Source organism: Loxodonta africana, chromosome 2, assembly GCF_030014295.1.
Source record: "Loxodonta africana isolate mLoxAfr1 chromosome 2, mLoxAfr1.hap2, whole genome shotgun sequence".
NCBI classification, from domain to species: Eukaryota; Metazoa; Chordata; class Mammalia; order Proboscidea; family Elephantidae; genus Loxodonta; species Loxodonta africana.
In genome coordinates this window covers 73538341-73610429 of record NC_087343.1, presented here as the reverse complement: position 1 = coordinate 73610429, position 72089 = coordinate 73538341, and positions in this window count along the sequence as shown.

Genomic DNA, 72089 nt, shown 5'->3' with positions numbered 1-72089 from the left:
ACCATTCCTTCTTTCTCCCACACTTAATGGTTTCATCCTCAGGCTGGAAGCAAGATAGCCGCAGAAGTTCTGGACAGTATATCCAGACACAGTGATATCCAGAGGAAGGAGAGAAACTATCTTCTCCTGCAACTCTCTCTTGGAAGAGAGGGAAGTTTCTCCAGAAGCACAGGGAAGGCTTTGCCTCATGATTCACTGCCTGAAATTGGATCACGTGGCCACTCCTAATAACAAGGACAATGAGATTTACCTTACACTAATCAGGCCCACTCCTAGGGCTGGGAGGAAGCCAGCTTCCTCTGAGTACGTAGGCTGTGTAAGGAAGGGTGGGTACCTCAACATAATTAGAGTTCTTTTAGAAAGAAAGGGGGATAGATGACCCTAGTGTCTCCTACAATGACAAATCTTGAAGGGAGGTTGGGGATGGGGGAGATGTCAAAGCATCCAGTTTGGTCAAAGCAAAACCTAGAGGATAAGGGTTGGTGGCCTACTTTTCTAAGTGGCTGCAAATCTGTAGGGGAAGCCCAACACTTGACTCAGTGCCGTGTCCCAGGCATTTTAAGGCTCATAGCATTGGTGGGTCCAGGCCAGTGGACCTATTGCAGTGTTCGTATTGTCCTGTGGTCTGGCCAGGCCACACAGGGTCCCAGAGGTCCCCACAGGCCTTTGTGAGAGACCAAAAGAGAAAGAGGGGCAAAAGAGGTGCTGAGAGGCCCAGTAGATCAGCGGAGTTCGGAGGACTAGCAATAACAATTGTAAAGTGCTTAGCACAGGATTCATATTGTTGTTAGGTGCCATTGAGTTGACTCCAACTCACAGTGGCCCCATGTACAACAAAATGAAACACTGGCAAATCCACCATCATGATCATTGGAATGTTTGAGTCCAGTTTTACAGTGTTCTGTTTTGATTCTTAAGATTTTTATTGGCTAGTTTTCTGAAGTAGATTGCCAGGCCTTTCTTCCTAGTCTATTTTAGTCTGAAGCTCAGCTGAAACCTGTCCACCATGGGTGACCCTGTTGGTATGTGAAATACTGGTGGCATAGCTTCCAGCATTATAGCAACACACAAGCTACCACAGTATGATGAACTGACAGATGGGTGATGGACAAGATTCACAGGATCTCCTTTTAGCACATAAGACTCTTCCACTTTCTAGGAGTATTCTCAACTAATCTGTGTCTCATGTTACCATCCTGGGGCTGACCTTTGCCAACTCCCATGATGACTCCATTGTGTCAGGGACTGCTTTTGCCTACACTTGTGTTCTTGATTCTTGTCCCTGTGGGGAGAGCACCCTTCTGGCTCAGCATGTGCCTTCAGGGATTCACCCCCAGTTCTCTGTGTTGAACAAAGGCCTGAGAATAACTTGACTTTGGTATCCTTCTCTCTACCTCTGTATAAACTTTTACTGAAACCATGGCAATTTTCATTGGCATCAAATATTTTGGCTTTTAAATTGATGCTTTCTTGAGCCACATTCCTTGATTTTAGTCTTCTTCAAATTTTCTTGGACTATTTGTGAACTCTCAGCGTGAGACATCTGGTGGCTGACACTGGCCCTGTGCTACCTCACTTCTTCTCTGTCTCCTTGGTGGCAGTGCACACCTTTCCCTATTGAAACAAGAAAGTGGTCCAGCCTTGACCCCATCTCCATGCATTCAGGCTGGAACAACTTACTACCCAGGCAATAAAATCTCCCCTGTCCTGCATATTGGAAATCCCCAGGGCTGAACCCTGGTGCAGTCTTTCCTGAATTAGTGCAATACTTCCTCAGGCTTCCTGCCTGCCTCTCTGTGCTTGCCCCTCAAAGACCCTGTATCTGCAGTCACCTTCTTCTGTCATTATTTATGTCCCATCCCATGAATGCAAAGTAAGTTTTATGCTGTCATCTTCACTTCCTGTGTCACTCTACCTCGTTCATCTCTGCCTAACGCATCTCTCCACTTGACAGGTCCTGCTGGCCAAGAATTCTGCTACATCAGTCCTTTGAGGGTCCTTTCCCTTTCCTTAGTTCCACGTCCCTTGTAACACAATGGACAAGTAGGTTTAGAAATATCTTAACTGAGCCTTGGCAGATGACCCAGCTCAATGTTCCCGAATTCCAGTCTGCTCACTGGAGTCCTGATGCTGTCTCAGAACTACCTGGAAGTTTATGAGGAATGCAGATTTAAGACTAATGAATAAAAGCTTTGGGGTAGTGGACGAGAGGAGGGAGTCTATATACTACAATATGCTATACACTACACGGTACACATACTTTCCAGGGGAGTCTGTTGATCTAGATGTGGGAAGCATCTGATTTCCTATGGCTATCTGGATTCTCAAGTTGAAATCACTCTTGTAACGGTGCTCAACCTCTTTCAGACTCTGGGTCAACATAATGTCCTGGGGGGAATGCAGGGAGGGAGAGTAAGCTTACCTGCAAGCCAGACACAAGTCTAGGCACCACGAACAACAATTTAGTGAGGTCAGGCAGTTTTTCAGTTTCTGCTGCTAGCCAAAAGATTGGCAGTTTGAATATATCTGTCACTCCTTGAAAACCCTATGGAGCAATGAGTCACTATGAGTCTGAATCAACTCGACGGCAATGTTTTTTTTTGGTTTAGGTGTTTAGGGATTTGGGCTAATGAGAACATTGAAGATCTTGTTGTGGGCTGAACAAGTGAGATAGAATTAACTCAATTATCGTCACTGGCAACAGACATTTATTAAGTGTCTGCTGCATGTAGGACACTGGGGCTTGGTAGCAGAGACTCAAAAAACATCAGACATTTTCACCTGAAGAAGCTTACATGGTAGATGGAGGAAGAGCACACAGGCTTCAAAAGACATACTGACTATTCTGGGTTGAATAGTGTCCCCCACCTCCCCCAAATTCATGTTTACCTTGAACTTGTGAATGTGGCCTTATTTTAAATAGTGTCTTTGCAGATGTAATCAGTTTAAGATGAGGTTGTGCTGAATTAGGGTGGGGCCTAAATCCAATGACCAGTATCCTTATAAGAAGAGAGAAATTTGTACACAGAGACACCAAACACAGGGAAGACAATGTGAAGATATAGGTAGAGATTAGAGTGGTGCATCTACCAGAAGTGAGGAGAGAGTCATGGGACAATTTCTCCCTCAGAACCTCTAAAAGTTACCAACACTGCTGACAACTTGATTTTGGACTTTTAGCCTCCAGAACTGTGAGGGAATAAATTTCTGTTGTTTTAAGTCACCCACTTTGTCACAGCAGCCCTAGGAAATCAATGCACAGACACTACTATTTTCTGAAAAAAAATGGAATCTACTTCTTTCAGATTAATTTTTCTCTTAACTCATTCACTCAAGGGTTACTAAGGGCTATGCTAAGTCAAAGGTAGAATAGCATGGAAGGATACAGGTGAGAAGAGATGGTCCCAGTGTAAGGGGCAGAAAACCAATGTCCACATAATATGATCAGAGCTAAACAGAGAAACATACGAATCATGGGAGCATGGAGAAGGGAGCAATTTTACTATGGGAGTCAGGGAACTGGTTGTTTACATCCACCTAAGAATGAACTATGTGCTTGGGACTACACCAGGCACTTTAAATATGTTGTCTCACTCAATATAATTTATTATTTTCCAGAGTTCTTGTTGTTTTTGTTAGGTGTCACCAAGTTGGTTCTGACTCAAAGCAACCATATGTACAAAAGAACCACAATGCCCTATCCTGCGCCATCCTCGTGATCGTTGCTATGCATGAGCCCATTGTAGCCACTGTGTCAATCCATTTCATTGAGGGTCTTCCTTTTTTTCACTGGCCCTCTAATTTACCAAGCATGATGTCCTTCTTCAGGGACTGGTCCTTCCTGATAACATGTCCAAAGTATGAGAGATGAAGTCTTGCTATCCTTGCTTCTAAGGAGCATTCTGGTTGTACTTCTTCCAAGACAGAGTCCTTTAGGTAGATATTATTGTCCTAATTTTCCATGTTACATGAATCCCTCCTTAATAATAACTGGTGCTTCCATGAAAGGTAATAAATACTACCCCTTTAGCTCCCTGTGTATTTATTTGCATATGCTAATTTGCATAGGAGATGCTGAGGTGCTCAGGATTAAAAAGGACTTGAACTCTCAAACGGGAACAGAGGGAGAATTCTCTGCAATAAACTCACCAAAAGGGGAGGAGCAACTGGCCCACAGTATGACCGTACTTAAAAATTTGGCCAAGGTTTAAGGTTTGGAGAGTGCATGCAGTTTCTGGGTACAGGTATACCTTGTGCTTAGAATCTGTCACACTCTGATGAATAGATGGAAAACTTTGGGGCCTAATCAGCATTGCTTTGGGAAATTCTTGACTGGCTAAAATGCATAAGAAAGGAGCTTTCTCACTTGTTCCAAAAAGAATTGCTAAGAATTAGGAGTTGGGAGGGGTCAGGAGACAGCCAAGGTATGGGAGTGACAAAGTGGGAGAAGCCAGGAAAACAAGCAGGTGTAGGTCACGAGGAGATGGGCAAGGTAAGGAGTCATCTCAGGTACTCCAGTATCATCCTAACTCAGGAGATCAGGGGATGAGGAGAATGCCCAGGTAAGAGTAATGAGCAGGTGGGAGGGGTCGTGGGCAGCCCAAATCAAACAAACCAAGCCTGTTGCCATTGAGTCGATTCTGACTTATAGCCACCCAATAGGACAGAGTAGAAATGCTCCATAGGGCTTCCAAGGAGCAGCTGGTGGATTTGAACTGCTGCCCTTTTGGTTAGCAGCCAAGCTCTTAACCACTGTGCCACTGAGGCTCCGTATTTGTGTTAAATGCCTATATTTTTATTCCCAGCATAGTGGAGCTTGAGCTATTTGGGCTACAAACAGATGAGGGAACTGAAGGTTATTACTCAAGGTCATAGAGACAAGTAAACAGCAGAGCCAGGATTCAAACCCATATTCTTCAGACTACAAGCGTACTCCTCTTGCAGAGGTGATGTTTGAGTACAGGCTTCATAAAGGGAAAGGGGGCTAAAGGCAGACTATTTCAGAAATAGTTGAAACCAAGTTTACAAAGAAAGGATGAAAGCGCAGGATAGTGGAGAGGCTAGGCTACATAATTTGTAATTGGATGAGACTGTGTGGAGGAAGCTACAAGAAGTGAGCCTGGCAAGCCAGGTTACTGGTAGCTTGTGCGGAGCTGTGTGTACCCGGCTAAGGCAGAGCTTCTAAACCTTTCTTAAATGTCCTACCCTCTACCTTTTGATAAACACAAAAATCTAATTTCCTCCTTTACAATTAGTTATTTGAAATATCAAATACAGTAAATATTTTGACCAAAACAAATCACAGCAATAGTTATTTTTAGAATGTGAATTTTAAAATTACTGTGTTCTTGAGTCCCTCTAGTATTTTCTGTCTCAGCTACTTGGAGGTAAAGCTGTAGAGAAGGAACAGATTCATGAGTGATTCAGAGAAAGAGTGGATAAGAGCTCTCAAAGGTGAGAAACAGATTTTCCAGCCCTTACATAGACCTAGACTTTAAATCTAAGTTTAGGAATAACAAATGGAAGTAAACTGTAGTCCTGACAAATATTCTGCCATTCACAGCATCAATCTAAGTATGTGTTTTTGGTGTCAAAATGAAAGAATCTATGACTTCAATAATTTTTCCTTCAAAGCATCTGGATCCTTTACCAGATGCAAATTGATTACGATAATAACTGCTAATGATAGCTGAGTTCTCACTGTATGCCAGGCACTGTACTGTTTCCATGTATCAGCTTGTTTGATCCTCACAGCAACTCCATGAGTTAGGTGCTATTCTATCCTTATTTTCCAGATAAGGGAACTGATACTTAAAGCAGAGGAGTAACCTGCATAAGGTCACACGGCTGGCAAGTGGTAGAGTTGAATTAGAGCTAAGGTCTGCCTAGTTTCCAAGTCACTCAGTGTGTTTGAAGAACTACTCACATGAGAGCCTAGGTTTTACACAGTGAGCTGGGATGTGGCTGTATCCCCATCTATACCAAGTGCAGTAGAGGAGACCTAGGCAGGGCCAAAGAACAAACACCTCCTGAAGTCAGGGTGAACTATTCCTGCAGGGAGACCCTTAGTCTGTGCTAAAGGCAGCCCCTGTAGTCCCTTAGTGCAGAACAGAGAAGGTAAAACTCGGTCCCCATTTGCAAAAGCTTCCCCCCAGTGCTGCCCAAGTCAGGTCCAATCGTATATGAAAAAAGTGCTTGCTGGACACAAAGCTGACTCCTGAATTTTGTAACTTGTTCCCAAGCTTGATTGTAGAGATGTGGCAACTGGAAAAGATCAGGAAAGTGTCAGGAAGAGTCTCAAAGAAAAGCAAAGAGAATCATCCAACACCTTTAACTCAATGTCCCTGGTCATTATGGGCTTAATTCCTTCTTACCTAAACCAGAAACCCAAACCCACTGCTATCAAGTTGATTCTGACTCATAGAGACCTTATAGGACAGAATAAAACTGCCCCATAGGGTTTCCTAGGCAGTAAATCTTTATGGAAGCTGATTGCCACATCTTTCTCCACCAAGGGGATGGTGGGTTCGAACCGCTCACATTTCGGTTAGCAGTGAAGTAAGTCAGCTACAAACAGACAAATATTGTATGATCCCTCTTGAATGAAATATCTTAAAACAAACAAACAAACATCGTTGCTGTTAAGATAATTCAGACTCATGGTGACCTCATGTGACGGAGTAAAACTGTTCCATAGAGTTTTCTTGGCTGTAATTTTTATGGAGGCGGATGTGGCTTATGTATAGAAACTAAACTTTATTAGTGGTTACCAGCAGGTGGGTCGGAGGAGGTAAGGGCAAGTTATTGTTTAGGACACATTGAACATCTGTAAGCGGTTATGGAGGAGCCCCAGTGGTGCAATGGTTAAAGTGCTGGCTGGTAACCAAAAGGTCAGCTGTTCGAACCCACCAGCCACTCCACAGGAGAAAGATGTGACAATCTGCTTCTATAAAGATTTACAGCCTTGGAAACTCTATAGGGCAGTTCTACTCAGTCTCTATAGGGTCACTATGAGTCAGAATCGACTCGACAGCAGTAGATGGGTTAAATGGTGATGGAAAATTTGTCGGTGGATACAGGTGATGGTTGTACAACATAATGTATATAATCAACGTCAAAATTATATGTGTAAAAATGTTGAGTTGACAAATGCTGAGTCATACATAATTTTTTTTTAAAGTATCTATTTAAACCTAACTCTGAAAAAAGGGCATCTGCTTTTGCCTTTAGAATTCAGTTGTCATAAAATCTTCAATCATCTTTTAAACATTTAACTTTCCAAGTTTATCAACTTAGGCTGCATCTCTGAAAGAAGCAAGTTACTAAAGGCTTTTGAACACGACTTGAATTCTTTTCTCACAACTGCTATGGCCTTCAGTCCTTCTAGGTACAGGAACAGTTTATCTTTTCATCTACGGCAGCCTTTTTTATTTGTCATGAATTCTAGAAGAAAAAAAAAGTATGCTTGTCAACTGTAAACTTTCTAAATGTGCATCTAAAAGCCATTTGCAGATAATTTCTAACAGGGCTACAACATAAATTAATAAGGTTTAAAAGTGCACAAAGATCTTACGAAGGCCCTTTGCTACTGTCAGGCTCTAATCTCCATGTGTTTGGCACCTAAGTCTAGGTCAGATGAATCCCAGCTGTAATACGATGATGACCAACCTCAGCATTGTGTTATGTGGCCCTGGAAACTAAAAAGAAAAAAGCATCTCTGGAAGAGCTGAAATGTGTTGCCACTTTACTGGCTAGAAGCTGAATAGAGTAATGGTGGAACAATGAATCCACATTTCTTTGGAAGAAGAAACTAAATTAAGACTGGCAATCCATAAACATGGGAGGGGAGTAGGTAGTGAGGCTCCCAGGGTTAACCGCAATGCCAGTGCTAAAGTTTTCCCAAGTCAGAAAAAAAGGACAAAGTTTTGCACCACCCAAAATTAAGTCAGACCAAGCCCATCATGTTTTAAATATGTGGTGAAGCTTTCTTTAGAAAGAGCCCCTGAAGAAGGCATAAGAAAGAACAGTTCTGCCCGCAGGCCTGGTCTAACAGTGGCTTTGACAGCTCCTGTGGGCTTTTATGTGACTATTTACTCTGAATAAATAATGGAACCACATTCTCATGCAAGCCTGCTAACTCTGCAGCCTCCTCACATCCACAAGTTACCGCAAAACCAAACCTTGTACCTACATGTACAGGAGATCTGGAGCTCCGGCAAAAACCTATGTTTCTCTCACCTTGGAAGCCTAATGTGTCTTCCCTGCTGTTGTATTCAGGAGTCTTCCTTGCATTTGTATTCAGGGTGTTGTGTTGTTTTTCCATTGGTTGGTTTGTTGGTTGCTATAATAGTAATGTGTCTTCCATAGTTATATGTGGTGGAAGGAGTGGGAGAAGTGGAAGATTTGGATAGATGTGTAGAAATATGGTTGACACAGACCTCTGTCGTTAACCCGAATCTAGCTGTACCATGTTGAGTTTCCAAAGAAATCATGTGTCAGTTATTGGGGGTGGGGGATTAGCAATTGACCATTCTTTTATCACTGGGTGATGCTATAAGAATAGTGTTGAAATAGCCAAGGAAAAGAGCTAGTTACTCCCCTTCATAAATGGGTCTTTCAAATTTCTCACCTTTTTGTAGCCACCAAAGGTGCTCAGTTGGGTCACTGAAAAGAGGGAGGGGAGTGAAATTAAATGCATCTCCCTTCTTAGCTGACCACTTAGGACTGCTGTTATCCCTCATTGCCATACTTCTTCATTCTCCAGGCCCCCATGGAGCCCCTCTCATTACTATACACTTTGGCAAGTGCGCACCAGATCAATGAGAATAAAGGGACAAAAAGGACTAGAAAGAGAGAAAAACAAGTGGACTTTCACTTTAGCAGTGGTCAGATTTCAACCTGAAAACAGACAGAAAGATGTATAGACTGTAGTTACCACAGAGAAAACATAAAATTCCAACCATTAAATTAGGACCACGTTTTTACACTGGCACACTTGTAGCCTTTCAGATGAGTCTCTTAGTTGCTATGAAAGCCAGGGCTTTGAAGCTTCTTCATTTGCCTACTGTTATCTGCCAAACTACAAAAATAGGGCTTTGTGCATGGGAAGACACTCGATAGACAGTTACTGAATGAACAAATTAGCAACAAGGATAATTAAAGAGTTAAGAATTGAGGACTATAGAAACACATGTACTAAGTAAGCAGTAAGCTTAATTACCTGTGCATGCACAATGGCGACATTCAGGTGAAAAATGTTCTTTTTACTGTTTACACTGAGGTTCAATTTCAGGAGTGAGTGATGACAGGAAGAAGTAAGGGTCAAAGTATTCAGTGAGGGTGCAGCATCCAAAGACTGATAAGCAAAAATACTTAGCAGTCAGTGGCAGGTTAATTTTTGGAACCTCAAATCAGTCATTTGCAAGGACAGTAAAAAAATCAGCTGGGAAGCATTAGCTTCTCTGTATCATCTCTTTATGACTCAACCACTTGACATCCAAGGGTATTATACTAACATTTTAAAGCTATTGAGTTGGTGAGAGCCTGCCCCCTTGGGATTAATCATTTATTCATTCATTCATTTATTTAATAAGTAATTTTTGCACATATTATAGCTCACCACACTAGCCCCATGGAATAAGAAAATATTGTTGCATACAGTCTTTAAATTCAAGTTACTTATAACCCAATTAGGGAGAAAAGATATAAGCATATGAAGGGCTATGGTAATAATAATGGAAATAGCGATAAAAAAAAGATATCAGAAGCCAGTAGGTGATCATGAACCTGAAGAAATTCATTTTCCCAGCCCCCCTTTTTTGTGGGAACTGTCACTTCCCCATCCTAATACAGAGGATTACTGTGGGAGAAGTCATGTTCCTGTAACATAAGCCTGCTTAACTGACTGGACAAAAGTTGAATCAACCAAGGGTAGCATTTGACCAAGTTGGGTCAATCAAATCCTTTCCTAGGAATTTAGAATCGGGCCTAAGATTCCAGTTTAGTAGAAAAAAAAAATTACCCGTTATTAAAAGATTTATAAACCTTGGTGCGGGCCATCTTCTACCATGACAAAGCAAAAAAGTCAGTTTGCAGTGAGGAAAAACAATGAATCAAGTGTGAGGAAAGAAGCGAACATATGAACACAATGGACTCTATAGAATTCCCTAATGGGCTCTCATTGTAAGTTTCCACAGTTTAGAGGTCCAGTTTTGAGATCCATGACATCTTTGTACCCATAAAAGGATGGACTTCTTGCATCTGCATAAAAAAAAAATTCATCTTTAACAAGTTGACTGGTTGTTTTGTCGTTGTTGTTAGGTGCTGTTGACTCAATTTCAACTTATAGCAATGCTATGTACAACAGAAAGAAACATTGCCCAATCCTGCACCACCTTCACAATCATTGCTATGTTTGAGCCCATTGTTGCAGCCACTGTGTCAATCCATCTCATTGAGGGTCTTCCTCTTTTTCACTGAGTGCGTACTTTACCACCAGTACTCGTCTGTCAGTTTGTCGTACTGTGGTAGCTTGCATGTTGCTGTGATACTGGAAGTTATGCCACTGTTATTTCAAATACCAGCAGGATCACCCATGGTGGACAGGTTTCAGTGGAGATTCCAGACTAAAACAGACCAGGAAGGACCTGAAGGTCTGCTTCTGAAAAAAAATTGGCCAGTGAAAATCTTGTAAATAGTCCTGGAACATTGTCTGATATAGTGCCAGAAGATGAGCCCCTAGGTTGGAAGGCCCTTGCTATGGATTGAATTGTGGCCCCACAAAATGTGTATCATCTTGGCTAGGATATGATTCCCAGTGTTGTGTGGTTGTCTGCCATTTTGTGATTTGATATGATTATCCTATATGTTGTAAATACTGGACCCCTGCTGATCCAGTGGTTAAGAGCTTTATGATATTAATGAGGCAGGATTACAGGTAGTTATGTTAATAAGGCAGAACTCAATCTGCAGGATTAGGTTGTATCTTGAGTCAATCTCTTTTGAGATATAAGAGAATCGAAGAGAGAAGAATGGGACCTCAAGCCACAAAGAAAGAAGCACTGGTAGCAGAGCACATCTTATGGACCTGGGGTCCCTGAGCTGAGAAGCTTGTAGACCAGGAGAAGACTGACGAAAAGGATCTTCCCCAAGAACTGATAGAGAAAAAGCCTTTTCCCCAGGAGCTGGCACCCTGAATTTGTACTTCTAGCCTCCTAGACTGTGAGAGAATAAATTTCTGTTTGTTAAAACCATCCACCTGTGGTATTTCTATTATAGCAGCACTAGATAACTGAGACAGCACTCAAAATATGACTTGGGAAGAGCTGCCTCTTCAAAGTAAAGTTGACCTGAGTGATGTGGATGGAGTAAACCTTTTGGGACCTTTGTTTGCTGACAAGTCATGGCTCAAAACGAGAAGAAACAGCTACAAATATCCATTAATAATTGGAACGTGGAATGTACAAAGTATGCATCTAGGAAAACTGGAAATTGTCAAAAATGAAATAGAATGCATAAAAATCAACATCCTATCCATTAGTTAGCTGAAATAGACTAGTATTGGCCATTTTGAATCAGACGATTATATGGTCTACCATACTGGAAATGACAAGTTGAAGAGGAATGGAGTCTCATTCATCATCAAGCATTTCAAGATCTATCCTGAAGTACACCCCTGGCAGTGATAGGATAATACCCATACACCTACAAGGAGGACCAGTTAATACAACTATTCTTCAAATTTATGCACCAACCACTAATGTCAAAGGTGAAGAAATTGAAATTTTTTACAAACTTCTGCAGTTTGAAACTGATCAAACATGCAATCGAGAGGCAATGACAGTTACTGGTAATTGGAATGCAAAAGTTGGAAACAAAGAAGGATCAGTAGTTGAAAAATATAGCCTTGGTGGTTGTGTCAGTTATTGAGTGCTGCTATAACAGAAATACAAAATTCTATCATGTTATCTCTGGCGTCGTTTCTATCACCAAGGCCGTATTTTTCAACTGCTGATCCCTCTTCTTGGTTTCCAACTTTTGCATTCCAATCTCCCATAATTATCAATGCATTCTGGTTGTATGTTCGATCAATTTCAGACTGCAAATGCTGGTAAAAATCTTCAATTTCTTCATTTCTGGCCTTAGTAGTTGGTGTGTAAATTTGAATAAGTCATATTAACTGGTCTTCCTTGTAGGCGTATGGATATTATTCTATCATTGACAGTGTTGTATTTCAGGATAGATCTTGAAATGCTCTTTTTGATGATGAATGAGACACTATTCTTCAATTTGCCATTTCCTGCAGAGTAGAGCATATGATTGCCCAATTCAAAATAGCAAATACCAGTCCATTTCAGCACACTAATGCCTAGGATATCGGTCTTCATGAATTCCATTTCATTTTTGATGACTTCCAATTTTCTTAGATTCGTACTTTATACAATCCATGTTCCTATTATTAATGGATGTTTGCAGCTATTTCTTCTCATTTCGAGTTGTGTAAACCACTGCAATTTGGGGTTGTTTGCTACAGAAGCTTCCAGTTCCACTCATTGATCTATCTACTGAATTCCAAAAACTGGTGGCAGCCAATCAATCAGGCACTTGGATATCAATGCAAAGATTATGTTTTATAGAAACTTGGTCCTTTAAGAAATCTGATTCATCTTATTAAAGAAAGTACTAATAATAATCTAAGAAGACACTAATCCCAGTTCTTCTGTACTCATTAAGGGCAATGTCCTGTGGTAGTCTTTGCTGTAGCTGATGGAGTAGATTTCTCTGTGGCTCCTTGGAGCATTCCCTGGGAAGTGGGGTCAGCTTATTGCTTAGGTAAGGACAGGGACTTCAGTCAGACAGCTAGGGAGTTACATTTCGGGACGTGCTACCCAAGGGCCCAGTTCCAACTTACATAGAGGCTGCATTTAGTTGCTCTTTGACAGCAACTGAGCAGGATAGAAGTTTTTTTTTTTTTTTTTTTTATAACTTACATACACTGTGGCCATTCAGTCTTCTTGAGCCCATGATTGTAACGACTTTCTCAGTCACCACAAGTTAGAAAGGAGAGTCACTGTTATCCAGATGGAAAACAGGCTTTGGTGAATAAAGGAAGATGCCAGTTTGATTAAGAATGAACTCTTATTTTTTGCAGGTCCACTGGTGGGGGTACCAGCTAAAAACTAAGTTTTGTTATGCTGGGAAGTCTAAATTGGAAGCTGATAATATCCTTTGGGGAAGTAGTCGAAAACGTGTAATGAAAGTTGCTGAATTTAATATTAGTCTTATCATCACATCCAAGGTCAATGTTTTGTTTCAAATTAAATTCATCAGTGACGGTAACTTATGAAAATGGACTTGCCACATTTCTCCATAATCTCAGCAATCTCCATATTATTTTGGTAAATTGCCATTTTGCAAATGAACATCTTGACTTTACCAGTGAAAAAGGCTGTCTATCTGGGGTTTTTCGGGTTTTATCTGACCACATGAAGGTAAAGAGAGAAAAAAGGTCTAAATTCCGTGCTTTTGTAATATTTTTAAAGTTTTCATTAAATGACCCAAAGACACCCACCCTCCTTCAAAATGTGCTGAGATGTCAACTGACAATTGTATTAAGATTCAAGGACGTGAGCTTTGGAGGTATCATGCTTAAAATAATCCGTGGCTTTTGGTTTTCTATTTTATTATTCATTCAACTAACATTTTCAGAGTGCTTCAGTCTTCTAAGCATTATGCTAAATGACACAGAACTGCTACCCATCATCTGGTGAAGAAATTATTTATCTCTAATTGCTTCCACCTTTGCTAGAGCCAACTCACTTTTAACATGCTACAAGATAGATTCCAGAGTCTGGCACAGAGTTAGTGCTCGATAAATGCTTGTTGAATGAATGCATGGGCCCATACGAAATTTGAGAAATCCCACATGAGCTGCAACATCTACACCACCTCTCCTTTGCCTCATTCCATGTCCCCATGAAAGGATTTACTTTCCCACTTCAAAAGAGGAAAGGGATTGTTTCTATAATTTATTCATTCAACAAACATTTATTGAGTGCCCATTTTGTGCAGGACATAGTGCTGGACACACTGGTAAGAGACATTCATGCTCTGACCCCTAGCTTCCACCAGCAGCATACTGAATGATCCTTTTTTATTGACTTAGCTAGATAATTACTCAGTTAAGCACTGATGCCTTTGAAAATGCCTCCTTTCTTTCACCCTCAATTATTCCAAGAAGGGAGAGAGGGAAGAGGCAGCTGGTTGGTATGAAAGTCAGGACCTGACTTACTTACGAGAACATGGATTGAAACAAATAAAGTGTTAACCAACATTTTCTTTGAAATAAGGTTGGGAAGGATTAGCTTAGGGCAGGGCATCATTAGAGGGAGAAGAGCCATTAATCACTGTCCACAATAATCCAAGTTGAATATCTTATTGTTTAATTATTTTTAATCTTTTGGAAATACAGACCCGCCCCAGGGTGTTTTCTTTTCTCTCTGCCTCCTACAGAGCTGCCTGTTTGGGAGCAGAAGTCCTCCTGTGTATTCCTTGAACTGGATCCAAATTCATTACTGTGAAGTGGATGGAGATGATGAGGCTGATGGGGAGGGGGAATGAGAGGAAAAGAAAGAAAAGCTAACGTAAGTAGCCCGGGTTAGTTTTAAAAGTTAAAAGGTGATCTTTGACCTTCTCATGACTCATAAAGAGCTTTATAACTCCCACCCCTTAGTCAAGAATTTTTAAGCTCAACAAAAAGGCTTTTAGCTAAAATGCCATTTTAACCTAGCTTCACAAGGACTGCTTCTTTCAGTTTCTGTGTTGACCAAGTAAAGTTTTTTACTTCTGATCATCTAATAGCTGAACAACTTGTTTGATTCCATATCCATTTACTAGGTCACGCACTTTGTCCAGGAGCAGAAACTGGTGGGTGTGGAAAAGACCAGGTGTTTTATTAAGGCACATGGATAGATTAAAGCACCTAATATGCAAACTAAAGAAAATTTCTAATCAAGAGACATCCAGAGTTGAAAGCCCAACAAGGCAACTTAAGGGAATCTTTATACTGGGAGACTTCTGGGCTAAATATCCTAAGCCTATTTCCTAGAACTTTCTATACACTTTCTTTTCTTTTTCCAAATATTTTTGAAAATATCCTGAAAAGGAAAAGTTCCAAAAAGCACAACTTGAATTTTCCGCACTGAACACTGCTCTAAATCCATGCAAATGAAGTGATGTGTAGGCATCCCCTGCTGTAGCCTCCCGCCATTTCACAGATCCTCATGTTTGAGCTTATTTGCCTCACCTGGCCTCTCTTTCGTCTGCCACTTGTATTGTTTCTCCCTTTGTTTCTGTGAAAAAATGGCTCCTAAGAAGCCGTTAAGTAAGCATAGCAATCCCTCAAAGACTAAGTGCGAGGGGTTGAGGAGGCTGAGAGGAAGGAGTTTCAGGCTAGTGAAGGCTGGCTGGCTAGCTATGTAAAGCACTATAGCCTCCAGAACTTCAAGATCATGGGAGAACCGGCTGGTGCCCAGAAGAGCTCAAGAAACTCATAGAAGAGAAAGGCTACTTTTAAGAGCAAGTCTTCAATTGTGATGAAACATCTGTATATATAGTATTTACCTTGTATTAGATATTATATGTAATCCAGAAATGATTTAAAGCATATGGGAGGATGTGGTAAGTTATATGGAAATACTACACCATTTTATGTACGGGATTTGAGTGTCCATGGATTTTGGTATCCTTGGGGGAGGTTCTGGACCCAATCCTCCATGGATACTGAGGGTACAACTGTACAGGCTTAAATTCAGGGTCATAGGGCCTAGCGAGAGGGTAATAAATGCCCAGACCCCCCCTTCATTAACTGGGGTGGGGTTTGATTTGCCCGCTGGCCTCATATGGCGCCCCCTTGAACTTGCACATGGGGGCAAATGCTCCCCCTTTATCTCCCCCTCCCCCCCAACCTCTGACGAGATTCCCCCAGGTTATTCTGAAGAGCAGGACTAAGAGCCATACTTCTGTACTTTAAGAGACACTAGCTGTAGAGTTTGGCATGACTCTCTGAGACTGTGTGGGAGTCATCAGGAAAGGATCCACAGAACAGGTGATAGTTACCAAGGCTTTAAAGGAAGAGTAGGAGTTTGTGCTCCTATATCCAGGCTTCTGGCATCCCTGCATGTTGTAATTGGTATATTATAATGAATGCTAAAAGGCTTCCCTAACGAAAAATATTTTCCACACTGCCATAGTGTCTAAAACTCCTACAGTACTCAATTTTTCAATACTCTTTGAGGGTCTCTAAATTGTAAATGTTATTTGGAAACAGCAACACATTAGATCATTTTTAGTCACTTTTAATGCATTAGCCAAATTCTTACTTTTATGTGCAAAATTATTGTGTTTCATTAAATATCTGGGCTAAATCTTGCATACTATAGGTGCTTAAAAGACTTTTTCTGATTAAATACTTGTCCCAGGATCACAAAATATGGGCCATGGGCAGGGACAGATTACCCAATCAGCAAGGTACGCAGGGCTTACTTGTGCTTACTTACTAACCTGTAGTTCACAATATCACCACATCAAAGATGTGTGTGCCTTCCTTAATGTAAGCTTGTGTGTACCTTGCTTACTAGTTAACCTGCACCTGACCACGGGAGCTGAAAGGCATAGGAGATTTTAGAGAGAGACACTCTAGTGGCTTGTAGGGAGACCCGCGTTCCAAAGCAAAAAGTGCTTCCTGGGTGGAGAATGACCACATGCCCTTGAAAAAAAAAAAAAGAAAAATGCCTGCATGTTTAGAACATGTTTTTTCCCTGGGGGTGGTGGTGAAAAACACAAAGCAGGATTAGACATGGTACATTCAAGGAGACAGCAATCTAACTAAACTAAATTATCAACAACAAACTCAGAGAAAATTGCCGTGTGCACATAACTGAATGTGAAGTAACGTGGCAACCATTTATAGTGGTGTAGGAGTTCAGCCAAAGAGTAGGCCAGGAGTGGGGGTGCTTTCCATGTGAAAAAAAAAAACAAAAACAAAAAAACCCATTGCCATTGAATCGGTTCCAACTCATAGTGACTGTTTACTACTTTAAGATAAAACAAGAGGACCTGTCTCTTCTCTGTGATATGCTAAATGTTGCTCTGGATAGCAGTCGAAGAATGTCCGTAGATTCTGTTACCCGAGAAAACTATCTTTTAGAAAAGATAGTTAAGTATAATAATTGTTTGGATTATGAAGGAAGATGATTGTGACTGACTCCTCAGCTGTTGCCAAAGCTGAATTCTCTAGGACTATCCGGTCAGTAGGAATGTTTTTGTCTATTTTGATTACCTACTCTCTTTGCCCTATCTGCTTCCAGAAAAGGGTTTGAGGCTCCGCAGAATCCTTCTTTCCATGTCCATATAGCTGACAGACTTTCTAAAATGCAAGTCTGATGATAACATTTTTCTGCTGAAAGTTCATTCAACATTCCAATGCTTTAGCCTGGCACACAGGATTTCATAGCCTGGCCGCTCTGCCGCTCCAGGCTCGGATCTGTCACAGCCATTTACTGCAGCAAGCTCAGGCTCTGGTCATACAGCTGTGTTCTGAAGTGCCTTTCCTCATTAGCCTTTCTTGGCCCACGATGCCTCCCCGCTTCCATCAGGCTTCCATCTTGCACTAGAACCAGCCCAAGCATCAACTCTGTAATTGTGCATTTGCTTTTAACATCCAAGAAAGGGTACATCTATCGCTCTCTTCTTTGTGTCCTCACTGCACTTACAAAATCCTTAATATTCTAGGTATTTGTTTGCCCCCCCAGGTTGACTTTCCATCCTTTTTCATTCTCCTCTGTGCCCCAGAAGCCTGGCCCATATGGATTTTTGGCTCCTTTGTCCTCCAGCTACCCGCTGAATTTGATTAATGAGAGATACCACAAGATATCAGAAAGTGGAGAGAAAGCTGAGCTATTTAGTCTCCTGATTCCCTTCCTGCCTGGTTGCTATGGTTTGTCTGGGTTTCTCTACGAAAAACTACATCCAATTCCTTTCAGGCATTCCTTTTCCTATAGCTACCCTCCTCCACTTCAGATATTCTTTTCCCTTTCTGTTTTTTGGGCTTCCCGGGATAGCAGTGGAGTCCCCAGGTGGTACAAATGGTTAACATGCTCAGGTGCTAACTGAAAGGTTGGAGGTTCAAGTCCACCCAGAGGCACCTTGGAAAAAAGGCCTGGTGATCTGCTTCTGAAAAATGACAGCCTTGAAAACTCTATGGAGCACAGTTCTAATCTGACACACATGGGGCAGCCATGGGTCAGAATCAACTCAACGACAACTGGTAAAAGGGATAGCAGCAGTTCTCAGCTGCTAGTAGCCATGGAGTACTGCACTGCCCTTGTTTGCTTCCTGAAACCCTGCCCATATTTTTTGAATAATCTCTTTCTTAACCTTTCATGAATTGCCTAATATTAATGCACCATCTGTATCCTGTAGGGACCCTAACTGACACACCTAATTTGCAGAGTAGGTCAGGAACTTTATACAACATTTATAATCTGATAATTTGGTGTATTTCTCCTAATGTGCCATCCGAACTGCTTCTCTGAAAGGTAATACAGGTAGACTAAGCCTTCCTTTTACTTGGACCCGTAATCAATGCCCACTGAAGCAGCAGTCAAGAAATCAAATGACATATTGCTTTGGGTAAATCTGCTGCAAAAGACCTCTTGAAATTGTTAAAAAACAAAGATGTCACTTTAAGGGCTAAAGTACACCTGACTCAAGCCATGGTATTTTAAATTGCCTCATATACATGAGAAAGCTGGACCATGAATAAGGAAGATGGAAGAAGAATTGATGCATTTGAATTATTGCGTTGGTGAAGAATGTTGAGTATACCATGGACTACCAGAAGAACAAATGAATTTGTCTTGGAAGAAGTACACCCAGAATGCTCATTAGAAGCAAGGATGGTGAGACTTCTTCTCACATACTTTGGACATGTTACAGAAGGGACCAGTCCCTGGAGAAGGACATTATGCTTGGTAAAGTAGAGGGTTAGTGAAAAAGAGGAAGACCCTCAACAAGATGGATTGGCACAGTGGTTGCAACAATGGGCTCAAGCAGAGCAAAAATTGTGAGGATGGCACAAGACCAGGCAGTGTTTCATTTTGTTGTACATAGGGTCCCTATGAGTTGGAACCAATTCGATGGCACCTTATAACAACAACAACAAGCCTGCTAACAATACCAGAAAACATTCTTCAAAGCCCCCTGACCCCTGCACCTCAGGTGGGGAGTTTGGATGCCACATCCATTCACAGGGACAAATTTAGTTAATTCCACTTAGGAAAACTCTAACAGTAAAACTTTAACTGCTGGGTTTATCCATCTCTCATTAGTAGAGGGTGAAATATATACCTAGAGACTTGGAGGCAAAAGTAGAGAACCAATCCTGATCGCCCAACCCCATCACAGGATAAAGAGGCAGCAATTCAATTTAAGGACAGGTGTTTGGATTAATCCTCTTTGCCAAGCCAAATCACAAAGAAGATGCTCAATAAATGCTTGTAAAATGGAATTTAAGTGGATAATTGCTTAAGCACAATATAGCACTCTGCTGTGAAGGACCAACTAGACACCAGAATTGAATTCCTTGTTGGAACCAGCCATTGTTTCTAAAGCCACCTCCGTTCTTCCTTGGATATTAGTGGCAGAGCTGACATCATGATCCATCCGTGGAGCACCCCTAGTGGGGAAGGCCACCCAATAATCTCTAAACTGCAAACCAAGGGGAGCAACTTGTTAAGTATTTGCCAAATGATAATACTGACTATACACAAATCCATGGTGGGTGGAAAATTACATGTACAAGCCTGGGACTATTGTACATTTAAAGGTCAAGATCAGCAAGGAATTCGTCTGGCTTTCCTCTCTGACAGATTCCCAGGTTCACACAGGCAGATGTATCTGAGCCTCAAGGCTGGGGGGTCTGGAGGTGCAGCCACCACAGAGAGGGAGTTTTTCATGAGTGATGCTTGTGGCTGAAAGTGAAACCCCCAATTTGTGTGCCCAGGGGCTAAGATCTGAACTCCTGGCCTGAAAGAGAGGCTCTGTTGCAAGAACAGTAGGCCTCCCTATGCTGAAATTGGCCAGTGGGATTTTTTCAATTTGCACCTGGTGTTGGTCAGGATTTCATGAAAATACACAGAAAGGAATGTTTCCGAGTTGAATGATGGAAAGGGGAAAAAAAAATTGAGCGGTAGTCCTTTGGAATCATGAAAAGCACCGATTCAATTTGTGAAACGGAGACTTTGCTTTGCTGAGGAAAATGTTTCTAGGTCGGCTTTGGAGGTCTGGACTCTGTTCTCCACAAACATATGCAATGAAGTGTCTGCTGTCACCTCATACGTTCGCCTTTGAAAGGTGAGCTGAGAAGCTCAAAGCCACACAGGGGAAGCCAGAAAAGCTGTCCTTTTCAAACCAGGAATCTCATCTTCTTTTTTCAGTTTAGAAGGCTTTTTCCAACCCCCAGAATATTTAAAGTTCAGAGTCAACGACAGCCCTTTCTCTTCTAAATTGAAGATTTTCAGCATATTCTAAACCCACTTCTTATTTTCAAAGGGACCAGAGACTTTTTGTAAAACATGCGCTTTATTTCATTTTAACATGTATCTTTTACATGCAAAAATAAGAAGTGCTCATTATACAAATGTCAAATGTCACTAAAAAGTATAGTATAAAAATTTAAAGTCACCCTTAATATTATTCCAGAAATGACCACTATCAAAGGGCTGGTGGATATTCTTCCAGACTTTATTTTCCAAGCAGTTAGCAATATGCAAGGCCTGCCCTTTAAACATCGTAATATAAGCATGTGAAAACAATGTCAAGCAGCAAATTCTCTGCACTTACAGGAAGGATTATATAAACTGCTTCTCTAATAAGTATAAATGATCTAAATGGCCTCCTTCTTGGCACATTGCTAGTTTTGAGAACTGTAGGAAACTTTCAAATGACTTGTCCTAAAAATGTGAGGCAACTTTGGAGTGAAATGATCAAGCCCAGTGTGAGGTGGAGAGAGAGTGATTTAGGGTATGATTTTTATTCTAGGGCTAGGTCACACTAATGAGGGGGAAGGATGGTACTATTAATCCAACTGAGGTGGAAAAAGGTTTGCTGTGTTTCATTTAAATTCCCTGCAATGCTTTACAGAAAGGGTTATTCTGACATAGCGATCCCTTGGTCTCCTTGTCAGGGGAGGCTGCTGGCACCATCGCTCAAGATTTCAATTTCCATTAAAATGCTCATTTGCTCCCAGGTTGACTTATCTCACTCTCAGTCTTATTTCTTTGGGGCCCTATTTAAATGTGCTTGAATTCCTCAAAGTGTTGGGTTAAGGCTGTGGGTGAGAGTTAGGATAATTTGTTAAGCTGATGGATGCAAAGGCTTCAGAAAAGCAGCCATTGCATTTGCCTTTATGAAGAATGATGATTTTGAACATAGACAGATAATGATGGTAATGAAAAAAAAATTGAGCTTTGACTATGTGCCATTGCACCAGGTGCTTTATATAATTCTCTTAAAGAGAATTAAATAGTGCCTTATTCAGTTCCACTTTGATCTTATGAGGTAACTACTTTTATTAACCCCACTCTACAGATGTGTAAATAGAGGCTCAGAGAGGTTAAGTCACTTGCCCAAGGTCACCCAGCAGGTAAGTTGCAGGGGCTAGATTTGCACATAAGTGATCCTACCCTAGAGCCTTAACCACCTTGTCACTGCCTCCCCTTGTTGTCATGGGCCACTTCTCCTCAATTTAACCCTGTGATGCCTTTTCAGGCTAGGCAGGCAATCTCATCTCTGGATGCTCATTGGAGTCCCTGGGAAAATTTAAAATATACCAGTGCCCAAGCCCAGTCGCCAGAGATTCTGATTTAATTGGGGTTGAGGCCAACATTAACATCCTTAGCTAGGAGGAGGCCAGTTTTTTTTTTTTTTTTTAAGTGATTCAAAAGTGAAGGCAAATTCTAGGTTAGAATACATTTTCTAACTCTGGAAGTTTAATGACTTCTCATTCTTTTTACCGTGATCTGAATGTCCGTGTCTTCTGTCCCACTGACACGCCCATTCCAAAAATCATCTCCTGTAAGAAATTACCTAATCATTCCCTTCCCTGGACTCCCTTTGCAACTTCATATTTAGTTTGGCTCCGATGTTAGTTCAGGGAATGCCTTGTCGTTAAATTTTGTGTGTCACGTCTTCCCACTCAATTCATTTGATTAGTCCTTCAGGGCAGAACTACGTCTTCTACAACTTCTGTTTTTCTTTTGATACCTTGTATAGTGCTTCGTGTGCCGGTGTATGGTAAGTGCTGGCTGAATTTGTGGCAAAACTGCTATGGGATTCCAAATCTGTGAGGGGGTGTGCAAAGAACAAAGAAGAAAAAATAAATCCAGTAAGGGCAGCCTTGTTGTCACAAAAAACAAATTTTGCTTCATTTATGTATTCAATTAATATTTATTAAGCATTACCACATGGCAGACATTGTTCAGTTTGCTCAAGGCACAAGACAAAGTCCTGGCTCTCACGTTATTTATATTCTAGTGAAAGACATATAGAATAACCATGTAAATGAATAAACAAATAATTTCGGGTAGTGTATGTATCTCGAAAGAAATAAAAGAAGTTAATGTGGAAGAAGATGACTCAGAGGGAAACGGCCTTCAGGGAAGTTGGGGATGGCTTAGCTGAGGGAGGGGATATTTGAGCTTGAAATATGAGACACAGCCATGGACCTGCTGGGGTGTGTTCCAGGCAAGAGGCCTAGAAGTAGGCATAAGTTTGATTTGTGTGCTTGAGGAACAGAAGGAAGGTCAGTGTAGGACAAGCATTCTGGACAAGCGGGCTAGTGAGAAGGTCAGCAGGGAAGGCCGTGCCAGGTCCTGTGGGCCTTGTAGGTCACAGTAAGATTTCATTTAACCAGCCTGTGATTCTGGCATGGTTGATGTCCATACCCTTTTAGGGAAGATTTGCCTTTTATTGTAACTATTTGTCTAGCCAGTATGTTAGTAGTTCCTGTTGCTCCTTGAAATCTTGGGCCCCAAGATATTAGATCCAAAGTGTGGTGCTGTTGCGTCAAAGCAGTATTAAGGCATAGTGGGAGAAGGTGAGAGACTTCCCCATTATGACCATATTCCACCCCTTTCCCTAGCCACCATCATTACCATTGCCCTTTTCTTGATATGGACAATTGATATTTTCTCAATCTTGTATAAAGTGCTATGCAAACTTCAGGACAAGACCCCTACACCTACTCCTAAAGATTGCTACCCCAAGCCCTCCCCATTTAGAAATTCTGGAGCTGCCTTCATTTCAGGTTGATACCAACTAAGAGAGATTTGGAAGCACTTATATCTTTTTCTTTGCTCTTGTCTTAGAATTCAAATGAAAGAAAGATCATTTTAAATCCTGTCTGAAGGAAAGACATAAACTAGCTCATTCCCAGACTCAGATTACTGGTTTGGTTTCTTCTTTAAGAGGCGGCTTCTGCCAACCTCTGCAAGTTTCCTGGGTCAAAGGGACAGAATTTAGAACCTGTGAGTATTGACCAAGGTAGATATCACAACTTTGATCAGTTCAGTGTGAGTTAATCAGAAATTCACAGTTTCAATTCCCTCTGAAATTCATATGCACTAAGAGGTTATGGAAGAGGAAGCATTTGGCAGAATACATCTGGGGAGTTGCCAGCCATATAATACTTGAAAAATAGCCAGATCGTGTTTGCCAAACCCCAATGCAGCCAGGTTTGCTCATCTCCACATTAAAGAAACATTAAGGTCTTTATCTATTGACCTGAACCTATGAAAGAAAAGGAATTTCAGAGTTGAGACTAATGTTGCTTTGAAAAAAAATCACCTTCCACTGCACAATTATTGCTGTATTCTCAGTGTGTGATATTGCATGTCTAATGCGTGATATTCAATAATACACAAGTGTGGAGTTTGTGAATAAGTGAAGAACGTTGTAAAGAGGGCAGGGACCAATTAGCCTCACTGGGTCAAGCAAACATGACAACAAATAATGGCTCCTGACTACAATAGAGAAAATGTAGATAAAACATTAGAAAAGATGGCATTATGTAATAAGCAAGGCCACAGCAGCACCAGGATATAAAATGGCGTTCCAAGGAGTCCAAGATAGAAAGTATGATATAGACACACCTGAAGTTCTCAGAAAAAAGAGGTACTCAAATTAATAATAATGATTGTTTATTATTATATTATATAAAATAGTATATAATATTATACATAATATTATAATAATAAATTATAAATCACATCTATATGTAATATAGGAGTCCTTGGGTAGCACAAAAATAAGCCCTCGGCTATAGCCAAAAGGTTGGCAGTTTGAACATACCCAGGGGTGCCTCAGAAGACAGGCCTGGCAACCTGCCACAGCCCTGAAACCCCTAGGGAGCAGTTCTACTCTGTACTTATGGGGTCACCATGAGTTGGAATTGCCTTGATGGCAACTAACAACAACATATATGTAAAAACAATATAACATATGTAGTTAGGTGCCATCAAGTCAGTTCTGACGCATAGCGACCCCATGTACAACAGAATGGAACACTGCCAGGTTCTGTGCCACCCTCACAATCATTGCTGTGCTTGAGCCCATGGTTGCAGCCATTGTGTCAGCCCATCTTGTTGACAGCCTTCCTCTTTATCGCTTACCCTCTACTTTACCAAGCATGATGTCCTTCTCCAGGGACTGATTCCTCCTGACAACATGTCCAAAGTATTTAAGACGTAGTCTCACCATCCTTGCTTCTAAGGAGCATTCTGGTTGTACTTCCTCCAAGACAGATTTGTTTGTTCCTTTGGCAGTCCATGGTATATTCAATATTCTTTGCCAACACCACAATTCAAAGGTGTCAATTCTTCTTCCATCTTCCTTATTCATTGTCCAGCTTTCCCATGCATATGAGGTGATTGAAAACACCACATCTTGGGGCAGGTGCACCTTAGTCCTCAAGGTGACATCTTTGCTTTTTAACACTTTAAAGAGATCTCTTGCAGCCGATTTGCCCAGCGCAATGTGTCTTTCAATTTCTTGATTGCTGCTTCCATGGGTGTTGATTGTGGATCCAAGTAAAATGAAATACTTGACAACCTCAGTTTTTTTCTGTTTATCATGATGTTGCTTATTGGTCCAGTTGTGAGGATTTTTGTTTTATGTTGAGGCGTAATCCCATACTGAAGGCTGTGGTCTTTGATCTTCATTAGTAAATGCTTCAAGTCCTCTTCACTTTCAGCAAGCAAGGTTGTGTTATCTGCATAAAACAGGTTGTTAATGAATCTTCCTCCGGCTCTGATACCCCATTCTTCTTCATATAGTCCAGCTTCTCGGATTATTTCCTCAGCATACAGATTGAATAGGCATGGTGAAAGGATACACCCTGACGCACACTTTTCCTGGCTTTAAGCCATGCAGTATCCCGGTGTTCTGTTCCAACGACTCCCTCTTGATCCATATACAGATTCCTCATGAGCAGAATTAAGTGTTCCAGAATTCCCATTCTCTGCAATGTTATCCATAACTTGTTATGATCCACACAGTCAAATGCCTTAGCACAGTCGATAAAACACAGGTAAACATCCTTCTGGTATTCTCTGCTTTCAGCCAGGATCCATCTGACATCAGCAATGGTATCCCTGGTTCCACGTCCTCTTCTGAAACCGGCCTGAATTTCTGGCAGCTCCGTGTCGATATACTGCTGTAGCCTCTTTTGAATGATCTTCAGCAAAATTTTACTTGAGCGTGGTATTAATGATATTGTTCAATAATTTCCGCATTTGGTTCTATCACCTTTCTTGGGAATAGGCATAACTATGGATCTCTTCCAGTTGGTTGGCCAGATAGCTGTCTTCCAAATTTCTTGGTGTAGACAAGTGAGCACTTCCAGTGCTGCATCCATTTGTTGAAACATCTCAGCTGGTATTCCGTCAATTCCTGGAGCCTTGTTTTTCACCAACACCTTCAGTGCAGTTTGGACTTCTTCCTTCTGTACCATAAAAAAAAAAAAGAAAAAACTATTTATTTATTTATTTATATTTAGGTTCCTGATTATACATTACCTCCTGAAATGGTTGGATGTCAACCAATTCTTTTTGGTACAGTGACTCTGTGTGCTCCTTCCATCTTCTTTTGATGCTTCCTGTGTCATTTAATACTTTCCCATAGACTAGGAAGAAGGACATGACAGTATACTTCTGAAAAGAATTAGCCAGTGAAAACCATATGAATAGCAGCAGAGCATTGTAACTACATATCCGCAAATAATAATAAAAAAAATAATAGCTGCCCCTTATTAGAGACCTAGTATGTGTTTCTAGAGGGCACTGATGTTCAGTGGTAGAGTTCTCGCCTTCCATGCAGAAGACCTGGGTTTGATTCCCAGTTAATCTACCTCATGTGCAGCATGTTGCTAGGATGTTGAAGAAGTTTCAGTGGAGCTACTAGACTAAGATGGACTAGGAAGACAGTCCTGGGAATCTATATTTCCCAAAAAAAAAAAAAAAATCTGTTGCCATCAAGTTGATTCTGGCTCATAGCCACCCTACAGGACAGAGTAGAACTGCCCCATAGAGTTTCCAAAGAGTACCTGGTGGATTCCAGCTGCTGAACTTTCGGTTAGCAGCTATAGCACTTAACCACTATGCTACCAGGGTTTCCACTTCCAAAAATCAGCCAATGAACATCCTGTGGATCACAGTGGTCTGATCTTCACTTGATCACATGGATGGAGCAGGGCTGGACGGTGTTTCACTCTGTTGTGCATGGGATCACGGTGAGTCCTGGCCCCACTCATCGGCAGCTAATGATAACAACAACCTATGCTTAAAACTGGGCTAGATGTTGTGTTAAGCCCTTTGCAGATATTATTTATAAACCTTCTAACAACCATTCAAACAGTAAGTATTCAAACAGTTTCGGTAACTTCTGTAAAATTTCTGGTAAGAATTTAGAAGTCATGTTGTCATCCATCTAAATCTCAGGGCCCTATGGAAAGGTATCTATGAACCACTGGAGTGCCTGGTACTTAGAGATCCTTGCAGATTTCCAATCATTCAAACATACTGTCCTGCCCAGTCTGATCTAAAGTGATTATCTGAAGCATATCATAGGAGGATTTAGTCACTGCAAGGGATAGGTGCCCCAATCTATGCTCATCTTTGCTAAGACAATGCTAATAGTATTTTTTTGAGTTGATGGACCAAGTGGGGTTCTTGGGTCCACCCAACTGGCCAATTCTATACATGTATTACAGTATGAGAGATGACATTTATCGAGAGCTTATTATGTACCAAGTATTATTCTAATAATTTTCATATACAGTAACTTTTTCAATCTTTATGACATCCCTATGATATAGTTTCAGTTAGGATTGACTAGTACTTTCAGAGAGTATTAAAGTTGGCTAACTACTATAAAAAAAAAAAATCCTCACATTCTCACTGGCTTCACCCAATAAAAGGTCTACTTCTTGCTTAAATCATAGTCATCTGGGTGATTGATAGACAGGTTTTCATCCTACGAAAAGAGAGGCAGGCTTCTTTTATCTTATGGCAACAGCTTCAGCTATCTCAGAGCACTTGCCTGAATTTTTTGTATCTGGCCAGCAGACAATGAGGGAGAGAAGGAGCAAGGTTGTATGTATGGAAGGTTTTAGGGGTCTCAGGAGGAAAAGAAAACAATACAGTAGGCACATAATGCGCTTCTGTCCTGGTGGTGCAGTGGTTAAGAGCTTGGCTGCTAACCAAAAGGCTGGCAATTTGAATCCACCAGCCATTCCTTGGAAACACTATGGGGCAGTTCTACTCTGTCCTATAGGGTCGCTGTGAGTAGGAATCACCTCGATGGCAATGGGTTTGGTTTTTGGTTTCGTCACAGATAGGGACTGTCATTACCCCTGTTTTGGAACTGAAAAATTAAGGAATTTAGAGGTTCAGTACCCTAGATCACATAGTTCAATACCCAATAGGGCTGGGATTCAAACACAAACATATTATTCCTGAATCTATTTTTTTTTTCCTATGCTCATAACCATGACTCTCTACTGCTTCTCAAATATAATGCAGGATCAGAAACATTATGACCAAGTCATCAGTCTAGTTTAATAATTTCACCCCAGATCTAGCCCCAGATTGGGTAAGTATGCTACGTACATTGTACCAATCACAGAGCAGATGAAAAGCCAATCATTCAAACAAACAAGATTCTAAACTTTGTAGGATCATTGTACATTAGCCTTCCACTTCCCATCTCCTATATTCTTTCCCAACCTCAGACTCCCACACCTACTTACTCACCACCACAACCATTACCACCAAAAAAAAAAAAAAAGTCCCAGAAAAGGTTTAAAAGAATTTGAGGACAATGGGAGTTTAGTGGGTTAATGTCTGCCTTCACCTGAGATGGACTGGACCTTGGCTCTTTTCCTATCGTGGGTAATTAAGGATGTCAAACCATGAGCTATGAATGAGTTTAGCCCAGCCTTCAACTTTGTGTTCAGCAGAAGGATGCTACATTACTTTCCTTACCCACCCCTGTTATTTCGCATGTGTTCAAAGACATTTGAAACCATATCACTTAGGCTTTGCTGTGTTGCCTTTCCCTGAAGTCTTAGAGACAACCTCTGGCTGGCCCTGGTCAGACTATTGGAAAGCTTCAGAATCCTGCCTGTCAGGTGTGCACATGTCAACACGCCACCTGTTCTGGCAGGAAACCAATTTTCTTTTCTATTTCTTCCTCCCTTGGGAAATGTGCCTGTTTCTGGCATCTGTCCCCACTTAGCCTGCTTTACACACCAAGACAAAGAAATCATTTCATTTCTCAAGGCATTTCTCCCACTTTTTTGAAAAATGACTTGTGTTCTCTCTTGACAGTCTTGTTGACTCCTTCTTCCTCTCCTTTATGTATTTAAAAGTATTCTTTTTTGTTGTTGTTATGATATTCTTGCCCTATTTTCTGTTATAGCCCACTTCTATGCTTTTTGTTTGGAGTCTTAATTCCACCTCTTTTAAGCACCTTTGATAATATAAAAGAATTCCTCTTAAAAAATGTAAGATGTTTTTATATACATTTACTATTGGCCCTAATAGTTTTCATTGCTCTTCTGTAATCTTTTGTCCTTTCTCTTTAGACAAGGTTGGCTATTTGCTTCTCTTCCCTCCTCATAGCTATACTAAGCTATAGATAGCTTGAGTGAGAAAACATGACCATATTAAAACATGGGCTCCCACTATTGATCTGTATTTTAAGAAACACTTCTTTCTGGATTTTTTTAAAAAACATTGGACTTTTTTCCACAGTACTGACACCTCTGTCTCAAACATGATTTCCTTGGAGTGTGAAAAGAAAAGCGTTCCAAAGAGATTGCCTCAGTAGAGTGTAGGCAAGTCAGATGGATTTTCTTCTCGGTACAGAATCATCATGTGATCTTGAAAAAGTGAAACTGCAGGACAAAAGTATATATAAAGAAAGACATTATGGAGCCAGAAGCTTAGAGAATTTAACTTTACCTCTGTGACTCAGATGCTTCCAGTGTTTAAGCAAGTCATTTGAACGCTGTGTATTTTAGCTTTGCCTTTCTATAAAAAAGGAGCCAATAAAAATATAGCACCCAAAATATAACCCTCCCCAGCAACAAACTTCCAATAAATGGTTTATTACGGTCCTCTTCAAAGTGGTGTGGTTGAAAAATTAGTGAACTTACCAACAAGTTTTTTTTTTTTCCTTAGGAATTGATATTTTGTGAACTTTCCATGCCTTCCTCCTTCTAGTCACTCCTACCAAATTTTCAGCCAGTGCTCTGTGTAACACACTTCCAGGGAACAATGCTTGGATTTACCTGACATTTTATAAGGGGCACAAATATTTTAGTGAAAAACATGGGCAAAGGAAGGTATAATGAGGTTTGTGGAGTTCCTGGATGGTGTAAATGGTTAATCACTCAGCTATTAACAAAAAGGTTGGAGGTTCGAGTTCATCCAGAAGTACCTGGCAAGATAGGGCTGGCAATCAGTTACTGAAAAATCAGCCATTGAAAATCCTATGGAGTACAGTTCTGTTCTGACATACGTGGGTCATTGTCTTAGGCTGGGTTCTCTGGAGAAGCAAAACTAGTAAAGTCTATAACTATATGTCTATATAGAAATATTTATATCAAGGAAATGGCTCACGCAGCTGTAGAGGTTGAAATGTCCAAGTCCATGGGTCAGAACAGAGGCTTCTCCTGGTTTGTGTAGCTGCAGGGGCTGGCAAATCCAAGATCAGTAGGTCAGAGAGCAGGGCTCTTGCTCACAGGCTGTGAAGATCAATGAATCCCAAGATTCGCAGGCAAGATAGCAAGTAAGTTACTATCTCAGCTCTCAAGAACTGGAGGTGGGACAGACAGGAGCCAGCTGCAGGATCCAGAACAGGCAAAACCCAGAATGTCTGCTTATATTTGGATGGGGGCCACATGTCCAAGGAAACTCCCTTTCAACTGATTGGCTACTCACAGCAGATCCCATCATGGGGGTGATCAAATATCAAATCTCAACAGCGAAGTGATCACAACATTATATGGCTGCCAAAACACTGAGAATCATGGCCCAGCTAAGTTGATGCACAATCTTAACCATCATGGTTGTCATGAATTGGAGATGACTTGATGGCAACTGGTTAATGACGTTTGTGGTATACACTATTAGACATGCTATGGATTTCCTTGTCTTCATCCTCTGTTCTCTGAATAGAGGCAGTGCCACAAATCAGTACCTCTGTAGGTTGTCAAGGCAGAACCGGTGGACTCAAATCCTGGCTGCACCCCTGATTAAGTGGGTGATTTTCATGAAAATGTATAACTTCTCTAAGTCTTAGTGTCCTTGTAAGTGAAAACCTTGAGGGGGCTGTGAGGATTAAAGGAGGTAAAGGCATGAGATGCACTTAACATCATGCCTGGTATGTAGTTAACACACAATAATTCACTCTCACATAAGCTCAATGGGTGATATTTCAAAATATTAAACTAGTCTCTCTTCCTCCTCCCTTCAAATACTCCCTGGCAAATCTTGTTCTCCGGAAGTCCTTTGGTCTTTACAGTTGATTGCCACAGGAAAGGAGAAGATGCACACACACTAAAATTCAGAGGTTATTGTTTAGCTGTGAGTGGAAAGCCAAGCTTTTGAAAAAGAAAAGAATCTTCTACATGTTAAAGTTTCTCTTTACTTACCAAAATCAAGCCTAGTGAATTCAGACTGCAGCATTTTGCTTATAAGCCCTAGTCAAAAGAGGAAGGAGGATATGATGTAAAAAAATTTCACCTGACCAGAAGGGGAAATAAAAAGTCTCAGTGGTTCCAGAGAGAGAGTCTGGGTCCTCATGACTAGGGACCAGGGAAGAATCCACAAACTTCTACACCAGGTAGAAGTAAGATTAGGGCATCTCACTGGACAAATGTGCAGGCAGCAGACACGAGATCAGAACAGTCACATCACTGGAGTGGCCCAAGGAACAGCAGAGACTGAATAATCCTGAACGGCACCTGTGGAAAGGAAGAACTCCAAAACAAGATAGGATCTGAAAAAAAAAAAAAAAATTAAGTCTACATTTGCTTTTGCACATCTGAATATAACGTGTAAAATTTTGACCCTCTACAAGAGTAATGGAGAATTGACCTCATAGTAAAGCTTACTTTCAGTTTGTTCTCTTATATATAAGACATTTCACAGAGCTGTGGTGAAAAGAGAAAACTACTTTTTGAAAAAAAAAGGTACATTTGAAGTGCCACAGAATAAATGTGGTACACTTCCATAATAACATATTGTTTTTTCATGTAAGAGTACGTCACTCAAGGGCATCCACCAAATCACACACACCTGTAGACACACCTGATAGCCACTTAGCTATAGGAGTAGTCCTAAACAAAGTTTATGAGCCCTAATCAGATGTACCTCACTACTTACTGCCTGAAGCACTGCCTGCTTGGAGCTGAAGTAATCTGACTAAAAATATACCTACCAATCAACACCTCCCTGTTGGTCCTAGCTGCATGGATGCTAAAGGGCACAAAGAATCTCCAAATATACTTCAAAGAGCCTACCGTTCTTCAGGACGCTAATTCACACCTGCATTGTGTAAAGCAGGATAGATTTGTAGCAGAGGTACCAATAATGTCAACAAACTCGAGGTGTTACCATGTGAAATGAGGTTGTTATTTTGATAACTGTAATTATATCAACTGTTTCTCCTTACAATCACAGGGTACTTTTAGATCATGGACACTAAAATTACCAACCAGTAATTTGGAGATCAAATTTACAGCAACCATTAAAATAAATTAGTTCATTTCAACTCAGCGGCATTAGGCAACAGAAGGAATGTGAAGTTCTCAAATTGGTTTGTACCACGTCTTTGCGGCTCAAACTTGATGCAGTTTTGGACAGATGGTTCTTTCAGACATTGCTCAACTAGGAGGTCATTTCTGCTGTTGTCAGAATGGAAATCCCAAAAGCAGACGTTCTATCGTCTATAGGCTGTCTTTAGAGTGTATTTCAGTAACTCCCAAACCTTCACTGTCAGAATTTTTTTTTTTTAATTCTGTAACCCACTTTCTCCAGCCTCATGAAGAGTCACTTTAATATTTATCAATCTTTGTCCTAGTCTCCAAGTTTCCATCCTGGATACAAGAAGTCCCATCTCCTATTCAAGTGTTTTTAAGCATTCCCGAATGGCTTAGATTCCTAGTGGATGCTCATTGTATCAGATTAGAATTGGGTTCAGCTGCATGTAACAGGAACTCAACTACAGTGGATTAACCAAATGAGAAGGAGTGCTGGTGGTGTAATGGTTAATGCCAACAGAAAGGTTGGTGGTTAGAACCCACAAGCAGCTATGTGGAGAAAAGACCTGGCCATCTGCTCCCTTAAAGATCACAACCTTGGAAACCCTATGGGGCAGTTTAACCTGCTGTGTAGAGTCACTGAGTCGGAATCCACTCAACTGGCACCTAATAACAACAATCAAAAGTCAGGAAGGATGTTTTTCTTACACATTTCAAGGGCTCTGCAAAGTCTTCAGTGTCCCACGCCTCTTCAGTATTTCTTTCCTCCATTCTTAACTCATGGTTTTTGTATCATGATCATTGACTCATGATCACAAGATTACTGATCCTTCTCCAGGCTCATGTCCTTGCTCTCAGCAAAAAGAAGCAGCAAAGGACTAAAGGGGCAGCAACTGAAGCAGGAAAGCAAAACTTTCCCAGAGTTCCCAGGCAGACTTTTAATTATGTCTTAATGGCCTGAAATGAGTGTCAGTGCCTTCCGTGAAGCCTAGTGAAGTAAGGACTTGAGTTGAACACATCCTTACCTGAAACAAAATAGGACATGGTTGGTTCCTATCCCTCATCCTGGACCATAGCTCCTGGCTTCTCCACTAGCCACATTTGGCCCTTTCCTAACTTCTGGGCAGGAGAAATCTAAAAGTAGACGCCAGATATGAATGCCTCAGCAGTGGCCTTGCCTCTTCATAAGGAGGGGAGGTGGGGAGTAGCTTCCTGAGCATCTTTCTCCTGACCCTCTAGCCTGATACCATCTTGCTGAAGCCACTTCTCTTATTCATTCAATCAACAAGTGTCTTTTTAGCAACTTCAGTGTATTCACGACTATTTTAGACAAAGGGGATATGAAAGTGACCAAGACCAACAAGAACCCTACCATTATGGAACTTACATTTTAATGGGGAAAATTGGATTTCAGCCCCTACTTGTCCCATTATCTGGATACTTTTGTGCAGGATACAACCTGTACCACTGTTCCTGATGACCCTGACTTTTCCACAGGAATCAGGAACCCAACCTTCTGTTTTCCTCTCCACCAGAAGAAGAAAAAATAAACAAGTGAACAAACAAAAAACAAAAAGAGGTAACAATCAATATTTCTGCAGAAATGAACCCCACGGACCCACTCTTTTTTTTGTACATATATATTGTTAAACAGGATCTTTAACATCTCGGTCTGAGTACCTACCTTTAGGTCACTCCACGTGTTCAGAGATTCCTCAAGAACAATGTTTTTACCTTCCTTCTGCATGAACAGAAGCACTTAGAACTTAGAAAGATGAGACGTTACTAAGCAAAAGCCCCAGTGTCTACCTTTATAGCCAACAAGAGTTCAGAAAACTTATATCTAATGGAGATTCTTCCTCATGTAGCAATTCATGTCCACTGACAGTGACCCAAATTCCTGTGCACATTTCAATCTAAGGCCTGTGAGCCTTCTAAAGCCTCTTCATAAAACTCAATCATCTAGTTGGTCTGTTGATTGATTCTAGTTGATCTGTTGCTTTGAATCTCTACATTGGTTAGGGAAAGAAGATTATAAAAATCTCAGTTCTATTTTCTCCACAATAAAAGAAAAAATCTCAGTTCTGACAAGGTCTTTATCTCTTTCCCTTCTGACTTAGGATCCCCACATATAAAAGAAATAACATTCCAGAATCATATCCAAAAGTATTAAAAGGGGAGGTGAGTCCTTGAGGGGATTTTAAGGTTCTGTATATGGGTGATCAAAGGTGCTGTGACTAAATTCATGAGTTTCTAGGCTTCCCAACAAATATTCCTTACCAAACTGCTACTATAATCTGTCTTGTGTTCCCTGCTTCAGCTAAGCATCAGTTTTTCCTCCTCCCACCTCAAGCCTTCCCTCAGGTGCTTCTCCCTTTCTTTGCCAAGCCAGGTCCTTTAAGCCATTGCTCAGGGTGTCCCTCCTTCTTAAAACTGCTATTTACTATCCAACCTTACCTGTCCTCATTCTGACCTCACCTGTCCTCAACTGACTCTCCCTGAGCACTTATATAGCTATGTCCAGCATCCTTCCACCCACCTCTTTGCTGATGTCTGTTCTGATTGTCCACGAAATGATAAACTCTGCAAAAGTACATAAGGGTGTTCTACATCCTCAGGAACTTCCCACTTTATATACCATGTTATTCCCTGCCCAGACTAGACCATCTGTAAATGGGACCACAGCAGGTTTAACACAAAAAATTTCTCTTCAGCATGCTCAGTTTTCTAGGCAATTTACATTTGAGAGTGCAAAGCAGTGGGTGTGTAACTGGTTCCAATCTTCTCTGGGCTGTGACGCAATCATGGGGAGGCCATCTGTGTCTTCTCCATCTGCCGAGGCTTCTCTGCGCCTGAGAAAATACAATGCACCAACTGAAGCCTGGCCTTTCTAAGCAGCCCTCTCTGACCAACCCACAATTCTTTGAGAGTCCATTGACTCTGGGTCTCCAGAACAGTATGTATTTAGATGGGTTATAGTGTCATTAACAAACAAAAAAAACAGACTTATTGCTGTAGAGTCAATTCCAACTCATGGTGACCTCATGTATTACAGAGTAGAACTGAGCTCCATGGGGTTTACTTTGCTATGATTTTTACAGAATTAGATTGTCAGACCTTTGTTCTGTAGTGCTGCTAGGTGAGTTTGAACCACCAACCTTTCAGTAGTTAGCTGATTGGGAATTGTTTGTGCCACTCAGGGACCATACACATGCTAATAAACATTTTCACAACTTCTGAGCCTCAGTTTCCTCATCAATCAAAATGAAAGTGACCATATATTCCCAATAAGTTTGATGTGGTGATTAAATAAGAAAATAACAAAACCTTTTGCACATAGTAGGTGTTCAGCATATGTTAATTCTCTACCTCCTTCCCACCACATTCTCATGCTGGGATAACCACTGTTCATTTGCAAAAAGTCTCATTTCCCTTATATTATTGTGAACCCCTCCAGGACAAAAGTCACATATTATTTTTCTTTACATAAGGAATGGTAGGATGATAGAAAGAGCATCAGGAATCATGAAATCAGGATTTTGGTCATGAATCTACCATTCATTATTTGTGTGACCTAGAGCTAGTTCATCCTTCAGTAACGCAAAAGGTTTGGATTGAAGGATTACTTAAATCTATGCGACAAACCTAAATCTCCTAAAGAATTTAGTAAGTGAATGAGTACCCAATAAGCATGATACCCCAGGCTTGTTTCATAGTGAATGAGTGCATGAGTGAGTGAATATTGGCCTTTTGTTCAGTATCTTAACGGCATTCTGATTACACTGGGCGTTTCTTCCCAAAGGGCTCATTTAAAGTTTGACGCACTAGCACTTAATCACGTTGCAGTTCCTCAGGCCCACAGAAAGAAGGTATCCCTTAGAACGGAAGCTTCACTCCAGGCCAAATTCTACGAGCCAGCCCAGTAAGTCCCACAAATGCACACACTCCCCTAAACCCTATCTATTCAACTACCTAGTAGGGATGATTTGAGGTCTACCAGAAAGGTAGATTGAGAGACAGTAGTCTAGATTCAGGCTCTGCACCTCCCCTTTCGCTAAAATATCACAGCTGATGCTCGAAGCTAAGGTGCATAACTTGCACCTTCCCCATCGGCTGGCAATGTACGGAGTGTCAGAGTTGATGCTGGAGAACTGTTTTCAGATTATCAGTTAAAATGCTATATGGGTCAGATTATGAATTTGCCAATTGTATTATCAGGAACATCTCTATATAAGAAGAAAAAAGGTTTTCTACTCAGGTCATTTCTTTAAAGTTACACCAAGCATGACACATTTGCAGTTGTTGCTGCTGTTAGGAACCATCCAGTTGGTTCCACCTCATAGTGACCCTATGTACAACAGAACAAAACAATGCCTCATCCTAAGCCAGCCTCACAATTGTTACTATGTTTGAACTCATTGTTGCAGCCACTGTGTCAATCCATCTCCTTGAGGGTCTTCCTCTTTTTCACTGACCCTCTACTTTACCAAGCATGACGTCCTTCTCAAGGGACTGGTCCTACCCGATAAAAAGTTCAAAGTTCATGAGACAAAGTCTTGTCGTCCTTGCTTCTAAGGAGCATTCTGGCGCTACTTCTTCCAAGGCAGATTTTTTTGTTCTTCTGGCAGTCCATGGTATATTCAATGTTCTTCAGCAACATCAAAATTTAAAGGCATCAATTCTTCTATCTTCCTTATTAATTGCCCAGCTTTCACATGAATGTGAGGTGATTGAAAATACTACGGCTTGGATGAAGCCCACCTTGATGCTCAAACTGACATCTTTACTTTCCAAAACTTTAAAAGTCTTTTGTAGTGGATTTGCCCAGTGCAATGTGTCTTTTGATTTCTTGACTGAGGCTTCCATGGATGTTGATTGTGGATCCAAGTAAAATGAAATCCTTGACAACCTCAATCTTTTCTCCGTTTATCACGGTGTTGCTTATTGGTCCAGTCGTGAAGATTTTTATTTTCTTTATGTTGTGAAATCCACACTGAGGGCTGTAGTCTTTGATCTTTATCAGTAAGTGCTTCAAGTCCTCTTCACTTTCAGAAAGCAAGGTTGTGTCACCTGCATATCACACGTTGTTAATGAGTCGTCCTCCAATCCTGATGCTGTGTTCTTCTTCATATAGTCCAGAATCTCAGATTATTTGCTCAGCACACAGATTAAATAAGTACGGTGAAAGGATAGAACTCTCATGCACCCCATTCCTGATGTTTTCTTTATTGTACTTTAAGCCAAAGTTTACAAATCAAGTCAGTCTCTCATACAAAAGTTATATACCCTTGCTATATACTCCTAGTTGCTCTCTCCCTAATAAGACAGTATACTCCTTCTATCTACCCTGTATTTCTGTGTCCATTCAGCCAGCTTCTGTCCCCTCTGCCTTTTCATCTCCCCTCCAGATAGGAGCTGTCCACATAGTCTCATGTGTCTACTTGATCCAAGAAGCTCACTCCTCACCAGTATCATTTTCTATCTTATAGTCCAGTCCAATCCCTGTCTGAAGAATTGTCTTTGGGAGTCACTCGTATCTTGGGCTAACAGGTCTGGGGACCACAACACCCTGGGGTCCTTCTAGTCTCAGTCAGACCATTAAGTCTGGTCTTTTTACGAGAATTTGAGATCTGCATCCCACTGCTGTTCTGCTCTTTCAGGGATTCTCTATTGTGTTCCTGGTCAGGGCAGTCATTGGTTGTAGCTTGGAACCATCTAGTTCTTCCGGTCTCAGGATGATGTAGTCTCTGATTTATGTGGTCCTTTCTGTCTCTTGAGCTCATAATTACCTTGTGTCTTTGGTGTTCTTCATTCTCCTTTGCTCCAGGTGAGCTGAGACCAATTGAGGCATCTTAGATGGCCGCTTGCTAGAGTTTAAGACCCCAGAAGCAACTCACCAAAATGGAATGTGGAATGTTTTCTTAATAGATTATATTATGCCCATTGACCTAGAAGTCCCCTGAAACCACGGTCCCCAAACCCCGTCCCCTGCTATGCTGGCCCTCAAAGCATTCAGTTTATTCAGGAAACTTCTTTGCTTTTGGTTTAGTCCAGTTGTGCTGACCTCTCCTGTATTGTGTGTTATCTTTCCCTTCACCTAAAATGGTTCTTATCTACTATCTAATTAGTGAAAACCCCTCTCCCTCCTTCTCCACTCTCATAACCATCAAAGAATATTTTCTTCTCTCTTTAAACTATTCGAGTTGTTATAATAGTGGTCTCATACAATATTTGTCCTTTTACAACTGACTAATTTTACTCAGCATAATGCCTTCCAGATTCCTCCATGTTACAAAACGTTTCACGGATTCGTCATTGTTCTTTATCGATGCATAATATTCCATTGTGTGAATATACCATAATTTATTTATCCATTCATCTGTTGATGGGCACCTTGGTTGCTTCCATCTTTTTGCTATTGTAAACAGTGCCGCAATGAACATGGGTGTGCATATATCTGTTCGTGTAAAGGCTCTTATTTCTCTAGGGTATATTCCAAGGAGTGGGATTGCTGAATCGTATGGTAGTTCTATTTCTAGTTTTTTAAAGAGTTGCCAAACCAATTTCCAAGGTGGTTATACCATTTTATATTCCCACCAGCAGTGTATAAGTGTTCTAGTCTCTCCACAACCTCTCTAACATTTATTATTTTGTGTTTTTTGGATTAACGCCAGCCTTGTTGGAATGAGATGGAATCTCATTGTAGTTCTGATTTGTGTTTCTCTAATGGCTAATGATCCTGAGCATTTCCTCATGTATCTATTAGCTGCCCAAATGTCTTCTTTAGTGAAGTGTCTATTCATATCATTTGCCCATTTTTTAATTGGGTAATTTGTCTTTTGGTTGTCGAGTTTTTGCAGTATCAGGTAGATTTTAGAGATCAGATGGTGATCAGAAACATTTTCCCCAGTCTGTAGGTAATCTTTTTACTCTTTCGGTGGAGCCTTTGGGTGAGCATAGGTGTTTCATTTTTAGTAGCTCCCAGTTATCTAGTTCCTCTTCTGCACTGTTAGTAGTGTTTTGTATACTGTTTATGCCATGTATTAAGGCTCCTAGTATCGTCCCTATTTTTTCTTCCATGAACTTTATCATTTTAGATTTTATATTTAGGTCTTTGATTCATTTTGGGTTAGTTTTTGTGCATGGTGTGAGGTATGTGTCTTTTTTCATTTTTTTTTTTACAGATGGATATCCAGTTATACCAGCACCAATTGTTAAAGAGATTGTCTTTTCTGCATTTAACTGACTTTGGGCCTTTGTCAAATATCAACTGCTCATATGTGGATGGATTTGTGTCTGAATTCTCAATTCTGTTTCATTGGTATATGTATCTGTTGTTGTACCAGTACCAGGCTGTTTTGACTACTGTGGCGGTATAATAGGGTCTAAAATCAGTAGTGTGAGGTCTCCTACTTTGTTCTTCTTTTTCAGTAATGCTTTACTTATCCGGGGCATCTTTCCCTTCTATATGAAGTTGGTAATTTGTTTCTCCATCTCATTAAAAAATGTCATTGGAATTTGGATTATAATGGCATTGTACCTATAGGTGGCTTTTAGTAGAACAGACATTTTTACAATGTTGAGTCTTCTATTCATGAGCAAGGTATGTTTTTACACTTACGTAGTTCTTTTTTGGTTTCTTGCAGTAGCGTCTTGTAGTTTTCTTTGTATAGGCATTTTACGTCTCTGGTAAGATTTATTCCTAAGTATTTTACCTTCTTGGGGGCTACTGTAAATGGTATTGATTTGGCGATTTCCTCTTTGATTTTTTTTGCTGCTGTACAGGAATCCAACTGATTTTTTGTATGTTTATCTTGTATGATGATACTCTGCTGAACTCTTCTATTAGTTTCAGTAGTATTCTTGAGGAATCTTTAGCGTTTTCTGTGTATAAGATCATGTTATCTGCAAATAGGGATACTTCTTCCTTACCAATATGGATGCGTTTTATTTCTTTTTCTAGCCTAGTTGCTCTGGCTAGGACCTCCAGTATAATGTTGAATAAGAATGGTGATAAAGGGCATCATTATCTGGTTCCCAATCTCAGGGGGAATGCTTTCAGACTCTCTCCATTTAGGATGATGTTGGCTATTGGACCTGTATAAGTGCCTTTTATTATGTTGAATTTTTATTCTATTCCTATTTTATTGAGAGTTTTTTTTTTTTCCATCATGAATGGGTGTTGGACTTTGTCAAATGCCTTTTTGCATGAATTCATAAGATCATGTGGTTCTTGTCTTTTGTTTTATTTATATGATGGATTGTATTAACTGTTTTTCTAATGTTGAACCATCCCTGCATACCTGGTATGAATCCCACTTGGTCATCGTGAATTATTCTTTTGATATGTGGTTGAATTCTGTTGACTAGAATTTTGTTGAGGATTTTGCATCTAAGTTCATGAGGGATGTAGGTCTGTAATTTTCTTTTTTTTGTGGTGCCTTTACCTGGTTTGGTATCAGGGATATGCTGGCTTCATAGAATAGTTTGGGAGTATTCCATCCTTTTCTATGCTTTGAAATACCTTTAGTAGTAGTGGTGTTAACTCTTCTCTGAACATTTGGTAGGACTCTCCAGTGAAGCCATCTGGGCCAGGGCTTTTTTTTGGTTGGGGTTTTTTTGATTACCATTTCAATCTCATCTTTTGTTATGGGTTTATTTAGTTGTTCTAACTCTGTTTGTGTTAGTTTAGGTAGGTAGTGTGTTTCTAGAAATTCATCCGTTTCTTCTAGGTTTTCAAATTTGTTAGAGTGAAATTTTTCTTAGTAATCTGATACAATTCTTTTAATTTCAGTTGGTCTGTTGTGATATCACCCATCTCATTTCTTATTTGGGTTATTTGCTTCCTCTACTGTTTTTCTTTTCTCAGTTTGGCCAGTGGTTTATCAATTTTGTTGATTTTTTCACAGAACCAGCTTTTAGACTTGTTAATTCTTTCAATTGTTCTTCTGTTCTCTATTTCATTTAATTCTGCTCTAATTTTTATTATTTGTTTTCTTCTGGTGCCTGAGGGTTTTTTTTGTTGGCCTTCTTTCTATTTGTTCAAGTTGTAGGGATAATTCTTTGATTTTGGCCTTTTCTTCTTTTTCATGCGTTCACTTATTGACATAAATTGACCTCTGAGAACTGCTCTAGCTGTGTCCCAAAGGTTCTGATATGAAGTGTTTTCATTCTCACTGGATTCTATGAATTTCTTTATTCCATCCTTCATGTCTTCTATAACCCAATCTTTTTTGAGCAGGGTATTGTTCAGTTTCCAAGTGTTTGATTACTTTTCCCTGCTTTTTCTGTTATTGACTTCTACTTCTATGGCCTTATGGTCAGAGAAGATGCTCTGTAATATTTCTATGTTTTGGATTTTGTTAAGGCTTGCTTTATGACCTAATATGTAGACTATTCTAGAGAATGTTCCATGTGCACTGGAAAAGAAAGTATACTTGGTTGCTGTTGGGTGGAGTGTTCTGTATATGTCTCTGAGGTCAAGTTGGTTGATTGTGGCATTTAGATCTCTCATGTCTTTATTGAGCTTCTTTCTGGATGTCCTGTCCTTCACCGAAAATGGTGTGTTGAAGTCTCCTACTATTATTGTAGGGCTGTCTATTTCTCTTTTCCATGCTGTTGGTTTGTTTTATGTATCTTGAAGCCCTGCCATTGGGTGCATAAATATTTAGTAGGGTTATTTCGTGGTATATTGTCCTTTTAATCAATATGTAGTGTCCTTCCTCATCCTTTGTAAGTGGATTTAACTTTAAAGTCCATTTTGTTGGAAATTAATGTTGCCATTCCTGCTTTTTTATGATTGTTGTTTGCTTGATATATTTTTTTCCATCTTTTGAGTTTCAGTTTTTTTATGTCTCTAAGTCTAAGGTGTGTCTCTTGTAGGCAGCATATAGACAGATCATGTTTTTTTAATCCATTCTGCCACTCTGTGTCTCTTTATTGGTGCATTTAGTGTGCTTACATTCAGTGTAATTATGCATACATGTAACTTTAGTGCTGTCATTTTGATGTCTTTTTTTGTGTGTTGTTGACAGTTTCTTTTTCCCACTTAATTTTTTGTGCTGAGTAGTTTATGTATTGTCTTTTCCTCTTATTCGTTGTTGTTGCTTTTGTTTTTGCTGAGTCTTTATTTTTTTCTTGTATTTTATTTTGATAAGCAGGATAGTTAGTCTCCTTTGTGGTTACCTTAATATTTGCCCCTATTTTTCTAAGTTTAAAGCTAACTTGTTTCTTTATATCGCCTTGCCTCCATCTCCATATGAAAGATCTATGACTACATTTCTTAGTCCTTCTTTATTGTTTTAATATTGTCTTCTTTTACATAATGACATTCCTGTTTCCCTGTTTTGAGCACTTTTTTATCTTGATTTATTTTTGTGATTTCCCTGTCTGGGTTGATATCTAATTGTTCTGTCCAGTGTTCTAGTCTTGGGTTGATATCTGATATTATTGATTTTCTAACCAGGGAACTCCTTTTAGTATTTCTTGTAGTTTTGGTTCAGTTTTTACGAATTCCCTAAACGTCTGTTTATCTGGAAATGTCCTTATTTTGCTTTCATATTTGAGAGACAGCTTTGCTGGATATATGATTCTTGGCTGGCAATTTTCCCCTTCAATTCTTTATATAAGTCATCCCATTGTCTTCTTGCCTGCATGCTTTCTGCTGAGTAGTCTGAGCTTATTCTTATTGACTCTCCTTTGTAGGTGACTTTTCATTTATCCTTAGCTGCCACTCTTAAAATTCTCTCTTTATCTTTGGTTTTGGCAAGTTTGATTATGTCTTGTTGAATTTCTTTTGAGATCTACCTTATGTGACATTCGAGGAGCATCTCGGATAGCTATCTTCTCTCTTTTCATGATATCAGGCAAGTTTTCTGCCAACAAATCTTCAACAATTCTCTCTGTATTTTCTGTTATCCCTCCCTGTTCTGGTACTCCAGTCACTTGTAGGTTATTTCTCTTGGTAGAGTCCCACATGATTCTTAAGGTTTTTTCATTTTTTTTAATTCTTTTATCTGATTTTTCTTCAAATATATTGGTGCCAAGTGTTTTATCTTCTTTCTCACTAATTCTGCCTTTCACTTCCTCAGTTCTGCTTCTCTGATTTTCTATTGAGTTGTCTAATTCTGTAATTTTATTGTTAATCTTCTGAATTTCTGATTGATGTCTCTCTATTGATTCTTGAGGCTTGTTAATTTTTTCATTATGTGCTTGAATAACCTTTTTCATTTATTCAACTGCTTTATCTGTGTGTTCCTTGGCTTGTTCTGCATTTTGCCTCATCTCTCTCCCAATGTCTTAAAGAGTTCTGTATATTAATCTTTTGTATTCTGCCTCTGGTAATTCCAGGAATACACTTTCATCTGGAAGATCCCTTGATTCTTTGTTTTGAGAGCTTTTTGAAGTGATCATGGTCTGCTTCTTTATGTGATTTGATATTGACTGTTTTCTCTGAGCCATTTATGTTATTGTATTAGTTTTTTTTTTATTTTATGTTCCTAGCTTCTTGATTTGTTTCGTTTTGATATGCCTGAATAGGCTGCTTGAGTGAGCTAGCTTGATTTTTTTTCATCTTTGAAGCTCTAACATCCTGTCATCAAATGGCTAGAGCTTTTATCAGGTATATGAGCCTAGGAGTCCATTCACTTTTCATGTATGGATTCAGCTCAGGTGTCCAGGTAGTTGGTGATCAAGTGTGTGGTATAGGCTCTGTCCTACAGTCTTAGAGGGGCAGGGGTGATTGGTGCAGGTACAGGTATCTGGTTGCAGCAGGGGGGTCACACTCTGAACAAGACAGTGGGCTGGCAACCATCCTCTGAGTGTTTGTGAGGAAAGCGCATCCCTGTTTCCTAAAGTACACAGGTAGGTGGGTTCTGCAGCCAGACCATGGGTACCCAATACTTTTGGTTGTAAGGACTGGGAGGTAAAACTTATCCTTGGACCCCTGTTGTGGGTGGCTAGGTGATGTGAGTGGAGCCACCTGTCCTTAGGCCCCTGATTTGGGTAGGTTAGGACCCTGTTTAATAGGCAAAGTGGTGCCAAACATCAAACATCAGAAGCCACTTCTGTCCTGAGCTCCCCAGGTTAGTGGTGCTGGAAGATTATTTTTTCCCCCAATTTGTGAATTTATTCCTTCTTCAAGGGTGGGAGAATGGCTCAGGACATGCACCAGGACCTATCTCAGGCCCAGGGAAATCGACAGCCACTGAACACGGCTTGGAGGCTGGGATCATGGTAAAATAAATGCAAGAACTTAGCTTTTGCTAAGAGTGCCTTTCTTCTCTGGTTCTGGAGGTGTGAGTAGGCTGTGCAGCTTGCTGTCTCTCCCTGAAGAAACTGCATCTGAAATGCTACCACCAGCCCTGCCACAGCCATTCAAGGGAATGTTACCTGAGGTTTCCCAGCGATTCAGGTCTGGCAACTCCTCACCACTTCTGAACTGTGTCTTCCTACCCCTGCCTCTCTGTCCATTTTCTAACTTTACCTTTGATGTCCAGGGCTCCTAGCTTGTCATATATATAATTGTTTCACTTGTTTTTGGGGGGCTTTGTTGCAAAAGGGATCACTTGAAGCATCTGACAACTCTTCCATCTTGGCCCCGCCTCCCACTTTCCTGATTTTAAACCACTAAGTATCCTCTTGTTCTGCTTGAATAGTGCCTCTTGGTCTATGTACAGGTTCTGCATGAGCATAATTAAGTGCTCTAGAATACCCATTCTTTGCAATATTATCCATGATTTGTTATGATTTGTGCAGCCGAGTGCCTTTGCATAGTCAATAAAACACAGGTAAACATCTTTCTGATATTCTCTGATTTCAGCCAAGATCTGTCTGACATCAGGAATGATATCCCTCATTCCATGTCCTCTTCTAAATCCCGGTTGAATTTCTGGCAGGTCCCTGTTGATGTATTGCTGCAACCATTTCTGAATTACCAGAATCGACTCGATGGCAATGGGTTTGGTTTTGGATTTTTCGGTGAAATTTTCCTTGCATGTGATATTGATTATATTGTTCAATAATTTCTGCATTCTGTTGGATCACCTTTCTTTGGAATGGGCACATATATGGATCTAATCTCGTCCAGTCTTCCAAACTTCTTGGCATAGACAAGTGAGCACTTCCAGCATTACATCATTTGTTACATTAATTGATGTTCTGCAAATTCCTGGAGCCTTGCTTTTCATCAAAGTTTTTGTAGTACAACAATCAATTTAGATGCTACCTTCAAACCAATGTTAATGGAAGCTGGGATGTAGGTCCCACCTCATTATGGACCTGTTCCTGGTACCATCACAAGGAAAATATCTACCACCATTTATCAGCTAGTTTGGATTTCCAATGCAACTTCATTTTTGCCTCTAAAGACCAGGAATCTCAAAATGAATACAAATATGTATAATAAATTAAAGTTGGCCAAAGGTAAAATTAGTGTATAGAGGGGATTGGAAATGAGTCGTTAAAGGGAGATAATTGTCCAGCTCAAAAGAGGGGCTAACCTATCTGCTTTCCTAATCTCCATTTTTGTACAGCCCTCATTTGGAAATCTGGACAGGAAGGCAGTATGGTAAAGAGGTACTACTCTTTACGAGATGTGAGCTCCTGGCTATTTGCAATTTTCACAAATTCTCTATGTTAAGGATTTCCAGCAGGACTCAGCAACAGATGTTATGAAGATTGCCAACTTGAATGTATGTAAGCATAACTAGCATATCTTGCTTCATCAGTTTAGAACATGAAATAGCCTCACATTTCCTTAAATGTTCAAATTATAATAACTCTAATCCTCTATTCTCACTGAGAAGTCCACACTTACTTGGCCATTGTCCATGCCAAGTTTGAGAATACTAATCCAAATAGGCCAATCTTGGTTACTCAAGGAAGAAGATGGTTGCTCTTGCTGTCTCCATTAAAAATAGAAAGTCCATCAGTCTAGTGCAAGCAGAAGGGCTGCTTCCACTAAGGATCTGAGGCATGGGTGGTTGGCAGCACAGGATATTCTCCCTGGAATGCCATGTTCTATGCACTCTCCTGTACCAGTTTCTAGCAAGATGACTTTTTGTGATCAGTCTTTTCTTTCTCACACACTCAGTCATTCTCCAATAGGCATGGTCATAGTGTGAGGATGACCAATCAAGAAAGGGCAGTATCATCAGCACCAGGATAGCTCTCCTCTTGGATAATCTTGACCCTCTTTTGAGCTCGGGACACTCAAATGATGAGTTTCCCTTGGGTTCCCATCCCAGGGACTTTTCCTGTTAAATTGGTTCAGTTAAAAACATTGCAATATTTTGGAGATGTTCTAATAACTTACAATGTCTAAAATAAGGAGTCTGAGTTTTATTTACCTTCAACCCCCAAAGAATACTCTGTATCCCATTATAAATAGGCACTTGAGGGAGTGACCTGTCCAACGTCATCGCCAATAGCAGCCAGGCACTGGGATCTTGACAGTCAAGGAATGTCCTGTTATACTCTTGCATGAGAACAGTGGGTGGGTAGTAGCCTTTCATCTACTGAGCCTTGCAGATAGCTCCTCTCAGAACAAAATTTTCTACATCAAAGTGATTTGCTATCTAGAAACAGAAACACTTACTAACTTTTAAGTGGCCTTTTTCAAATAGTGGAGCTCCAGTGGTGCAGTGGTTAAGAGCTCTGGCTGCTAACCAAAAGGTCAGCAATTCTAATCCACTAGTTACTCCTTGGAAACCCTATGGGGCAGTTCTACTCTGTCCTATAGGGTAGGTATGAGTTGGAATTGACTTGACGGCAGTAGGTTTGGTTTTTATCTTTTTCAAATAATAATGATAATAAATTATTTTTCTACATTCTACATCATAGGGGTCTTGGTGATAAAGGCAAACTTGCTTTGTGAGAACCGACTTCATGGTAAGTACTCTTTTTGTATATCACCCTTGTTATACTCAGGGAAAAGGAAAGGGTGGGAGTGGAAGAGCCCCAGGCCCCAAATTATAGTGTACTGTGCTAGGCACTCCCATGCTTTGCCTCATTAGAAAACTAAGGCTAAGAGAAATTAAGAAACTTGTCTGTGGTCACACAGCCAGGCCATGGCAGAACTGGGATTCAGAATCAAGTCTACCCAACTCTGGCATCCGTGCTCATACCACTGCACCTTTGGGCCTCTCTGGGTTAACAAAGAGGTAAGTTGTTAGAGAATGAAATTGACAAAAATGTAGAAAACACAACGTATGGGGTCCATACAGAACTCTCCATTTCTCTCCTCACACCTTTGTTCCATGCCAGGTATGCCTGGGTGATTAATGCTTTGGAAGCTCTGGGCGTGGCCAGGTGATATGCTATCTACAGCACACAAATGGAGAATTTCAAGATGGTGTTCTCAAACAAGCTTGCCACCAAATGCTGTCAGAAAACTAAAACTGTTCAGGCTATTTTGAGACCAAACTTAAAGTTTTATCCAGCTTCTTCCCAAAGTAAATTGACATTCATGAATCCAAGGACTTTTTTCCGTCTCACATTTTAGGTGGAGCCATATAGCTAGAGCTCATGCTCATTCAAATTCATGTCCCTCCGTTCACCCCAGTCCTTCTGAAACACCCAGTGGATGACAGCCTCAGAGGGAATCGAGAGCCTGTATTCACTAGCTTCAAAATGAAGAGAAGGCAAGGGTTGATTCAGAACATGAACATAGTACCAAAAATAAAGTTAAAACTGTCTATTTAATGTTTACACATCTCATAGGGTGAGTGTAGCTTATTTACTCTTAACTGTAAATTACTGAGTTTTCTCACCTTGAGAGAGAAAGCTGACCTGGGGGACAAAATTTTCTTTTCTTCCCTTCTCTTATAACCAGTAGGGAGGCTTGGCCAGTAAGGTGAAATGTGTGCTGGTTTTCATTCCAGGTGAGAAAGTAGAAGGAAGGCTGCAAATTCTAAGTGAATGTATCTGGGACTGGATACTAATATAAATAGTAACAAGGACAGAAAAATTCATCCCCACCTCTTATTGGCTCTTGACACTTGGCAGTGGATCCTAGAGTCCTCATAGTTACTGGGCAGCCCGGGAAGTGATGCCTGGTGACACACATGGAGACTCTTTTCTTGGAAGTGGCTTTGGAGGACAGCTTATTATAAACAATGAGCCCTTATGTATGGGATTGAAAATAAACTCAGACAGTGCACAAGGTTACGGTTATGTGTTGAAAGGCAAAAATCCACCATCTGTCACCTATCCGTAGGCCCTGACAAAACATTTGCCCCTTCCTGAAATCCCATTCCAGAAGCTCCAGGGAAGTGATCACACAGACTTCTTCATACAGAGTCCAATGATACAGGGACATACTCCAATGGTATTTAAACCGATTTTTAAAGACATAAATTTTTGGTTCCTTTTAAGAAAGGGGACAATGTTATATTAGACAGTGACATGATCTTTCATCTTTCAGCTCATTACTGGTTACCCAAATGCCTTGGTCTACAGGAAAATCTGGAGCCCCTTTTCATATACTTTTTTTCCATTAATTGTATATGATCATTTTAGTCTATAGCATGTTCCTTGGGTCCAAGGCATGTGAATGGGAAAAATAAGCTTCAAATTTTCTCTCTTTAACACAGAAAAATGCCATAATTTTCTATAATTGTTTTTGATTCCATACTAAAGTATTTGTTAAGCAAATGATATTTCTAGACCAGAAAACTATATCTATGAGTCAGGATGTAATCCTCCCTCCCTCCCACGATGTATATCTCAGTTTAAGTGTTTCTTTCCTCTGTCTTCCTCTCTCATGTTGCACAACTACATTTTGGCATTACCTGCATCATTTCAAGAGATAGCTTTCTTTCAACTCAAAGTACTTAAAAGGACTAAGGGAAAAGTATTTTGGCACTCATTTAGGAAGAATTATTATACTGGTTGTAATAACATTTTTGGAAATAAAAAAGTCTCTTTCGCCTTCTGATGGCAGAAATTTCTATTTGGCAAGTAAGATTGTTCTGGCATTGTGGCCCGAGAATTTAAGACATCATCTTTTTACCTAAATTCCTTCTCCATGAATCAGCTTAACCCAGGGAGATAATATAATTCCAGTCCTTAAGCCTATAGACAATACAAAGGTCTGGGAGAGCTCAAGTCTCTTAATTCATTTTAGGGGGCCAGGAAGGCTGGGGTGAAAAAGTCATAGCTTCTGGCTCAGTTGGCTCATGTTTACTACCAGAGAGAACCTTAGGGCACACAAAGCATGGCTCCAGCGTTCTTATAACCAAACAACCAACCAGTTGCCATAGAGTCGATTCTGACTCATGGAGATCTGTGTGTGTTAGAGTCTAACTGTGCTCCACAGGATTTTCAGAGGCTGATTTTTTGGAAGTACATCACCAGGTCTTTCTTCTGAGGTACCCCTGGGTAGACTTGAACCTCCAACCTTTCAGTTAGCAGCCAAGCACTTACTGCTTGCACCACCTAGGGAGGCTTCCTAAAAAAGGGTTGTTTCAGCTATTAAATGAATACCAATGTTAGTACCTTTACGCTAAATATAAATATAGATGCTTAATGTTAGCACCTTTTCTCTAAATATAGGTTCACAGTCTTTGGACTGTGGGCTCCTAGAAGGCTGCAGTTTTGTAACGGTTGTAGAATCCACAACTGGACAGAAAATAGATACAAAATATGTCTCCATGATTGTGTTCTAGGTCATGTAAGATAGTAGTTAAGAGCTGTGGCTCTGGCACCTGACTTTTCAGGTTCAAATCCTGGCTATGCCTCTCACTAGAGTGTGGCCCTGAACAAGTTTTTTAACCTCTGAGTGCATCAGTTTCCTCCTCTGTAAAATGACGGTAGTGGTAATACTACCTACCGCGTAAGTGTGGTTATTTTAAATGAGTTAATATGTGTAAATATATTGGTCACATAATTAGGATCCAATAAATTTTAGTTATTATTATTGTTTGACAGAAATACTTGTAGCTGCTGTCATGATAAATTAAATATAAATTTATTTAAACATGATTTCAAAGCCAATCTTCATCAATACATACAGTTTCAATTGATGGAAACCTAATATAAAATGAATATCATGTGGGGGTTGTCATTTTCAGAAAAGGATGGAAAGAATAGAGGTGGGGCTGAAAAATCCTAAAACAGAGGAGAAAGTATATATGGCAAGCAGGGCTGACTTTTCCATTAAGCACAGTAAGCCAAGGGTCTAGGGCCCACTACGCTTATAGAGGGGCACAAAAATGTTTTAATTTCTTTTCAAATCAGAAGAAAACATTGACTTTTAGGTCAAGGAAAATGTTTTAGTATGCCATGTTAACATATTTATCTTTATGCCAGTGTGTACAAATATACAATTTTTAATGTATTTATGGAGGACAGGGCCAACAAAGGCAAAAGTATTAGGCCTCACAGAAGTCATAATCCAGCCTCACTTGTGAGTGGCTCTGCTGACCCTGCTCATGTACTTTTCTGTGTTTCCTTCTGAATGATAAGCTCTTCGAGAACAGAAATTGTGTTTTATTTTTCATTGTATATACTTAGCCTAGCACAGTGCCTGGCACATCACAGGCAACCAATAGATATTTGATGAATAAAATAAATGATTAGCATTTCAGATTCTAAGCAATGAGTTTGGAGTCTTGGGAAGAAGGCTGTTACTAAGTCTTCAAGTGAGTCAATCTCTGAGTGGCTCAGAAGTTCATTTAAAAGTGATGTTCTATGCTTCATGGGGAGTCCCTAGTGGTGCAAACACTTAACACACTCATCTGTTAACTGAAAGATTAGACGGTTCAAATTCACCAAGAGGGACCTCTGAGGAAAGGCCTAGCAATCTACTTCTGAAAAATCAGCCACTGAAAACCCTATGGAGCACAATTCTACTCTGATACACACGGGGTCGCCGTGAGTTGCAATCAACTGCGTGGCAACTGGTTGTGTAACATGGATGAAAAATCAAAAGGGTGGGAAAGACATTGAACAGGGCAAAAAAGAAAGACACACTCTGTTTTCTCTAGATTTGACTCTAGAGTGTCTTTGCATGAAAGACCCAAAGTTCAGCTCCAGCCAAGACGCAGCCATATGGGAATGGATCCCTGAGAAACAGGCCCTGAAAGAGTGCGTGTTCTGTACCAGAAGGTCCAAGAAAGGAAAACACAACCATAGAGACTCATAAATACAAACAAGTAACACCTTGCAGAAGCCCCTCACCCCCTCCGCTGTCCCCACCCCTAGGGCTCTTATAGGTTCTACACTGTAAGGCCAGCTGAAGGGAGCAGTGGGGAGGGAGGGAAGGGAGAAAGGAATGCCAAAGCAAGAACAGCACCCCAGGGAAGCCAAGATTTTTGTGGTGGCTAAGAACTAAATCTAATCAGAGAAAAGTCAAAACACCAAGGTTCTGGTGTCCAAGGCTCAACCTGAGCTGGTACTCATGGAATACTGGGAAAATCTACTCAAGAAGGGGCAGAATAGGGGAGCAAGAAAAAATTACAGTAACTGCAGTCACTGGGAAAAAGGAAAATATTGTTACATTGGATTTTAGATTAATCAAAAATCTCCTTTTGCTTCAAATCTTGTGTTAAAAATATTTCAAATAAGCTGTGATCTATCAACAATAGGGAATATTATACAGAAATCAAAATATGCAACAATATGAATGAATCTTAGCAATAAAATATTCAGTGAGAAAAGTCCCAAAGTATTACATACAGTATCTAATAATTTTTTTAGCACAAACAATTTTAACCATATACAGAGAGACTACTATCATTTCCCCCCATGTACCATGTTTTTATGCAAATAATGTGTGCCTTCTGTATTTGTTTGCCAACACCATCCTCCCTCTTTGGGGTATTTTTGTAAGCATGCCTAATTTTTTTAAAGCAACATGTAAAAAAAAAAAAAAAATTGGCATAGCAGCACTTAGGAAAATACCTCCCAGGAGGAGGGCCGTGCTGGCAAACAAACATAGAAGGCGCATGTTATTTGCGTTAAAATATGGTATCTATCACCCAGGTTCTAATCTTGTTTCATTTATACCTCTTATCTGCTTCCCCCCCCACCCATCATCTTAAAGACAATCTCAGGCATCAGGTAATACCATTATTATTATGTTAAAAAAAAAAAAACTTAAAGAAACTATGAATACAAAACCGTAGTTTTGATTTTTAGGAAGTAGATAGCCAGACCTTTCTTCTGAGTTACCTCTGGGTAGATGCAAACCTCCACCCTTTCAGTTAGCAGCTAATTGAATTAACCATTTGCACCACCCAGGAACTCCTATGAATCCATAGATGCAATAAAAACATATAAAAAGGCAATCAAGGCAATGGAAATATAGCACTCGGGATAATAGCAACTGCAGGGCGGGGGAGGCAGATGGACGGAGTCCTGGGGGAACCAGCTGGTTAGATGTAGGTTAGTATCAAGGTCTGATGTTTTGCTTTGAGTGGCCAGTTCTGGATACTTATTACCTTATTAAAAATAATAGATTAAAGAACTAACTAGATTAAATAAAAGAATGCCACGAAAGGACCAACATAAGATAGTGCATGAACCAGGATTATAATTAGTCCAATTCTGTGTACTGGAAACCCCATAGATTTCATTTTCTGCCTTAGTAAATGGACTGTTGTGGTCTTTCTTTTCATAGTTGACTAGTATGTGTGTGTTGCAGGGAGGATGGTGGGGTCATGGAGGAAGAGTGCAAATCTAGCTCATTTAAGGTCCTGATGAGAGGGTTCCAATCTTGGATTCTCTTTCTCCATGACCATGACCATGACCATAACCTATTCTGCTTTAACCCACCTCACTTTGCATTGTTCCTGCCTGAATTGTGGTATCCAGAAGCACACAGCTTGATAGAACAGGCTACAGAATGATTTCACCCTACACGGGAGAGGCACATTTATTACAGCTAAATGTATGCATGGAAGCTCCAGTAAGATGCCGGTGCAGCAAGCTTTGTTCTGGAAGGAAGATTCCAGAGTAAGTGGGAAACAGGGGGAAAGAAAGAAGTAAGAAAAAGGAGAAAATTAAAAAAAAAAAAGCAGAATAATAGAGTGGGGAGAGCATTTGCTCATAACTCTTTGCAGTATATATTTTTCTCAATTGAAGATGTATTTAAATTGATTAATTGAAAAGGCTGTTCCACTCAGCATGTGAATATGAGTTTTGAATTTCAGTACAATCATTATAAGTTGAACTGCTTATTTTAATTAACTTTCAATATTAAGCAACAGGGTGGGGTCGGTGGCCAGATCACGTAAGCTTTTTAAGCCTCAGTTTTCACATCTGAAAGAACAAGGAGTTTGGACTAGAAGACCTCTAGGGTGATTTCAGATGTAACATTTTGTGATTTCAAGCAATTTGAACAGACTATAAATAGCACGGAAATAGATATTTCATAGAGACTTAAAAGAATAGTGAATTTGGTCTCTGACTTCACAGAACAGTGTTCAATTTTTACATAGGCAGTTCCTTAGGTCTTAAATTCTCATGAATTTCCACATTTCCTTATAACCTGAACACCTTAAAAAAAAAAAAAAAAAGAAGGTCACAAAGTCTTCTCCACAAAACCTTGCAATGAGTAGAGCAAAACTTTTCTTGAATGAAGAACAGTTCTCAGAATGGGAGCAATCACTAAGTCATCTTCAGATTCTAAATGCTCTCTTTATTTGAGAACACAAGTCACACCTAGAATATGGCTCTCTGGTTTGGAAAACCATGGGATACACAGAATTAGCCCCAAGACACACACACACACTTAATTGGGGGAAGCATTTTTTTCAGTCCATGTCCTCTGATTTGGGGCCCAGAATGCATGGCTCCTCTACCTGTAGTAGAACAAGTGAAGAAGCATTCGCCATTGCCGTCGAGTCGATTCAGACTCATAGTGACCCTATAGGACAAAGTAGAACTGCCCCATTGAGTTTCTAAGGAGCACCTGGTGGAGTTGAACTGCCCACCTTTTGGTTAGCAGCTGTAGAACTTTACCACTACACCACCAGGGTTTCCGAAGAAACATTAGGGCCTATTAAAAGTGCCCTTGGTGCCCAAGGGAGAGAGATGCTGAGACGGGGTGGGAGTTATACCCTCTAGCACCCAGGGTGGTCATGAGGTAGAGATGGGAGGTACCTATAGCTGGAATCAGGATTAACAACACATCAAAGGAAGTGGATAGGAAGTGCAGAGTCGAGGTTCCCCCCCAAATATATACATATGTATGTATGTATATAGTAGCTAAATTAAAATAAAGATGAAGATCAAATCACTGAGGGAAAATGAATTTTTTTTTTTTCAAAGAAATGATGCTGGGATAGCTGTTTAAGTATTTGAAAAAAAATTCAGGTTGAATCCTTAGCTCACATTATACACTTAGATATATTCCAGATGGACTAAAGAATTAAATATACAAATGAAACTATAAACTAGGTTGAAAACATGTATGTGATTTTGGGTTGAAAAGCCTTTTCCAAGGCAGAAACCATAGAGAAATTGATAAATTTGACAAAATAATTTTTTTTTTCCTGCCCATCCCCAAATTATAAACAAGGTTAAAGGCACAGGACAAACTGGGAAATATATTTGCAAAACATGTAATCGGTAAAGGATTAATATCCTTGTTATAGCAAGAGTTATGATTAGTCAATTCATAAAATGATAACTCCCAAAAGAAAATACAGGCATCAGCAAGGGGCAAGAAACAACTACAAAAAAAAAAAGCCTCATTGATAATCAAATATAAATTAAAACAACAAAATACAGTTTGGGTCATAAAATCAATGAGTTAAAAGACTGATAATGGAGTGGTGACATTAGCGCTCTAAGAGTAGGTTTACTCTTGGCTCTGATTTCAGTGTAAAATCTTAAGAAACCCATTTAGCTTTCAGAGCCTCAGTTTTCTGGAGCCCTGGTGGCACAGTGGTCAAGTGTTTGGCTGTTAACCAAAATATCAGCAATTCAAATCCACCAGCCGCTCCTTGGAAACCCTGTAGGGGAGTTCTACTCTATAGGGTCACTATGAGTCAGAATTGACTTAATGACAATAGGTTTGGATTTTTTCTTTTTTAAACTGGGGATCATAATAGTCTCACTCACCGGTGACTGTTAGGATTAGATGAGACAATAAATTTGAAAAGAACTTGGTATATTGAAAAGTGACATACAAGTATAATTATTGAGTCCTATAAGCCAAGTGGAAACGCTAGTGGCATAATGGTTAAGGGTTATGGCTGCTAACTGAAAGATCAGCAGTTCAAAACCCTGTGGAGCAGTTCTACTCTGTCCTATAGGCTTGGTATGAGTCAGAATTGACTGAATGACAATGGTTTTATTTATCTATTTATTTTTAAAAAGCCAAGTAGGAATCCCTCGGTGGTGTAAAAGGTTAACATGTTCAGATGCTAACCTAACGGATGGAGATTCTAGTACACTCGGAGGTTCCTCCAAAGAAAGCCCTGGCAAACTACTTCCAAAAAATCAGCTATTGAAAACTGTATAGAGTGTAACTCTACTCTGTCACACATGGGGTCGTCATGAGTTGGGATTGGCTCCGCAGCAACTGGGGGAAAAAGTGAAGTGGACCTGTGCTATTCCTCAAAGAACTACCAGAGGGAGATGGGGGGGTAGGTAGACTTGCTTCCTTGATACCATCTTTAAGATACTGCACTACTTCAAATACTTTTGTAGAAAGAGATATGTGGCACTGCAGCCTTCGGTGAGGTTGAGAAGGACAGAGACAGCTGGACACAAGAGCAACAGACATCTCATAGGCCCTAAAAATGCTGTTGCAGGACAGGATGCTCAAAGCCGCTATTTACTGGCAGCAGCCATGATAAGAGGTGGTGATGTAAGCAACTTCTAAAGGCAGACAGTACCCCAGTGGAGCAGCTGCTGAGAGTGGTCCTGGATGGGACTAGCCTAAGCAGAGGGACCAGTAGGAGCAACTTTGGAAAGCCTGGAAGGAACCGTCCTCAGAGGCACCACTGAGGGTCACAGATCAGAGATGAAGCTGGGGATCTCCCAGAGGAGGTAGAAATCACTGGTCTTTTGTGTGGTGGTTAAAATGTGTGGGCCTCAGAACAAGACTTCCTGGGTTCAAATCCCAACTCCATCAATTACTATTAGTGTGATCTTGGGCAAGGCACTTCGTCTCTCTGTGCCTCAGTTTTCTCATTTGTTCAATGCAGATAATAATTGCACTTAACTTATATGGTTATTGTGAGAATTATATGACTTAATACACATAAAGCATCTAAAGTCTCCTGGAACATAATAAATAATTAATGTTAAGTAATTTTATTTTTGTTGTGGTTATTAGTGATATTACTAATACCACTACCACAATCTTTCTTAAAAAGTGAGTAACAGTTTCTCACTAGAAAACCTAGCATCACTGAAGGCTTAAAAATTCTGATTGTTGCTTCCATACAAGCCCTAAAGCTTATCCCTTATTTTCCAAGAGAAAGAGTTTAATAAATGTGTTTTAATTATAATAGTAAGTGTCCTGGATTGAATTGTGTCCCCCCAAAAAATATAGGTCAACTTGGCTAGGTCATGATTCCCAGTATTGTGTGATTGTCCACAGTCTTGTCATCTGACGTGACTTTCCCATGTGTTGTAAATCTTACCTCTATGGTGTTAATGAGGCAGGATTAGAGGCAGTTATGTTAATAAGGCAGGACACAATCTACAAGATTAAGTTGTGTCTTAAGTCAATCTTTTTTGAGATATAAAAGAGAGAAGTGAGCAGAGAGACATGGGGACCACACACCATCAAGAAAGTAGTGCCAGAAGAGCCAGTCCTTTGGACCTGGGGTCCCTGTACTGAGAAGCTCCTAGTCCAGGGAAAGATTGACGAGAAAAACCTTCCTCCAGAGCTGACAGAGAGAGAAAGCCCTTCCCTGAGACTAACGCCCTGGATTTGGACTTCTAGCCTACTAGACTGTGAGAGAATAAATTTCTTTTCGTTCAAGCCATCTGCTTGTGGTATTTCTGTTATAGTAGGACTAGATAACTAAGACAGTAAGTTAGCCTCCTTGCTACCTAGAAAAGGTTCCACCTTTTCTTTTCCATGGAAAGGAAATAGAAGTCTTCCACACACACTATGGTAACTTACAGAATTCCCAAAGCTGTACCTCCCTCTCCCACCAATCTGAGAATACTCTCAGGTTCACAGCCTCAACTCCATGCTCCAAGCAAGTACCCCCAGTGGGAAGGTTATTACTAGGCTCTGACAGGAAAGAAGCCAAACATAACTTCTTGCCTCTTTAATTCAACATTAAGTTAATATCTCGATCGTGAATATTTCCTAGAGAATATCACATGATGTTTTTAGAATTTCCAAAATGAAGTGGCTTCATTAAAAAATGAAGGATATCGGGTCGAACTTCACTTACCAAATTATTCTGTCTTTCCCTTCTGGGTCAGGGTGAACTTCACGCTCTGGTGTTAAGGGTGCTATAAAGTAAAATTTTCTCCCTATGCAATTTGGAAATGAAAAGCCTTGAGAAACTAATTTCTAAATACAGCATTTGCGTGAATGTGGCCAGTGACATGTACAGAGTGGGCCTGCAGATAGGGATGTCTGGTCCCCCACTACTGATGCTGTTTACCAATCATAAATGGCATTCAGAATAATATCAACTGTAAGATGTCTCTCTTTGAGACATGTATTTAGAATAGTAATTAATTACTCATGCTGAAAGAGTGTTCATGTTCTGACTCATAACTCTTAGTGTGGAAAGAGTGAAGGCTCAAAAGATGGTGTGGGTCCATCCCTTGCCATCAGCCACATTAGATACCATCATCTCTATTCTACAGATGAAATTACCAAGGTTTTAAAGGTTACGTGACTTGCCTAAGATCATTCAGCCAGATCACTAGTGGTAGGCGGGGACAAGGAAGAAAAGAACTATTTATTGTACATGCCATCTATACTGTCTTTTTTCCCAGAGAAAACAACGGGCCTCAGCTGTCAATGGCCATAAGATAAATACCAAAAAACTTCTGATAAACGCCAGAACTCCTTCGGCCATAAACTGTAAAAGAGGTGGCCAAAGAGGAGTCTGGAAAAGAAGCAAAATGGCTGGACACTCAAAATAAACAAAACAAACCAAAGCTGGATGTTGAACAGGCAATATTCTCAGAAGATGGCTATTCTACCCATCTTGTCAGGTACGAGTTGAAAGAAGAGGGAGAGTCATGAGAGGTGACTGTTTAATTCAGGTATCGTTGGCTTCTCTGGTTAGCAACCTGACTTTCTTCTGTTACTCAGCCTTCAGCTACTCTGTGTGAGCTGAGTTTCCTTGGGTGATGCTGAAAACATGTTCTCCTTTTCTCTGCGTAGTAGAAAAAGGATAAAATAGGATAATGACTTGGCCAACTGAATAATAAAGAGTTGCTGTCGAGTTGATTCTGACTCCTGGCGACCTCGTGTGTGTCAGAACAGAACTGTGCTCCACAGGGTTTTAAACGGCTGATTTTTTGAAAGTAGGTCACCAGACCTTTCTTCCTTCCACCCAGGCACTTCTGGGTGGACTTGAATTGCCAGCCTTTCAGTTAGCAGCTGAGTGTGTTAACTGTTTTCACTGCTTGGCCAATTAACAATGTAAAAACATGTTTTCTCATCTATAAAATAGGGATGATAATAATTGTAGCCATTCGTAGGGAGGTTGCAAGAATTAAATGGGATAATATCTGTGAATCAGTTATGTCTAGCACATGGCTTTTTTTCCAACAAATGTTAATTCCTAATTCTTTTTTGGGAAATAGAAGTGGGGCAAAAACTGGTACCCAATTCTTTGCTTACTTTCTTCTCTTTCCCTCTCCTATGTTTTGAACTTGAAGCAGAGGGCCTAAGCTTAATAATTTCCACTCCTATTATATATTTTTTCTTTATCTCTTAAACTGTGAGATATGACAGCAACCAGCAAAATACATTTTCAATTCACCAGCCTTTTGAGACTGTGAAAACCTATGATCAGACAAGACAGTTTTATCTAACCACTGGTTTCCTGTCCTAAGTGTCCTATATTTAAAAGAAATAAAGTACTATCACTGTAGATTTAATCTGGACATTGTATTAAAATGTATCAGCAAGCCAAGAGTTCAAGTTATGGTGTTCATGTGACCCAAGCCCAAGCAGACAGCAGAATAGCTAACTCATAACACACACACTAGAGCAGGAGTGAAACTGAGTGTCCCATTTAAGCTTGATGCTTCTAAGGTGCTGGGGCTGTGACTTGCCTGTTGATATTTGAGGAGTACACCATGTTGTAGGAGGCACATCCCTCCCTCTGTGGTATGACTTGAATAATATCTGATCCTGGATGTTTTAAATGAAGAGAGTTGACAAATCAGCCAACCCTGAGGCAAGTCATATAAAACACTGGTATTTGTATTATCAGATGGAAGGAAGGAGCAGGACCAGCTTTGTTAAAAGCCTACCAACCACAGAAGAAGGGCAAATATGACAACCCTACAATATCATGGCTGGACCAGGGAGCTCAGGAGCGGGAACTGTTTCAATGAGAAAGAAAGGAAAAAAGAACCGAAAGTTCCCTCTAAAGGAAAGCTCTTCAAAACACAGTATTTTTACTAGTTGGGTTTCTTAATTGGAAACAACAAACTCACTGACTTTTACTTAAAAGAACACATGCACATGCACACTCACACACACACACGCATACACATACACACACACACACGTAGAAAATACACCGAATAGCTTAAAAAACGTTTAGAAGATGGCAAACCAGGAACTTATGGAGGCTAGGACCAGCACCAAAACCATGCCACAGGAATCTTTTGCTGAGGATGGCCCCACCAGATACCAGTTGTTAGACATTGTTTCTGCTGGTACTGCTGCTCAGCTACCTTGGTCGCTGGGGGAAACTGCTCCACAGCCCCAGGGGGAATACCTCATCGGCTGAGCTTTGGCCACTTGTGCACATCACTAGTGTCTGGATTTTTCAGTTTCTGGGGGCGGGGGGGGGCAGGCTCCGCCTTCACCAAGAGTCATACCGTGGGAATATTCCAAGTGTAGGAAGAGAGTTTAGTTACTGAGCTGCCACAAACCTGAGAAACAGCCACATCGGTACTTTTTAAAACAACCAGTGTCTTTAAGCAGGCATACTGCTCTATGGAAAGAGACATTGAATAACGTTTAAACAGAGGGCCTAAGCCAACCAGGTGAAGAAGGCATTCTAATGATCAATGGCAAAACTCGTACATTGTAACTCAAGCCTACCCCTCATTCCTGGGTCCTTTTTCTTCAGAATGATTAATTTCTGCCTTCACTATGCCAAAAGGAAGCAAGGCAAGCACCCAGGCCCATGTGGCCCTTGTCATCACTGACTTTGTCACTGAAATTGTCTGTGATGAGATATATGAGTACCTGAGGTAGGGGGAGCAAAAGCTTCTTTGGTTAGGAGGGAAGTGGTAACAGGCAAATGCTGTGGGAGCCATTGGTCAGAATCACTGCTGAGTGACAGACACCTAGGTCGGAGGGGGCGGGGTTCCTACTGAGACTTATCTCTGGAGCGGAGCATCAGGGAGAAAGGGCAGTCCCTGTGTCAAAAGGAATGAGGGCCCAAGAATAAAAGACTAATGCCATGACAAAGTTCTTGGCTGCACAGCTCTCACTGCCATGATGCGCAGAGCTCTCTTGTCCATTTTCAGGTTCACTATTTATTGAGCAACTACCAGCCAGAAACTGCAGTAGGGACTGGAGGTGCAAAGACGAAAAGACTTGGTCCTCCCATCGAGGACACCCCAGTGGGGGGAGACTGACATATTCATGAAGAGTTACAAACCAATATTTTTAAAGCACATTTCGCTATGTAGAATTATGTATATTTTTACGTGTTTACTTGTCCAATTCTGTCCCCTACTCCTAAAATACAATGGGCTTTGTCATATACTGTGCTCTGTCTTCAGCACCCTGGCACCTAGTGTCTAGTGAATGCTGGGAATTCAATAAATATTTAAGAATGATTTCTATGATAGGAGCATAGCAGAAAGAGTGCTCAGGTCACCTGAGGGAAATGAGGGAGGGCTTTCCAGTGGAGGAGATGCCATACCATTATTATTTAATTCCACTGTAGTAGATTGGCTGCATTATTGGCCAAAGAGTTGCATACCTCCCAGTACCCATGCCATCTGGTCATGGGCTGGTCCATGTGACTTTTATGGACAATGGGACGGTAGCAAACTTGACACAAGCAGAAACTTGAAATGTGTTTGCAGGTTTTTGATTTCTCTCTTGGAACCCTGCTACGACCAGAAAGACAAGAGGGGACAGGAGACATTATGGAGCACAGATAAATCATCTCAGCTGAAGGCCATCCTAGTTCAGAAAGCCCCAGCTGACTGGCCAGTTGATTGCAAATACATGAGTGAGCCCAGTCCAGATCAGCAAAACTGCCCAGCTGACCTGTAATGAGAAATAATAAATGGTTGCTGTTTTAAGCCACTAAGTTTTGGGTTGGTTTGTTACACAGCATTATTGTGGTAGTAGATAACTGATACACTCTCTGTCTCACTCAATAACAATCTGTGAAATTGTGATTTTCATTGCCATTTCAACTACAAGAAAATTGAGACTTAGAAACAAATAGGAGGAAGACAAAATTTGCACCTGAATCTTCTGAGTCTTTGCACTTCAAATTGAGTGCTCCCTTCTTTAGACCATAGATGCCTGTACGTTTAGAAACATGACTTTCATACATCATGGGAGCCTATGAGTTAATTATGTGGAGGAAGGAGAGAGGACTAGAAAGAGGGAAGGAGAAAGGGGTAGGGGTATGTTTGACTCCCCAACCAGTGTTTACTCCACTTATTTAGCCCCAAAGGTGGTGCTTAGGGAATTCTAAGTGATGTCTGATACACGCCATGAATTAACTTAAGAAATGCATTAAGGAGAATTTTTTCAAGTGTGAAAAAGAAAAAGAGAGGTAGGCAAGAAAGACAGAATGTAAGATTTATATATTTCTGTGAGACGGATTAAATTATTCATTCTACTTTTGGCTGAGTGGTCAACAAAGTCCTCCCTGAGTAGGTGGCATTGAATCTGAGATATGAATAAGAAGAAAGAACCAGTCATATGAGGACCTGGGGGAGGAACGTTCCAAGTCAAGTCAAGGGAACATCTGTGGCAACAGATCTAAGGCTAGCAAAAGTTTGGCAAGATCAGGGGCCCAAAGATGGCCTAGTGTGGCTTGTGTGAGGTGGTGGGTGGAACAGGAATGATGGGAGACAGGAGTTTGGATTTTACTCTAAATGAAATCCAACATAATTTTTCTAAAAGATGACTCTAGAGAACGGGTTGTGGGGAGAATGCTTTATAGGCAGGTAAACATGGCAGCAGGACCGGCTAAGAGGTTATCGCAGTTGTTGGAGAGGTGATGGTGGCTGGACCTGGTAATGGCAGTAAAGGCAGTGAAAAGTAGATTTCTCTTGGAAGTAGAGTCACTCAGACCTGCCAATGGATTGGATGTTGGCAGGGACTGATGGAAAGGCAGGAATCGAGTATGACTTAGGGGTTTGACTTGACCAAACCAGAACTTGGTGGTGCCATTTACTGAAATGAGGACCAACACAGGAAGAAAAGGTTTTTTTGTTTGTTTGTTTTGTTTTGTTTTGCTTTTAAAGGTAGAGGACTAACAGGGAGAAGGAAATGAATAGAGAAGAACAGGAGTAAAAGGTTAAAAATACAGTGCCCATGTTGGGGAGAGCAGAACTCCCTTTAGGATTTCACTCCATGCTTCAGTCTCTCAGCTAATGTTTTAATAAAACAAACAATTAAAAAAATTAAAATTTACCACAGCACTACTGAGGAATAGCTTGTTAGTAAATAGCAACAGCTAAAGGCAGAGTATGCAAAGTCAGCTTTCCTCCCCTAAGCAAAACACAACCCACGCGAGGCCAGCAATATTCAGTGGTGACTCTGGGTGGCCATCTCCCTGCCCACACACCCTCTCTCTGCCACAGTGGAAAAAAGCTTTGAGTTTGTTTTCTAATATAGTTCACACTTTTATGGCACTACAGGTGACAATTGACAACAGCTCAGCGAGGTAAGCAGGAAAAAAAAAAAGATACCATTATTTCCAATTTTAAGATGAGGAATCTGAAGCAGAGGCAAGGCTATATGGTGGAGCTGGGACTAGAACCTGGATCTTCCAGAGCCTAGGTCAGGGTGTGTTATGGATTGAATCATGTCCTCCCAAAAATGTGTGTATCAATTTGGCTGGGCCATGGTTTCCAGTAATGTGTGATTTTCCTATATGTTGTAAATCCTGCCTCTATGACGTTAATGACGGAGGATGGGCAGCACTTATGTTAGTGAGGCAGGACTCAATCTACAAGACTGGATTGTGTCTTGAGGCAATCTCTTGAGATATAAAAGAGAGAAGCGAGCAGAGAGAGGGGGAACTCATACCACAAAGAAAGCAGTGCCGGGAGAAGAGTGTGTCCTTTGGACCCAGAGTCCCTGCATGGAGAAGCTCCTAGTTCGAAGGAAGATTGATGAAAAGGCTGACAGAGAGAGAACGCCTTCCCCTGGAGCTGATCCCCTGAATTTGGACTTTTAGCCTACTTTACTGTGAAGAAATAAATTCTTTTTACTGAAGCCATCCACTTGTGGGATTTCTGTTATAGTGGCACTAGATGACTAAGACAGGGTGCTTCTGTGGTCCAGGACTACCTCCCAACCTTGGGGAGACAACCTTGCTTTTCCATCTCTCTGGGAACCCTCTCCTTCTCCCCACTTGTCAGTCTCTTCCTCTCCTCACTTCCCTCCTTATCCAACAAGGATTCCATGGTTCCTTTCAATCATCTTCCAAAGTCAGTAAAATCCATGATAACACATTCTGGGGTAATGCAAATCCACCAGAATGTGATTGATAGTTGGATCGCTTTCTCCACTTAGCCCCCTTTCTGGTTTCACTAACCTGGCCATAACAGGGCTCTCCATTTTATACTACTGACATTTTAGACCACATACATAATATTATGGTGGGGTTTTACTGTACCATCAACTCCTTTTTCCTGTGCTCTTTCATCACATCTCGAAGAGCAACTGTCCATCTGCTCAGGTTCGGCACACGGCTCCTGACTGCTGCTGGAAGAATTCACCAAGTTGTCAGATTAAGGCCAACACAGCCTCTGCTGGGCCACAGGTACTGCTCTGAGATCCTTCTCTACTTCAGTTTGTTTCTGTTCTGTCTCAAAATCTCTTTACTCTCTTCAAACCTCAGATTCCATTAAGCAGAAAATGTAATCTCCTGCTTTGCAGAGACAAGAGAAACCATTAGACAGAAATGACTTCAACTTTGCCTTCTAGATCTATACACAGTCCTTTTCCCTTTCCAATTATAGTGAAGGAGGTGTTCCTTCTCCTTTCCATGGTCTCTTCGTCCATCTGTGAGCTGGAGCCCATCTTCTTTTTCCTCTAAGCTTCTGTATTTTCAACTTTCCCCCTCAATAGCTCAAGTCTCTCTATCAAGAAGTAAATCAAAATAAAAAATCCTCCTTAGACCCTCATCTTCTCCAGTAGCCATTGTTCTGCCAATCTCTACTCCTTTGTAGCAATCTTCTCTAGAGAATTTCTAATCTTTGCCATCTTCTCAACTCTTATTCAGCCTTCAATATGCCAATAAACTTGGTATCCTTCCCCACGTTGTTAAGTTGGCTCTGACTCATGGCAATCCCATGTACAACAGAAAAAGGCATTGCCTGATCCTACACCATCTTCATGTTTGTTGGTATGCTTTAGTCCATTATTGAGGGCCCTGTGTATTTTGAGTGTATTCTAATCTAGGGAACGCATCTTCCAGCACTGTATTGTACAATATTATGTTATGATCCATAGGGTTTTCATTGGCTAATTTAAGGAAGTAGATCACCAGCCCTTTCTTCTTAGTTTGTTTTAGCTTGGAAGCTCCCCTGAAACTGTCCACTATAGCTGGCCAGGCTAGTATTTGAAATATCAGTGTCATAATTTCCAACATCATAGCAACACGCAAGCCATCATAATATGACAAACTTTCCGAAGGGTGGTGATCCTTCCGCATAGCTCTATCTAAACCTGTCCCACTGACTAAGATCACCGATGATCTCTCTGTTGCTATGTTCAGTAGACATTTCTAAACCTCATCTGACTTAATCTCTCAGAGGCATGACATACAGTTGACCATTCCATTCTCTCATTTTGGAATCATTTTGACTTTTATAGTGCTATTCCCTCTAGGTTTCCCTCCTAACCAGAGCTTCCTTTACACTCTGCTTACAGAGTCCTCCTCCTTCTCTACCCAGCTATTAAATTTCCTCTTCTCATGTGACACTCTCCTCAGATGATTTCATCCACATACATGGCCTGAAATACCATGTGTACGCTGATAACCCCCAAATCCTGAGCTACTGCCAAAATCTTTCTACTGAGCTTCAGATCCACGTATCTTTCTGCCTACTTGACATCTCCATTTAGAAGTTTAATAGGCCTCAAAAACAACATGTGCAAACCTGAACTTGTGATCTTTCCCCTCAACACCCTGCTCTTTCTCCAGTGAATGACTCCACCATCTACTCAGATGTACTCATAAAAATCCAGATTTATCTGTAATAAAAGTACTGTCATTATTGCCTGCTTAACATCCACTCATCATTTTACTGGTACAGGCAGTCCCTGGGTTAAGAACATCAGACTTAGGGACAACTCGTACTTACCCTTTAATGTTATGTAAATTTGCCGTCACTTTGAAATGAATGAACCAACCTCTACTCATAAAAAATTTTTCATCACAATCACCTTCACTTGTGCCATGTACAATTTTTAAATCATTGAAAAGACTTCCCTTTTCTTGCACTAAAACCAAAAAACCAAACCCGTTGCCATTGAGTCGATTCCAACTCATAGAAACCCTACAAAGTGAGGATACATAAGAACCCTATGCACCTGTTACTGACCTACAAATTTGACTTAAAGGCACAGTCAGGAATGGCTCTCATTTGTAACCTGGGGACTGCCTGTAACAGCCCGTCAAATTTCCTTCTCTACTCTTGATCTATTTGCTCCAGATGGGACTGACTCTACCTTTTAGATCTAGGGGTGAACATATTACCCAGGTCTAGCCAATGATGCTCAGTTCTAAATTTTTTCCTGAAAATATTGAGAAGTTTCCTTCTGCTGGATTTGCTACACTTTGGTGATGTGAACCTGGGACTGCCAGAAGTTTTTTTTTTTTTTTTTTTTGACATCATTATGAAAGACCTTTCCAGGGAGGGTGAGGCTAACACAGAGATAAAGAATTGGAAAGAGACGTATTCCTAAAGACATTATCTGAATACCTGGATACAGCCATGCCTGAAGCATCTAATCTAGCCACAGAACTTTTTCTGTAGTTGAATCCCTAAATTTGTTTTTAGGCTTAAATAAATTTTAATTGGTTTATGATTACTTGTATACAAACAGTCCTAACAGATATATCATCTTTTACCTATCCCCCTCTCTTACTTCCTCCTATCAAGTCTTTTTTATTCCACTTCCTAAATTGCTAAATATCTGTGAAATCACTCTTCTTAATCTATTACAACCATCACCCTAGGCCAAGCAAACATCATCTCTGTGGCTGGACAGCCACAGTTTCATTCTAACTGGTTTCTACATCCACTCCTCCCTTTCAGCCTATTCTCTACACAATAACCAGCATGATCTTAGTAAAACATAAATCTGATTATGCTTCTCTGCTGCTTACAGCTCTTCAATGACTCTCCATTTCTCATACGATCAGGTCCAAAATTGTTCACAGGGCCTATGGAATCTGAATGATTTGGCTCTTCACCTAACTCTTTGGTTTTATCTCATTCCATTCCATTATCCCCTTATTCTCTTTATCCCAGCCATACCAGAAACCACTCCTATGCCTCAGGGCTTTTGTAAATGCTGTTTCCACTGCCTGGAACAGCGTTCCTTAACTAAACCCAATTTAAATGTCATTCTCAGGAGAAGCATTTCCTAATATACCAGGCTAGGCTCCTTTCTTTCCTGAGTCATTTCACACACACATACACACACAAACCCAAACACATACCACCTTGTATTCTATACTATGCCTGCTAGCATTTGTAGTTGTTAAAATTTAAGTGAGCATTTAATGCTAATGTGTAATTTAAGGTCTAACTTAAGGTCCAACTTCCCCACTAGACTTTATGCTCCATGAGGTACCATGCCTATTTTGTCCACTGTTACAGCTTATCATGAGAAGACCTGGTGGCACAGTGGTTAAGCTCTTGGCTACTAACCAAAAGGTCAGCAGTTCAAACCCATCAGCCGTTGCATGGGAGAAAGATGTGGCAGTCTGCTTCCATAAATATTTACAGCCCTGGAAACCTTATGGGGGCAGTTCTACTCTGTCCTGTAGGGTCATTACCAGTCAGAATCAACTCAATGGCAGTGGATTATAGCATATTTCAGAGCGTTACATAAGTTTTGACTGATTTTCCTTTGTGCTGCCTTGGAGGGACAAGTGGAGAGAAAAGCATAAAGAAAAACAAAGATGTTTTCCAGGCTTTTGAGCAAGTTTACAGATTTCATTTCAGACTAAAGCTTTTATATTTAAGCAATTGACCATCTGTTATACCATTAAGGTAGTACCTCTTGAGGGTGAAGGTAAAGTAGAACATTAGGCAATTTTCTAAAAATCTGGTTTATATAAAAAATCAGAAGGAAAAAAAAACATACAAACACACACACAAAACCTCAAACTGCCTTGTTCTCTTCAAAGAGACGTCTCGGAAAAAAAACAATAAAGGGAGGGAGCTAGATTACAGGGCTTTAAGGGACATGATAACTAGATGCAATGCATGGTGTTTGATTTGAGTTTGGTCTAGATAAACCAACTGTGAAGGACATTTCGGGGACAAGTCGGGTGGAAATTTGAATGCAGACTGGATTTTAGATAAAATGGAAAGATTATTGGCAAAGAAAGATGGAGATCATTAACTATAAAAAGCAGGTTACAAACAGCATGTACAACATGATCTCATTTTGGTAAAAATATGTATATGTATATTTATATATGCATAGAAAAAGCTATAAGGATATACACACAGGTGTTAAAACTGGTAATCTATGGATGGTAGGAATATGATGCTATCAGTTTCTTATTTTTCCTTACCTGAATTTATAATTTTCTACAATGCACAAATGTTGTTTTTGTAATACTAAAAATTAAAACATGAATTAATTTTTAAAAATTCAAAAGTTGGCCCAAACAGCCTCAGTTTATACCTGAAGCTGTCCCAGACATTTTTTCTATGTCTCTCACCTTAGAAATGAATAGTGTGTCCCACCTTCTGGGTAAGTCTCTGCATGAAAGATTAAAATTTTGAGCCGTCCTTGAACTGAAAGTTAAACAGATATTGAGCATGCATACATTTTCCACTGGCGATGTAGCAGGAAAGCAAGAAAACAACCCTTACAATGAGCTGCTCACATAATTACCAGGCAACGCTGAAGCAACTGTTTCCCACTCTAGTGGAAAAATCCACAGTTTATCAACTCTTAAGGGTAGTGAATACGTGGAACCTTTAGAAAATGCTGAGTTCCAATCCTAGTTGAGAAGGGGAGGGAAGAGAGCTTTGAAGACAACTACAAAAGACTGGGAAGGTCCCTACTGAACACTATTGGACTGAATATCAGGGGACTTGGATTTGAGTTGGAAAACTTCACAACCATGGGAGTCCTCATATCCGTTATCTGTAAAATGAGCTCTAGAAGAAATCTAAATTCTTTAATTGCTTTACAACCATGTTTCGTTGAATAATAAAACACTATGTTGGACACTAAGCCATAGCATTTTTTTCCCAGTTATTATTAAGTCAGCTCTGACTCATAGAAACCCCATGGGTATCAGAGTACAACTGTGCTCCACAGGGTTTTTAATGACTGAGTTTCAGAAGTAGATCACCAAGTTTTTCTTCCAAGGCACCTCTGGGTGGACTTGAACCTACAACCTTTTGGTTAGTAGAAGAGCTTGTTAACCATTTGGATCATTCAGGAAATCCTAGTCACAACAGTAAATATACCAAAAGAATTTTGCTAAGAACCCCTTTAAGGATTCTCACAGTGTGAAGCAAGTTACCTGTAGAGGGCACTAGTCAGTTAATAACACCTCATCTTTGACTCAAGAGCAGGAAGGGACCTTAAAGATCAAATACTCAACCCCTCTTCTTATAGAGGAAGAAATTGAGGCCTAGGGAGAGTAGATAACTTGCTCAAAGCTAGTACCAGGGTAGAACTGAAACAGATTAAAGAATCATTTCTGATTTACGTAAAAAAAAAAAAACTTAAAAGGTATAACAATTGAATTACATTTAGCTGTCCATTTAATGAATTGCCTTTACTGAAGACAATAACATTGTCACCACCATAAAAAGGAAAACTATCCCAGAAAACCAACTCTTTGAGACACTTTTCCAGCCATTTAATTGCAATGGCACTCCCCACCTGCAGTGTCATCTAGGGAAATTCCCCTGATCCATTATCATTTTGTTGACAACCCTTGCTGTCTAGACATTTCTTTGCCAAATTTACACAGTCCTCAAATTGTACTGGGGGACAGGATTGGGTGTGGATTTTGTTTTTCTCCCAAATTCATCAATAGCAGTACAGTGTCAACCAATGGATTGGATCCATTTCATTCATTTGTTAAGGTAAGGCAAACAACTGGACTGGCTGTGTGGATCCATGAAGTTGATGCCTGGCTATTTCAGTCATTCTTAGTCAGATTAGATGTAATACTTTGCAAGATTGTTTATTCCTTGCCAGCCATTCCAGAAAACTGCTCATTTGGTCAAATATTGTACATGATCTAGGATCTGTAAAGCCATAACTAGGATGTGGTCAATATACCATCTTTGGGCTTTTCTGTTGGTTGTTGTTTGAGAAATGAACGTGTAGGTGGCAGCGTGCTCTAGTAGAGAATCAATGACTTTGGAGACTAAAAGACATAGGCTCACATCTTGCCTCCATGCACACATCAGCCTTGTCCCCTTAGCACGTTGCTTACTCTTCTCTAAGTATCAGATTTCTCATCACAGTATTTACCTCACAAAGCAGGATTAAATGAGGAAAATATCTGTCAAGTGCCTAGATCAGCGCCTCGCTCAATACAAGTGAGTCTCCCACTTGCAGAATATGGCCTGTTTTCAGAATTAGGAGAGAGCAAAGAGTACAATTCTACAATATAATGGATTCAGTGGTAGTCCTGTTGGTGCATCCAAAAGGTTGGCAGTTTGAACCCACCAGCGGTTCTGAGGGAGAAGAAACCTGGCAGTCTGCTCCCATAAAGACTGAAGTCTAGGAAACCCTATGGGGAAGTTCTACTCTGTCCTATAGGGTCGCTATGAGTCAGAATAGACTCAGCAGCACCTAATAGCAAAAACAATGGATTCAAGGCCATGGCTGTTGTTAAGTAAGATATTGTTTTTAAAATTTTCCATGGAAAATAGGCTAGATGAATATGCTAGTATACGAACTTTAGAAAAATAGTTTCTAACTTACCCCAAACTAGTGGCATGGTGCACTTATTGTTCACTTCCTTGCACAAGCAGTAACCATAGCTGAGATCACGGCACACATTTTGGTCACATTTGAAGAATGTTCAGAGTTAAGAATATGAGTGAAGGAACATATACTTTAGCCATCTATCACTCTATGATATTTCTTGAGGGCAGAGAGAGCACTTCAGATTCCTTTTAAATCCAGTATTTTCTCAGAGGTTATGGGAAAAGTACAAGGGCGGTCCCCAAAGATGTGATGGCCCAACCATAGGTGCCCCATTAGCTAGCTATTGCATTTTTTCCTAGTTGATTCATATCTATTGAGTGGATGTTATATGCAGGGCACAAGGCATGTATTATTTTCTTCAAACTCCACAATAACCTGATGAGGGAGATACTATTAACCTCAATATATTGGTGGAGGAAGTGAAATTTGGGGAAAGTATGTCACTTGCCCAGGTCAAGTAGCTAGTTGGTAATGTGGTGAAGCCAGGACGGAAACCCTGACAGACTCCAGAGTCCATGCTCTTTACCGCTGTAATGTGCTACCTTGTTGATCGCCTGTGTACCTTACTGGTGCTGGCTTTTTTTCCCCTTTTCCTGTATATTTTCTAAATGCACTGTTCTTAGATTCCATCCAATGGACTCTGGCTCATGGCGATGGCGATCGTATGCACAACAGAACAAACTGTTGCCTGCTCTTGCACCATCTTCATGATCACTGGCATGTTTGAGTCCATCGTTATGGCCATTGTGTAGTGCCTTTCAACCAAGGACATTGTGTAGTGTCCCCCAGAAGACATTTGGCAATTTCTGGAGACATTTTTGATGGTTACGACTGGGGGCGCTATGGGCATTTAGTGGGTAGAGGCCAGGGATGCTGCTGAACACCCTACAATGCATAGGACGTCCTCCCTTTCCTCCCCCCACCACCAAAAAATAATTATCTAGTATCAATAAATTATTTTGATTACATTTTGGGGAGCCACCGTTTGAACCCTGAATTAGTTATGTTTATATTAGTGCTGAGAATCCCTTGGTGGTGCAAACTTTCAATGTGCTTGGCTGCTAACGGAAAGTTTGGAAGTCTGAGTCCATGTAGAGGTGCCTCGGGAGAAAGTCCTGGTAATCTATTTCTGAAAACCCTATGGAGCACAGTTGTACTTTGACACACAGG